At 40.8% G+C, this 67590-nt stretch overlaps 2 protein-coding genes, 1 long non-coding RNA gene and 1 pseudogene across 4 annotated transcripts; 3 read left to right on the forward strand and 1 right to left on the reverse strand.

The window, feature by feature from the left end:
• LOC113279700 overlaps positions 1–292 on the reverse strand; it is a 2573-nt pseudogene extending 2281 nt beyond the window's left edge.
• A 9743-nt stretch (positions 293–10035) lies between these two features.
• LOC113282903 (Werner Syndrome-like exonuclease) lies at positions 10036–16756 on the forward strand. Of its 2 annotated transcripts, XM_026532008.1 has the most exons (8): positions 10037–10586; positions 11041–11882; positions 11962–12141; positions 12632–12762; positions 12870–13031; positions 15375–15485; positions 16444–16616; positions 16744–16756. In XM_026532008.1, the coding sequence occupies exons 2-7, from the start codon at positions 11666–11668 to the stop codon at positions 16513–16515; spliced, it is 873 nt and encodes a 290-aa protein (XP_026387793.1). In that variant the 5' UTR covers positions 10037–10586; positions 11041–11665; the 3' UTR covers positions 16516–16616; positions 16744–16756. The 2 variants fall into 2 exon arrangements, with proteins under 2 accessions (XP_026387795.1, XP_026387793.1); XM_026532010.1 differs by lacking the exon at positions 16744–16756 and having other exon boundaries at positions 10036–10586; positions 11041–11855; positions 16444–16595.
• Positions 16757–16899: 143 nt separating this feature from the next.
• Positions 16900–18788, forward strand: LOC113282902 (uncharacterized acetyltransferase At3g50280-like). The gene has a single exon (XM_026532007.1). It carries the CDS (start codon positions 17094–17096, stop codon positions 18528–18530), a length of 1437 nt encoding a protein of 478 aa, XP_026387792.1. The 5' UTR covers positions 16900–17093; the 3' UTR covers positions 18531–18788.
• A 16582-nt stretch (positions 18789–35370) lies between these two features.
• Positions 35371–39145, forward strand: LOC113282904. Its single transcript, XR_003327230.1, has 9 exons — positions 35371–35845; positions 35924–35979; positions 36078–36113; positions 37196–37251; positions 37335–37584; positions 37665–37868; positions 37953–38045; positions 38230–38337; positions 38433–39145. It is a non-coding gene; the product is annotated as an uncharacterized LOC113282904 (long non-coding RNA).
• The last annotated feature ends 28445 nt before the right edge of the window (positions 39146–67590 follow it).

Consider the following 67590-nt stretch of genomic DNA (forward strand, 5'->3'; position numbering starts at 1 on the left):
AGTTGGTGATGGTTCAATCAATTCACCCAATTTTGAATTTACGGTTACAGGTTAGAGAAGATTGAATATTCAATCAACCAAATCCAAACTCTGCACTCTAAAGTCGAAATTGAGTAAAGATTAATGGAGATTTAGGGTGTGAAATTGATGAAGATGAAACTGGTTTTCGATTTCGACGAAGAAGAAAGGATTCGAGAGAGATTTCTGCTGCTGTACGAATCCTGTTTGGAGAAAGAATAGATTAGGGATAGGGTAGAAGAGAAGAAGAAAAAGGGAGAAAAAACAAATGGAGGTGCCCGGGATTCGACCGTAGGACCCCTAAGTATATTCCGTGTTTTTATTTTTTTTCGTTTTACAGAAATGTCCTCAACATTATTAATTATCTACTTCCCTTTAAAAAAGGAAAAAAATCAAGGAAAGGCAGTGAGGTCCTTTCATCGTTGAACCAAATTCAAGTTTTTTGTGAAATTGGAAAAAAATGTCACGCTTTACATTGACACAAAGTCACCATATATAGAGTCCTCCCTATATATAGAGTCCTCCCTCGCTTCGCTCGATCGGCCTAATTAAATGATGAAGAATTAGGATTTTACTTAAAAAAATGTGCATAACCCCAATCACAAATACTTTGAGATGTACAACATGGGAGGATAGAGAGTGAGAGGAGATGATTTAGCAAGGTACTGACATACAAATTTAGCCCTTTCTTCGTCAAACTCAAAATTTTGGGTAAGAAGATATGGAGTTGGACCAGCAGGGACATGTTGTTGCTTTTAAGAACTATGCTTACTTGAGAGATGATTATATTGTATTGGCGCCAGAGTATATATCCCTCTTTACTCAAGGCATCTCTCTCATTCTTTCTCGATGGTAAAACTTCAGGAGACTGTCGCACGGAGCCTTAACTGTTTGTACGTGGCAGAGTATCTCAGACTTACCCGTGGAAAAGTTAAGCATGAAGCAGTCAAAAAAATGGCTGCAGATATCCTAGCTTGTTTCTTACAACCAGAAGGTAGTTTCAGTTTTGCAGTTCTCCTCTTTTCATTATTTTGCATTGTTTTTTTGTTAATTCTGATGTTAACTCACATTTTCATCTGTTGGTTTTGGGTGTTTTAGAGCATTGCCATCTTTGCATTTATAGAAAAGCAAATAATAAAGCAAAAGAGCCGTGCGATGTTTTCCATGTGCAATATCTGCTGGATGAGTTGTTCAGATACTCACAGCACAATATCAGTGCTGGAGGTATGTCGTTAGTACTTCAAACTACTTTTCTGGATTTTGTACCATTGGTACTTCAGCTCTTTCTTATATATTTTTTTTGTGTAATTCCAAGCAGGTGGCTGTTATATTATTTAATTTGCATCAAGACCTTTTGCAAGGGAAGTATGGTTCTGTTGAAAAACTTGGGAAAACCTTAACTTGGATTGGAGAAGACCAACAAGAGAGGTTGAGGAAAGATGAAGATGAAGAGCTGGAGGGAATAGGTAACGCTAATGCTAATAAACACCGAAAGATTTCAAGACGCCAAAGGCAGAAATTCCGAGCTTACTTAGTGTAAGTAAAACCTTCATCATTTGTAAATACAACCTACTCTTCCAATACTATAAAAGCACTTCATCATCATCTTCTCGTCTGTGACAGAGAAGAATTCAGAAACACGAAAAGTTCTAATCACATTTTGGTTTAGAAAGGGATGAATACTGAAGTGATGCAATGGCGAATTTAGGTGGCGGCCCTTCTCGGGGTCATCTATAGCCTCAAGTTTTACTTGCAGTGGGTGTAGCCTTTGTTTCTTATGCAGAGTGTGTTTCTGCCGATCCATTTCTATACTATATGTTTACAGTTCTCCACCTCCACCGCCATGTGTACAAGTCACCACCCCCCAACTTCACCTTCTCCACTTCCTCCTCCAACATCACCCCAATACCATGTGTGTACAATTCATCGCCAACACCACCATATGTCTACAAGTCACCACCCCCACCATACTTCTACAAGTCACCACCCCCACCATCACCATATGTCTACAAGTCCCCTCCTCCACCTCCACCTTCATAGTCACCACCACCTCCATATGTATACAAGTCGACTCCTCATCCTAAACCATTACCCCCACCATCGCTATCCACTCTACCACCATATCTGTACAAGTCTCCCCCACCACCTACACCGCTCTATGATCCTCCATACATCTACTCATCTCCACCTCCACCAGTGATGTCTCCGCCACCACCATACATTTACTCATCTCCCACCATCACCATATGTCTACTCATCTCCCCCACCACCAGCCAAGTCTCTACCACCTCCATATGTCTACTCATCTCCACCACCACCATACGTCTATTCGTCTCACCCCTTACCGGTCAAGTCTCCACCAGCACCATACGTTTACTCATCTCCACCCCCACCAATCAATTCTCCACCTGCACCATATGTTTACTCGTCTGCACCACCACCATATGTCTACTCGTCATCACCGCCTCCATTTTTCTACTCATCTCCACCACCACCAGTCAAGTCTCCACCTGCACCATATGTTTACTCCATTACTCGTCTCCATCACCACCAATTTTCTACTCATCTCCACCACCACCAGTCAAGTCTCCACCTGCACCATACGTTTACTCATCACCATCACCACCATTTTTCTACTCATCTCCACCACCACCTGTCAAGTCTCCCCCGCCTCCTTACTACTACACTTCATCACCACCACCAGTTAAATCACCTCCACCACCATATAACTACGCATCTCCTCCATCACCAGTAATTTACCAAACTCCACCGCATCACCCACTTATCGTTAAAGCAATCGGAAAGTTGACAGTTACGAACGCTATAACTGGAACAACACAAAGAAGTTCCATGCCAAGAAACATCTCAAAGGTAATCAAAACGTTCTAATTCTTTTGTCACAACTCCCCCTGGGTGAAGAGTTTTACATCTTAGACAATTATGTCAGTTTAAGCTAACTAGTTTTTTTTTATATTTTGAATACGATTAATACATGATTTTGGTGTGTCGAAAACTTTTTAGTTCGATCCAAATGTTAGAGACTTAAAATTTATTTATTTGCTTATATATATTATACCCACACTAATTCATTAAAGGAACATGCACTTTGAATATGAATTATATTATTAGGGCTTAGAAAGTCTTGGTCTTTTGATCATTTTGGGCTTAAATGCTTTGAGGAGGCAAAAACTAGATGGGGAGATTAAAGTGACTTAAAAGTCTGATTTACCCTCTCCTCTAAATAAAACATGATCTTAATTTTAACCTTCTTCCCATTCATTTTCTCTATTCTCCTTCATCTTCTCAAAAACTCTAAAAAATCAAAATCAAAAAATTTTTATTCTCCATTGATTCTCAAGATGGCAGCAAGACCAAGAGTGACAAGATCCAGCCGATTGAACCCTGATTCTGAAACAGGGCAAGTTATTGATGATCTTTTTAATGGAGATGTGGTGAACCAATCTCTCCAAACACTAAATCCCTATGTGGTGAACCAATCTGTTCAAACGCCCGCAAATCTTCCACAAATGACTCCTACAAGGTAAGAGTCGAAAAATCCACAAGTTATTTTATCATTAGATTGAAAAAATAGGTTCAATTGATGATTTTAAGGTATTTCAAAATTCATTTATGAAGGGTTTACGGCTGGGATATCATATCGTCCTGGACGTCACTGCAACCTAACGGTTGGGACATCACGAACTCCCAGCCGTTAACCTCTTAGATGGTTAGGAAATTTTGATATCCCAACCGTTTTAAGTTTATACAGATGGGTCTTTTCCAACCGTAAAAAGCCATGTGTTAGCTGATTTTTTTCATAGTTGAATGTTTTCGGCTGGAAATTTCCTAACCGTAACCAGTAGTTCTTGACCGTTATCCATGTTTCCTTACCGATTTAGTTATTACAGTTAGGTAGGGGCACACTTCCCAACCGTAATCGCGTAAACGGCTAGGTCGTGTATATTGTTTATAGCCGAGACTTTATTTACGGTTAGGATGTCCCAGTCATCCCAGCCGATACTGTTTACCACGGATGGGGTTTTGTTAGTTCCTAACCGTAATTGTATAACTCTGATTTGTTTTTCACCATTTTTAGGAACCCTAAAAAGGATCAAGAATCCCAGGAGCTTCCAATGTGTGACATTGCTACGATGATGGTTAAACGAGCTAAGTGGATAGCCAGGGGACTGCAACGTAACATTAAGGAGGTCTTATATTTGGATTGCGACCAATAAAAAACACTGCTTCTCAGGCTTCAGGAGTTACATAATCCAATGAGGGATGATCTATATACTGACGACGAGGATGATTGGATGAGTGGTTCCCAAACTCCCCAAAGTTCTTCTTCATCATCTTCTGACGATGTTCCCAAGAATATTGGTCGTGGTGAATACTTGTTTAAGTCTTTGTTTTAGTATGTTCATCTTCTTAGCTTTTATCATTCAAGAATTTGTTTTAGTATATTTCCGTGGATTTAGCTTGTTTTTAGTAATTGGATATTAATTTACCTTGAATGAATGGATACTAGTTTTTTAATTATCTAGCAAAGGACACAATTTACTAACAATCCAGAGTAAAAAACGACTGCGATAACCAACCGTGAATTGATTGTACGGATAGAATTACTAACCGTATATTAGTTTACGTCCATCAATATCAGCCGTAAACTTGACACTGCCCAGAAATACGGGTGGCATTCCCAGCCGTAATTCTGAGAAACAAATTAAATTACCAGTTCATTGGGCATTACGGGTTGAATTACCAACCGTAATTTTATGAATTGGTAATCATGGTTGGGTGTTCAGGCCGTTACTTTTTAAACGATGAGGTTTTTTCAGCCGTTGTTTAGTACGCGGTCATGTATTCCCAGCAGTTTCGCTTAAACGGCTAGGTCGTGTTAGCGTAAAACCTGGTCGTAATGATTCATTCAAAATTATTTTTTTAAACATATGAGGGCATCCACACTTCTTCGTATTATAATGTCCCCTCTTCCTCGTTGTTTTTGGCTTATACTCACTATCCTTCTTCCAATGACTCTCATACTTTCCACTACACTCGCAAACCATTTGAAAGCTAGTGGGAGCAACTTGTTTATTATGGACTATGATGCACATATTTTTCAGCGATTGTTCTTGAGCCCACTTCTTTGCATCTTTCTTATGTTTCCACTCATAGTTGTTTGCATAGTGAGCACTTGTGTCATAGGAAACTTGCACCGGTGGCGGTTGGTCTTCTATAACCACCTTTTGGTCTTCCATAAACACCTCTTGGTCTTCCATAACCACCTCTTTATCTTCCACCAGAATGTACGGTACAATTTATAACAAAATTAAATATGTCACATCGATTGTTAAGAAAAATACACAGAAACGGCTGGGTCGATATTGAATACCCAGTCGCGAGTAACTAAACTGCTAGGTAGAAAGGTAACGTTAGATCCGTAATATTATTTACGTCTAGGTCGATTAGGGATATCCTAGCCGTCAGGAAATAAACGGCTGGGTCGAACGCCCATAGTCCCATCCGTAAAAAGTTTACGTATATGAGTTCTTGGCCGTTTATTTCCCTGTTTTTGGATGAGTCTGATTTCGGCTTAGAAATCCAACCGTAAAACTATAAAGGGTTGGGTAACCCAGCCAGCGCCGTCAGCATTGAATGGCATTTAATACTTTCGTCCAAGAAACCTAACCGCCGCCGACAGTATTAAATGCTTCCCATGCACGTAGAAAAAAGCTGGCCGTAATTGACTAGTTACGGCCAGGAACTCTTCATCGTCCCATCCGTAAGATTTCATAACGGCTGGGAGTTCATGAACTGTGAGACGTATAACATAATAACGGCCAGGAGTTCATTGTTTCCCATTCGTGGTTGTACTTGGCGGCTGGAAAACTAGGGTTTTCGGAAGTAAAAAATTGAAACTTCTACCCACTCTGAGCTTAAGAACTGAAATTGGAGCTAGAATAGAGGTATACCTGGTAATCTTGAGCATTGGTTTCTTCGATTTCTTCTTCTTCTTGGGTTGGTCCTTCGAAATCATAGTAAGGTTTATAAGGGTTATTTTGAGTTTGAGAAAAAATTTCATGATTTTCTAAAAAATCAGCAAATAACTGATCGTTGTTGATGGGTAATAATATGTTATCATATTTTGAAGATGAAGGGTCACCTACATCAAAAGTTTTGCTTGAATCACTCATTTGCAAAAAATTTCTCCAATTTTTTTTCTCATCTTCTTCTTCTTGTTCTCTTCCCTCTGATTTTCTTTTGTTTGATTTTCAGTTTCATCACTTCACTTAAAGAGATGAATTAGTCTTAATTGATTTATTAATCATGATTAATAATGTTAATCAAGTTTTATTATCTAAAATCATATGGGATCCTATTAATCTTTATATAAATATATAATGAGGGGTGTCCCAATTGATATTTGGTGACCCTAGAAAGTCCCCAAAAAAACTTGACTTTCTAAGCCCCAATAATAGGATTCTTGAATATGGAGGGTAATCAACAAAACAACAGCGGCTAACTCCACAACTTGGGTGGCAATATATAACAAATTAACAACAATTACATCATCTGATTCCACTTCCTCGACCCCCTCCATCCAATGCAGCAGCCGGCGTTTCTTCAAGCTCACTTAGTGAAGTGTTACTAGCTCGTGAGTTTGATTTTTATGTACGTAGGATGATAAATAATTTGGATAATTAGGTGGATAATCTCAGAGCTTAATGATTCAGTTCGTCAACTGTACTATTATGGATTAGCAAGTTGAATTCTGTTTCCATATGGCTCTGGTGTAACGATGTTTACACCCGCTAAAGTTCGGCGAGGCTTAAATTTTTTGTGGCAGTCCTAGAGTCGTTATGACACCAAATATGGAGTTGCCTCCCGAATTTGTTTTTTTGTTTTACCGGACAGCTATAGTAAGTCAAAAAGATACATAATTTTATTTTTTGTTTTTAAGCGATAAAAATTGGGTATAAAGAAGTACCATCGTTCAAAATGCATTTTTCCAAGTGTCATTTTTTTTGATCTTTTTGCGTAACAAGTTCTATTAAACCGTCAAAACATAATAAATAAATGCACATATGTAAGTGACGGGTGGTTACTTGGTTTGAGATAACAAACTCTATAATTTGTAGTTACTGAATAACGTTTTCTTGTCGTATATCATATAATTATTTTATCTGATAATCGATACTGTCGTGGTCGGAAGAAGACAACGCCCCGTACTCTGGCGAGTGCTCTTTTTGGTAAAGCGGTTAAGGATATGGATAGAGTTTACAAGCTCACGGAGAGACAAAAAGTGGTTTTTGGTTGTTTGCAAGCAGCGCATGCCCAAGATTTTCTTATTGCTATTCCGATTGAGGGGCTTGGACAGAAGATGTCTCCTTTGGAGTACCGTTTTATCCTCAAATACAGGCTAATGATCCCGCTTTATCCCTCTGACTCTCGTTGTCCTGCTTGCATCACATGATGCTTGGACTCGTATGGTGAACATGCAGTTCATTGTAAGGTAGACCCTGGTTTTGAATATAGACTTGATCATGTGAGGGATATCTTGTATGATGTACTGTGGAGGTCTGGCATTTCAGCAAAGAAAGAAGCGCCTGTGAACTTTCTGACAGACCTACTTGAGGGGAGATCGACACTAAGACCAGCAAATGTTCTTATTTTTGGGTGGGCTAATGGGAAACACACATGTGTTGACCTCACTGGGGTATCTCCTTTGGTAGGCATTGAACATGGCGCCTTTACAGTTGGGCAAGCAGCACTAAGGGCTGCCTCAGGTAAGATATCGAAACATGACAAAGCGTGTGTTGACAATGGGCATGCTTTCGTCCCCTTTGCTTTTGATACTTTTGGTTATTTGGCTCCAGAAGCGCTTGGATTACTCAAGAGGTTCCAAAAAGTCATGCACAAAAATGTCATGACTCCCGGTTCACGAGATTTTATTTTTAATAGAATAGGTTTTGCAATTCAAAAAGGACTTGCGGTGCAGCTTGTTGCTCGCTTGCCTGCTATGTAACTCTTTCATTATTTTGTAATTAAATGGTAATTAAGTTTGTCATTCAATGAAAATTTACATACGTAATTGACAGTTGGTTACTTGATTTTAGATAGCGAACTATTTAATTTGTCCGTACGAAAAAATGATTTTTTTTTGTCACGAGAATATTGATTAACAGATAAAATAATATAAATGCATTCTTTCAATTGTCACTTTTTTGATTTTTTTTGTGTAACTCATTAAAACACGAATAAATAAATACACATATGTAATTGACAGTTGGTTACATGGTTTGAGATAACGAACTATCTAATTTGTCGGTACTGAAAAACGATTTTTCAACGCTATTTTCGAATTTTTGAATCGCCGCATCTATAAAATTTAGAAGTTCCTTTCATCTTGGAATATAAATGCATTCTTTCAACTGTCATTTTTTAGATCTTTTTGCATAACTAGTTCTATGACACCATTAAAACATAAATAAATACACGTATGTAATTGACAGTTGGTTACTTGGTTTGATATAACGAACTATTTAATTTGTCGTTATTGAATAACGATTTTTTTGTCGTATATCGTATAATTATTTTATTGTTGATCAATATTGTCACAGTCGGAAAATCTATTTCAGAATTTTTGAATCGCCGCATCTATAAAATTTAGAAGTTCCTTTCAGCTTGGAATATAAATGCATTCTTTCAACTGTCACTTTTTTGATCTTTTTGCATAGCAGTTCTATAAAACCATTAAAACACAAATAAATAACGGACTATTTAATTTGTCGTTACTGAATAACAACATTTTTGTCGTATATTGTACAATTATTTTATCTGTTAATCAACATTGTCGTGTTCGGAAAATCTTGACTGGATAACAATTTTTTTGTGTACAATTATTGTATCTGTTAATCAATATTGCCGTGGTCAGAAAATCAATTTCTGAATTCCTGAATCGCCGGATAAAATGTAGATTTCCTTTCAGCTTAGAATATAAATACATTCTTTCCGTTGTCATTTTCTTGATCATTTTGTGTAAATAGTTTTATTAAGTCGTTCAAACATAAATAGATAAATACACATAAATTATGGATGTAATCAAATTCCAAAGTTGCGAGTAAAATCATTTATCCTTTTAATTTTGAAAAAAAAGTTAATGCAAACAAAGTATTTTCCAAAAAAAATCTCTAAGTCTTTTTTTATTGGTGAGCAAAACATATGTATAACAAAAGGAAATCATCAAACGATATATTGAATGTTCTTTTTCGCGCAACAAAAAAAACAAATTATGATTCAAATGACTAAGTTATCGTTATGAGATATATGAAAGAAATAAATTGTTCTTGACTAAAATTGACTTGAACTTAGAAAAGGTGGGAATTTCTCTTGATATTGTCAAAACAAAAGAAAAAAATCTTTCCAAATTTTGTGCCTTTAAGTCTGTTACTGACTTTTACCCACGTGTTAGAGCAGTTAATTTGTAACTTAGTGCTTCATTGGTATAGTCGCCTCGAGCATGCAATCATATCGAGTTCTTCTTCACAATCATAATACCCTAGTGTTTTTCATCCTCACCAGGACTCACCTCTGTATGTAGAGTTCCGGCCTCGTATATTTTTCCAACTTCAAATGCAAGGTTTCAAAGGTTTCTTCGTATCTAGAAAAACAATTAATTTGTTAACATTAACAAGCACTTTCAAATAATGTATTACTCTTTCTTTCTAAGTATTAATTGAAAATTTAATACTAAAATCTTTTCAATTAATACTAAATGAATAATTGTTTCTTGTTTAAGACAAAAAAAATACATCGTTTCATAAAATGTTATTATGTACATTAAGAGTTCAGTTTAGGCAGGTTATCATATATCCACTCCGGCCTTCTTCAACATCTCTGTCATTACTACAAACACTTAAATGCATACCTGTTGGTACATTGAATTTACCTCCATCATCACCTTCTTTATAAAACCCTAAACTCTTCTATATAATCTATTCATTTCCCCCACCAATTCATCACTTAAACCGGATTATCATTATCTTCATCTTCTAGCCGCCGACCTCTTCTTCTCCTCCTCCTCTTGTTTACTATAGATCTTCTGTGTAATATCTCTTTATTCTTCTTATCCTTCGTTTCTTCCTCTTTTCTTCTTAAACCTAATATCATCACCACCACCACCATCATCTTTTTGTTCTGATAAATTTACTCTATCTTGGTTCATATACATCATGGCTGGTAATTCTCCCAAAGAAACAGAAATAGAAGTACTTCAGGTTTTTCCCCTGAATGTGTATTATCCGGTCCAACAAGTTATTTTTCGAGTTAAGCAGAACCAAAAAGCGTATGATCGCTTTTTTAAAGCGGCTGCAGATTGTCCTGGCAGTTCTAGCAAACCACCAAGAAGGCAGCAAAAACCAAAGAAAAAACCCACCCAACCCCGGCGACAAATACCTCCGGATTTGAAGATCATACCGGGCCATTTTCACCTAAAACGACACCTAGTACCAGATGATTGGTATGTTGAAGGAGAAAGACGGGATAGCGACGGAAAGACAATCGACTGGGTAATAAGATTATTTAACCTAGTTTACTTTTTTTTTCCTGCAGTAAATCTAAATATCTAATATTTTTGTTCAGTTTTTCATTTTTTCATATTAGGTTTTGCTGAATATGTTGCTTCATCATATATTTTTACCTAGTACTGGTGTGGTTTAGATTCTTTACAGATCCAGAATGTATTCAAAGAAAAAGTAAAATTTCACCTGCTTCTAACATATGTTAACAACTTTTGTTTGTAGATACATATATATATATATATGAATAAGGATCCAAGCATTCTGAGTTTGTTGATGTTTACGTATAAATTTTGATATTTAAGCCTAGCTACTACTGTTCACTTTTTTAATATGGCATTGATTAAGATCACCTTTAGCCTTGGACATTTACATGTGATTTGAATTTCTTTTCTGAATATATTGTTTATTACTTGCATAATTCATTTGCTTATCATCATTGCAGAAATTTCATGAACCACCAGGCCCGGATGGAATTCGTAGGACACCCCTTAGGTCTGTCAAGCAGGTCCTAAAATACATAAAGGATAAGCAAAAAGTTGCTGAGAAGGGAGAGGAGCCGGAAACTATCAATGCTGTGAAGAGGAGAAAGGTAAATTAAGTATCCGGCAGTGAGAGAGTTCCCATTCAGGGATGACTGTGAGAAATTAAGTAGGGTTAATTGGAATAAGAACCTGGGTAGGAGTTAGGGCTATATATGGAGAACTATGGAGTACCTAAGGTTAGTTGTGTAATTTTAATTCTTTCTTTTGAGCGACTCACTGGCTCGTGTAGTTGAGCGCCTTTTTTTTGTGTATTTTTTTTGCTTATCAATGTAATTTTGTTTGAGATATTTGCTGGTTTATAATCATATGATGTACGGCAAAAAAAATAATAGAAAGCATCGCTGCTGTTGCTCGGTAAATCTGGTGTTGCGAGATTTAAACCCCATTGAGCATCCCCAATCCCATATCAATTTTCCCGCCTTATAGTTTGTAAAAGAGTCATCCCATATTCCCATTTCAGAACCCAATTTCCGATTTCTTCTCGATTGCTAATTAATCCAGAAAAAACTTTCTTCTGATAATCTGATGGATGCAATTTCAGATTGGGAAAGACCCTTTTCTCAACAAGAACTTGACGAAATCGATGCAGTTATTGCTTCTGTAACACCACAAATTAAACCACACAATGATATTAATAGGGTTCCATTAAACAATCGGCGATTACCCAATTGGGGAATTCATAATTGCACAAATCGGAATGCTGGTTCTTTTTCTGGTTCATCCTCTAACCCTAGAAATCAAGGTACAGTTTATCATTTCTTTTTTTCTTTTTTTTTTCCGTCCGAGTTTAGTGTTCTGATTAGAAATGTTCCTCATTTCAGTTAGCAATAAGGTGGAATACCCGGAAATGAAATTCGGAGGACGTATTGTGTACAGTAAAACTGTTTCTGAGGTAGAAAAAGCTGCCAAGGAGCTTCTGGAGATCATTGAAGTGAAGAAAATTTATATGGAGCAAGTTAGTCTTGGTTTTGATATTGAATGGAAACCCACATTCAGAAAAGGTTGGTTCAATAACCTGAATTGACTTTCTAGTTCAATTTGAGTTTGCTTTGGTAACTGTTTAGTTTCGATTATGCTCCTAAAATTTGCTCTACCAAGTTAAGCGTGTGCAATTCAACACTTATGAACTATTATGGACATGTGTTTATGTGCATGTAAATTTGTCACTGGTGATGCTGAATCGTTTAACTTTGTTGTAGGACTGGTCGTTTAAACTTATCGGTCTTCCAAGTTAACTTGCTGAAGGTTTAGTTTCCTTCGAGAACTTGCAGGTCTCTAGTTCTTGTCACGCATGAGTATGTGCATAGTCATTCGTTTAGTCCTCTCCGTGTTTTCCGCCTATATATCCTACAAATAGGTGTTCTTTGGTAGCATGGTATTAGATAAATTTTTATACCTTACAGTCAAAGTTATGTTAAAAACAGTTTCTTGTTAGTAACCCACTCTAGGGGTATATAGAGCAAGCATAAGTTGATGAACTTGAATCTTCAGGGGGGAAAACAGTGAAGGCTGCAGTAATGCAGATATGTGGCGATCCGGGTCTATGTTATGTCATGCACATACATCATTCTGGTATCCCTCCAGTTCTGCAGTCACTTCTTGAGGATCCTACATCCGTGAAGGTGTAAATTTTGTAATATCTCTGATACTGCTTCTAGAATTAGCTACACATTTCTGATATAAATCATTTTGATGAACTTATTTATCAATTGGCTTGATGCCTTCGAAGGTTGGCGTTGCAATTGGTGGCGATGCTGTTAAAGTTTTTAAGGATTATAATGTATGTGTTAAATCTTTGGAGGACCTCTCAGATCTTGCAAACATAAAGCTTGGTGGAATGCCAAAAATGTGGGGTCTTCGTTCACTTGCTGAAACGCTTGTCCACAAGCAGGTTATTTTTCTGAAATCTGAAGAATATTTTCTCGCGTTTCCTTGACCCCGTTACTTAACTTTGATAATCTTAGACAAGTTTTGTGTGTAAAGTTTTATACAAATTGTTTTTGTGTCATCTACTTATCCGTTGATAATGTTATTGTATATACGGTTCTTTTGGTAAGTAGGTTATGTCATACTATCCTCATCTCATTCAGTATGTAACTGACCAAATTACCGTTGAGGGTAGTATACTAGCTTTTGTTCTGTTTTTCCTTCTCCCCCTTATCTATAGACATTTTGGGTCTACCATCCGCGTAGACAATAACACAAGCATTCCCTTTTCAGCATCATACATGCTTTAAAGAACCTTGATTTGGTACTCTGAAGTGACCCAATCTTAAGATCGAGGGATGTTTGCAATCCCTCCTAGTACATACTGGTGATCATGTTGAATCTGGAAAATTCACATTTACGGCTCCTGAAACTGGTGAATATATGGCTTGTTTTATTGGGCTGTTGAACGAAAACAACCAGTTACATTAACAGTTGACTTTGAATGGAAAACTGGTTATGCTGCTAAAGATTGGCCGAATGTTGCTAAGAAGGGCTCTGTTGAAGTAAGAAATCCTATCCCTTCTTAGATTTTTTGTAATTTCTATGTTTGTATGGTATAGTTTGATAAGTAGCAGATAGCAGCATGAAGTTTATAGCTTTAGGTGGAAGTAGATAGTTTGTAAATTGGTTCTGTAGTGGTGTTGGTGTTTAATGTTAGATTGTTTTGTATGTATAAAGCTCATTGCTAGTACCAGGCTACCAGTAGTTATTTACAACTACGGTTGTTAGGATGATTGGCCAAAAATAAAAAAATTCATATTTTACCTAATCAATTATGTGTCGATTTTGAACATGGGTTTAGTTCTTTCTTAGTGTTTGTTTATAGTGGTAAAGTTACTTAGTTGGTTTTGGGAAAACTCCGTCTAGGCAACATCTCTGGCACCAAACAAAATTGTAGAATGTTAGGGAATCATATGGTTAAGAAGTACAACTTCTTTTTGTATAAGTTCCGTTAGCTTGTCGTTGTCGATTTGAGTTTTAGGAATCATTATAAGAATAGGAAGACTTTTTTCATATTTGTCTTGTAATGATGGACGTGCCTATATCTCCATCAATTTGGCCTAGTTTTTAACGGATACATAATCCAACTTCAACGTGAGAGGTATTTGAGCGTTCTTGTAAAGAAGCCAAGGGAGTGTGCTTGGATTGGTGGGAACTATGTCCTATTGGAGGACGATTTAGGGAGCTAGATTTTGATCTTCTTATACTAATTCCACGGTGATGTTTCCTTTTATGTCAATGGTCATTCATTTTGTCCCATATTAAGAACTGAAAATGAGATGTATTTTCATCTCTATGCTAGGTTCCATAATGGTTAGTTGGCGCCCTTGGCCAGATTCGTCATTGTGGTTAACCCTATCGTTTTAAAATTTTAGATTATGGTTTATCATTCCTCATGCATCTTTAGTTTTTGTTGTTTACTAGCTGTGGCACATGATGTTAGTTTATTTAATACTGCCTTAATTGTTACGACTCGAGTAATTCAGTTCTCTATATTCAAACAGTTGTTAATCATCTTATTAGGCTTTCTGAGTTGCATTTCTCTTAATTTGACTAGAGTTGCCATATTTCCATTTCACTGCCTGTGTAGATGAGATCATTTGTTTACCTTAAAGTATTTATGTACGAGTCCTTTTCGTAACTTGTGTGGCACCTGATGCATTTGTCTTTGTTATCCGTCTTTCATGAACAATCATAAGAATGTTTATCATCTCTAATCTCCAATTATCTGATCATTCATGATAACACTAGGTACTTGTTTATGATTATTAGTGTCAACTTCCGCATATGGCCAAACTCTTGATTGTGACACTATTTAGTTTTGTTTGTTAAATACGAATTGGGGTAATCTTATATGTCTTTATAAAGAAGACATTGGATGGTTATCCCATTACTAGTGTGAAAGAACAAATTTATATTTAATAAATAAGTGTTAAACAACTTAGAAGTTTATGTATCTTTTTCTTTGTTGAGAATTTGGAATGGTGAAGGCGTGTTTGTAGTGCAGCTGTATGGAAACAGCGTTGACAGTGTTGCTTGACGGAGTAACTTTGATTCATTGCTGTAATATACCTGGGCATTGACTTAGACATTCCTTATCGCAGCTGTTCGTAGTCACTTGACTAGTAGCTTTTGTCATCTCTATTTGATAATCACTCTGGCTAGAACGTTAACCTTGTCTAAATTTCCAGTAAGTTACAGAATATAGGTTGCCAGAGTGCTAATATTTGTTGAATTATTGCAGATAAAGAAGCCTGGAAATACTAGACTTAGCAACTGGGAAACTTATGTTCTATCGAAACAACAGCTCGAATATGCTGCCTTGGATGCTTTTGCTTCTTGGCACTTGTATCAGGTAAACCAATTCTTATCTGTCTTAGAGGATTGCTAAGACTATTACCCCAAGGGACAATTCCACTTTTAGTGTTGCTTCCGATTTTTATTTTTATTTTTTGGCGTTCTTTCGGAGCTTCAAAGGCCTAGCTAGACCCCAAGCATGGATTAACATTGAAGGCCCACCCATCAAAATCCTTTCTAAAACAGCGACCGTCATACGAATAATGTTTTTTGCAAGATGAAAGAGGACTCGTTCATATGAACGAGTGAAGTCATTATGGGAAAAAATGAAAGGGAACATTAAACGGGAGATTTTTCCCCGTAAAACAAAAACAACTAAAAAACTCCTAAAACGGGGGAATTTCCCCATCAAAAATAAAATAAAAAAACTCCTAAAATCTCCCGTCAGAAAAAAAAAAAAAACTAAAAAAACTACTTAGACGGGGGACAGTCCCCCGTCTAGTTCAAAAAATTCCAAATTTTTTTGACGGGGGACCGTCCCCCGTCTAGTGTTTCACTATCAACCACTCGTTCAGTTGAACGAGTGCATGAACGTGTTTGGGGGAAAAGTGGGGTAAAGACTACCCATAGGAGCCTCTAATCTGCTCAAATTGATAGTGCACTCCTTCATTTGAAAGGGATTTACTATAAGAGTAACAGAAGCAGTAAAAAAACGTTAAAAACTGGAGAATAATTGAGAAAGATTTTTTTCACCACTAATTTTTACAGTTTTTGGGTGGTTACTACTCCTTCAGTTTGGGTACCCATACCCCAACAGTAACACGGCTAAAACGGAGGAATAATTGAAAATGGTCTGTTACTGTTACCCTGTCTCGTTAAATCACTGGTCAAAACATTGCTTCCAGAAGTTCAATATAGTGCTTGCCACTGAAGCATAGTTTAATTCTCTTTACAGAATTAGCCCCCATTCTTTTACAAATTATACAGTGGATTTCTCATCTTATCTACTCCAACAGGTTCTGAGAAGTCTTCCAGATGCTGTAGATAACAACGTCGCGGAAGAAGTTAATGATTCATCTCCATCATGAAGCTCCTACCGGAGGACCCATTTCTTGTCATGCATTGTTTTCTTTAGTTAAAGGAAATTTTGAACTTATATGGACTTTTATTTATCATCAAATCCATAGAGGTAAAGTAAAAAAGATCTGATTATTTACCCATGTAATTGTTATTCCTATTTTCAGATGAGGAAATGATCTAGCTTGAGATAAATTCAGGGGGATTTCTATCTACAAAGTAACTTGTTATGTTTTCAGGGTTCATAGTCTCTCAACAACCATATCTTGCCCAAGTCATTGCATATCCGTTCAAAACTTATTCATGTGAGTATTCAATAGGATGAGTCATTGTTAGGTGTGCCGTCAGCCATGACCACATCACATATATTTTGTTTCTTTTCTTAAAATTAGTCAAACACCAATTATCAAAAGATATATAATATTAAAAAAATATTGATTGGTCACCACTTTGCAAGTTGTTCTCTCTCTTATTCTTGCAATTTCTGTAACCCAAGTTGGAACTTGGAAGCATAAGCTTAATTTTAAGATCCCTGAATAACAACCACCCTTCTTCACAAACAAGATCTGTAATACCCTTGATTGCTGCTATGAATCAAGAAACTGCGAAAACTGTTCGGAAAATCTCAAAATGCACTATCAAACCGCACAAAGTTGTAGAAGAATCAAAACAGCAACTGTACTTGACTCCATGGGATTTAACCATGTTCAATGCGCATTACATTCAAAAGGGTCTTCTCTTCAAAAGACCCTCACCTTCATTAGAAGATCCAAATCCTACCGAGACATTCATCGATCAGCTTAAACACTCTTTATCAATAACATTAACCCATTTCTACCCTCTTTCAGGCCGTTTAGTAACAAGACAACAGCAGGATCCACCATTTTATGCTATTTACTTGGATTGCAGCGATGATTCTGTTGGAGCTGAGTTCATCCATGCTGCTGTTGACTTGAACATGATGGATATTCTTACACCGATCTATGTGCCGCGAATTATCCAATCATTTTTCGCTCTTGAGGGAGCTATCAACCATGATGGACACACCGAACCTTTGCTGGTGGTACAGGTGACCGAGTTATTGGACGGCATCTTCATCGGCTGTAGTTTTAACCATGTTGTAGGTGACGGAACTGCTTACTGGAAATTCTTCAATTCATTTGCAGAAATCTGTAGGAAACTAAGAAAAAGTATCAAAGAAGCAGGGGATTATCATCATTTTGATTGCAGCATCTCTCATCCACCTATAACCAAACGCTTGTTTTTGGAAGCTTACCAAGATACACCCCTCATCAACCTTCCATTTTCCGACCACAAAGAATTCATCTCCCGATACCAACAACCACCTCTCAGAGAAAGAATGTTCCATTTCACAGCACAATCGATAGCAAAGCTCAAAGCTAAAGCCAATGAAGAATGTACCGTAAAAGATATCCAAATATCTTCATTTCAAGCTTTAAGTGCTTTTGTATGGAAATCAATAACAAGGGCGCGTAATTTTCCTTCCAATAGAAAAACAAAGTGTACATTAGCAATTAACAACAGGTTGAGATTGAAACCACCTTTGTCTGACGATTACTTCGGCAACAACATTCACGTAGTGTTCGGGACTACAACTTCAGGGGAGTTATTGAAGAACGGTATTGGATGGGCAGCCTTACTGTTGCACCAGGCTATAAAAGAGCACAATAATGAGAAGATTCGAAAATCTGTGGACGAATGGATGAAGAAACCACTAATATTTCAGGTGGCAGACGTTATTGATGCATCTAGCGTGCTGATGGGAAGTTCGCCTCGGTTTGATATGTATGGTTGTGATTTTGGGTTAGGAAAAGCCGTGGCTGCACGAAGTGGATATGCTAATAAGTTCGACGGGAAGGTGTCTTCGTACCCTGGTCTAACAGGGACCGGGAGCGTGATGCTTGAGGTTTGTCTTCCGCCTGAATCAATGAGTGCACTTGAATCTGATGAAGAGTTTATGGATGCTGTATCTGCTCATGATATTCATTTTGTGCACCTTGATTAGCTGGCTTTTTACAAAATGAAATAAACAAAAAAATGATCTTTATCTACACTATGTCAGCAATGACGTTTGTAACAAATATACTAGCAGAGATTAATGCTTGGTCCCGGCTGCCTTTCTGATCTCCAATGTAAGCCACTAGCTATCTGTCTCTAAAGCAACTCATGTGGGGGTTTTAAAAGAACCCTTTTTATTTGTACCATGACCACATATTTTCTTTCTTTTATCAGTCAATAAAAGAACCCTTTTTATTTTTCCTGATTCTTGCAATTTCTATAACCCGTAAGTTAGAAGCGTAAGCCTTCAAATCCTTGGATAACAACCAAGATCTCTAATACCTTTGATTGTCATTTGTCACCAAATGAATCAAGAAACGTCCAAAGCTGTTCGGCAGATCTCAAAATGCAACATCAGACCACACAAAGTTTCAGAAGAATCAAAACAGCCACATTACTTGACTACATGGGACTTAACCATGTTGCATGCACACTACATTCAAAAGGGTCTTCTCTTTAAAAAAACCACTGCCTTCCTTAGTGTAAACACCCTTAAATTGTCGTAGGGTTGTGTGGAAACTAATCCCAATATACAGTTGTTGATTGTGGTTTTTAGCTTAGGGTTAAAATCGTAAAACCGCACATCTGACATGACGTCACTTTGACCATTAGCACATTCATTGAATCGATCGGCATGCCTACATAAGAATTAGCAGGGTACCTTTTTTTTTATGTGTCATGTTCCACGACAGAACCCTTAACGTTGACCGACGTCATCTATGCCAAACCCTAATTTTCATGCTACCGCGCCAAGGCATGCCAGCCATGCCAGCCGCATCTCCGCGCCAAGGCATGCCAACCATGCCAGCCACATCTCCGCGCCAAGGCATGCCAACCATGCCAGTCGCACCACTGTGCCAATGAGAAACCATGCCAGCCACGTCTACCGCGCCAAGGCATGCCAACCATGCTAGCCGCACCATGCGCCAATGGCATGCCAAATCCTTGGACCCACCATGCCAAGCCAACCGCGCCTTGCCTTGGACCCAACCATGCTAGCCGCACCATGCGCCAATGGCATGCCAAACCCTTGGCCCCACCATGCCAAGCCAACCGCACCTTGCCTTGACCCTATCATGCCAAGTCGTCCGTACCAAACCCTTGGCCCCACTATGCCAAGCCATCTGCGCCATTGGCCTTGGCCCCACCATGCCGACCTTCCCTATGCGGCAACCAAAATGAAGGCGTGCGACGATCAACAACCACCCTTCCATCCTGGATGCAAATCCTAGCCGTCCAACGTCACCGAACAACGCATGGTAACCTTTGCCCAAAACCCTAGTTTTGGCCACGCCAAACCGCGCCAAGGCATGCCATGCCAAATGTGCCAATGTCATGCCAACCACCTTGCCGCGCCATACCCATGCGTCTACCAAAACGAAGGCGTGCGACGATCAACGACCACCCTTCCATCCTGTATGCAAATCCTAGCCGTCCAAGGTCGCCAAACAACGCATGGTAACCTTTGCCCCAAAACCCTAGTTTTGGCCACGCCAAACCGCGCCAAGGCATGCCATGCCACATGTGCCAATGGCATGTCAACCACCTTGCCACGCCATACCATGCCGTCCTTCCCCATGCGGCTACCAAACCGAAGGCGGGCGACAATCAACGACCACCCTTCTATCCTGGATGCAAATCCTAGCCGTCCAATGTCACCAAACAACGCATAGCAACCTTTGGCCTAAAACCCTAGTTTTGGCCACGCCAAACTGCGCCAAGGCATGCCATGCCACATGTGCCAATGGCATGCCAACCACCTTGCCGCGCCATACCCATGCGGCTACCAAAACGAAGGCGTGCGACGATCAATGGACACCCTTCCATCCTAGATGCAAATCCTAGCCGTCCAAGGTCGCCAAACAACACATGGTAAGCTTTGGCCCAAAACCCTAGTTTTGGCCACGCCAAACCGCGCCAAGGCATGCCATGCCACATGTGCCAATGGCATTCCAACCACCTTGCCGCGCCATACCATGCCGGCCTTCCCTGTGCGGCTACCAAAACGAAGGCCTCCAAGAATTAACGACCACTTTTTCATCTAAGATGCAGATCTCAGCCGTCCAAGGTTACCAGCTAACGCATGGCAACCTTTGGCCCTAGTTTGGTCGCGCCTAAACAAAGCCAAATCCCTAACTTTTGGTCGCGCCTAAACTGGGCCATATTAAAGCCACACTGATCATACTTTCATGCCACTGGCTACTAAACGAAAGGTTGCAATAATCAACGGCTACCTTCCTCTTAAGATGCAAAATCTCGACCGTTGAAGGTCACCACCGAGCCGGCAAGTCTCACAAGCTCAACTTGCCAGACGACAACAACATGCTACATGTTTTGCACGAAAACACTCGAGACATCAACACATGTCACAAACTGGGGGATGCTCATTGGGTATTGGTTTGGCGGTTTAAAGCGTGCGGCGTACACTACACTCGTTATAAGAAAGTGTCATAAGGATGAGGCGGTTAGTAAATACAGGGAGTAATGGTGAAACGCTTTCTTTTATGGAACATCAATTCCAAGCGTTACTGGTTACCACCTCCTCACATTTACTCACACGTTTTCCATTTATTAATGAGACCAGAGTACGTTTCACTTCGACTTGTATAAATAGGCATTACCTATTTCCACCGAATGAAAAGTTTAGGTCAGGGGAATACAACACTCAGAAAACATTTGCTAGCTTTCCATCTGTTAACTTCCCACTTTCTGATACAAGTCGTAGAAAACAAATACTCTTCCAGAATCAACTATTCTGGTCTCAACACTTTCTTCGCTTCCCTCCCCAAAACCAACCCTTCTCCTTCACTTTGTGACCAAAGCAAGTCTGGAACGACCATTTCTTTTTTTAGGACGGATTTGTACATATTGATCTCTCAAATCTAAAGTACTCCCTTGCAGTACATTGTTTAGGGTTTAAATTCGTTTCTCACCCACACACCCGAAATTACCAAAATCAGCAGAAACCGTTTCACCCTCAAACAATTGGCAACCATAGTGGGAGATTGATATTTCGGTTACAATGTCAATTTTCGACCATCGATCTCATGGTTCGACCCAAATATCAAGACGGTAGAAGCGAACGATCCAACCAGGGATCGACGAACCGATTATCAGTCTTGACACGATGAGGGATGACTGGGGACTGCCTAAAGGTTAAAAACGAACGATCCAACCAGGGATCGACGACTCGATTATCAGATGAGACGACTGGGGACTTTCCACAATCACGGCGGTGCCTCTCGTAAAACTCGGCCTTATACTCGGAAGATTCCCTTTTCATCAGGAGATCTGAAAAGCCGAGTAAGTCTTACCTAGAAAAAATACATGGTTTGCTATTTCAAGTTTTCACGGGAATGAGAAAACCGATAGCCATGTTATGTTTCACCCCATGTCATCTACCGACACACAACGCTCACGGTTCCATGGTTTTCCTGGGATGTTTGCGTCACTTGCAATCATAACCAAGTCAACATCATTCCCAAAACAATCCATTCCAAAACAATTCATTCCAAAGGAATAATCCAAAACCCTCAAGGTAACATTTGTCTCTCAACCCAAAAATCCAGGAAATCAAAACCATAAACTAGGCATTTCATTTGCCTTTCAAAAAAAAAAAAACCTAAAAATAAGAAGTTCAGAAGACATAAATACATTCAAGGAAAGTTTTTAAACAATGGATTGCTCTTATTAGCAAGAGCCTCCTTCGTGCTTTGGAGAGCCGCCCTCTTCAACTTCAGCTTCCTGGACAATTTTTCGACTTTTGCTTCCTGCTTCTTCACCATATCCGCAGAAGGACCTTCGACTGTTTCGACAAGCAACTTTTCAACCTCAGAGAAACCTTCAATGAACCAAGGAACATTGAACTCGAAGTTTACACACATGTCACGATGGAACCTCCAGCTCGAGATTACATCCTCAGAAACAGTATTACCGGTCACGTTGCACATGTCGTCAATCGAAGACAAAGCTTCCTCCACACGCTTAACCAACGCAAATCGACAAGTAACCTTCTTGGTCGTGGCGATATGTCCGTAGCTTTTCCATATCTTGGTGTATAGCGCTGCATGTTTGACTGGCACGCTAAATCCCCCAATCAACACATGATCCGGATAAGGAACCAGGTATGGAGGGTTGAAAGTGGCGCCCGCGTCTACATTTGCAACCGTCAAGGGATTCCTAATGACAATTGCACCTGCGGCCACTGGAGTACTCTCCATTGTCTGAGTCACAATGATGTTTTCATCTCGATCAAAATCCATTTCAAGGTCGCCCAGTGCGGCTGCCACAATTGGAGACAAAGCTGTATCTCCACCAGTCTCCGTCTCAGGTTCATCTTCAGAAACGACTTTCCCCTATGATATCACGGGTTAGATACCTTCCAAAAAGAAGAGAGAAAGAAAGAAGAAGAAAGAACATGCGGAAGAATCACTTATTCGCTTTCAGATTGGCCAGAGGAAGATTGAGCACTGCTGTCGTAAAAACTACTCTCGCCATCACCGAACTCTAAGCTTTCATCCTTCTCGGGTTCCCCATCGCCACGGATAGGCCCAACACCGCCACCCTCCGTCTTGAGAAGCGATTTTTTCTGACTACTTGCAAGTTTGGTAAAGGCGTTCATGCTGCTGAGACCCTAGACAATATATAAAGACGGATACTCAAGAAAGAAACAAGGATATATACGATCCAACTAAAAGTTAAGAGGAAAATCACACGTACCCGCATATTGGACGAACTGAAAGTCGGTAGGGCTGTCGAAACTGACTGGGAACCATATGCACGACTTTTAGATATTCGCTTCTTCACTTGGGGACTATCTGCATTCGGCTAACAAATATTCTCTTGGGCGAAGAAGGATCCCTCAGCAGTGGATGCTCCGCTAAAACCGCAGGAGAAGGCTTACCGCGACGGTTTTCTACCACATCATTCACGAATCCATGGAAAACGAGAAACTCATCCTTCCAAAATATGTTATATTTGGAGGTTGTTGATGGATTTCGTTTCGCAAGCAGGAAAGGGAGACTTTTACCCGACACAAGAGCAGTAACATCAAGAACAGTTGGCAAGGCTGACGAACAAGTGGGACCCCTTGGTCAAAACCCATATGCCGAGCCGCCCTATCGATATTGTAAGAGACTGCTTTGCAAGATCCTCGAAAGAAAGACGACACATAACCGGGCGTCCATCTTCGCATGAACACCATCTCTCCAACACTCATATCCTCTTTATCAGGAGACAAGGACATATTCGGAGCAGGAGCAAAGGTACTGATCTGAGTTATGGACGCATGCACCAGAGCCTATGGACGAAAATTGACCGTGTGCGAGTTTTCAAGGAATCCAACCAGGTTCGAACCAATCTTTGGGTGCCTATTCGACCAGCGCAGTATCTTAGAGCCACCCCAAGACTCGGGAAGTACGGCCAACGGTTTTGGAGCATACCTTTCGAAGTGCTCCCACAACCACGCTTGGAGAAACGCGTCACGGATATACGAATCCACTTTCATGTAACCATTTGAAGCGCACATGTCCGCGACCAGCTGATCCAAGTGTGTGTACAGAGAACTGAGAAAAAAGCCTCCAATAGAGAGAACGACACCTTTTGCCAATTTTATGGAAAACTTGATAATTTCCTGTCTTATCTCCTTCTTTCCCAAGCCGTCATTGAAAATATATCTGGATAACCAAAGATCCAAGAACGCTGCGACATGAAGCGTACTATTCTTCTGATTCGGCTCCAACTTATCGGGAAACCATTGAGGCACCCACCAGCCATAGAAGTACCTCGTCTCGTTTTCTTTCCGAATGAATCCTTTTGATTTCTCAACCAGAGCTGCGCACATTTCTTCTTCATCTGCAGACAATTTGACATCGAGGTTTCCTATTACAGGAAGGTTCAGCAACACGGCCACACTCTCTAAGGAGATAGTCATTTCACCCCACCTGCATATGACCGTGTGAGTGTCTGAACACCATCTGGAAATAAAAGAAACCAAGCCTGGAATATCTTCCTAATTTGAAGCACTGCGGAAGCCGCGACATCATCAATGATCTGCGCCTTCGTCAAACTGGCTTTACACATTCCTGGCTCATCATGAATCGCATCCATTTCTCAAAGGGACACAATGGACTCACAGATATTTTAAAGTCAATAGGAGAAGCATGATACTCTTTTCTCTTAAGACAAAACCTTATTACACCTCCTGGACGAACCGACCGGGCCTCTCCTTCACTTTCCGGACCAGTCAGAAGAATCGACACATACTTTGGATAATTTTTCTTAATCGTGGCGGATGTTGTAAAGAACTCATCATATATGTTTGGCTTGGAATTGCCGACATCTTTCGGTACTTCAGAACTTTTCTCAAATGACATCCTAACGAAGATTCTCTCACGCTACTTCCACCTTCGAAATAACTACAATGGAACGATACGAAGAGAAATTATTACGAAAAGTGCATGGAAATTATTTTATCAGACACAGGAGATCCATCCTGGAAGCAAGCCAATTTGTTTCAAAGTCATAATGCGCTTAGGAAAAGAAATGGGGACTGACAAACCCTGCATCACCACCTCATTCCAAGACCGTACCCTGCAGCGGGAAATTTACGCACGGCCGAGGAGGCGCGCCCTGCCACGGGAACCATACACACGGTAATACCAGGAAAAATGAGTAAACCCTAGAAGCTAGGTTTTCGCTGGAAGGGAATGGCAATTACCAGCTCATGCATGCCTACTTTGCACGGTAATTGAGGCGGCCAACATCACTACGTTGTTCACGCCTAAATGTTACTAAAAGTTCGTGCAAAGCATACATACGGCTAGGATTTATACCAACGTAGAAGGACAACATTTCTACAAGTTCATGAAAAGGTACGCCTACAACTAGGGTTTGCACTAACAAAAAAAAAACAAGAAAAGCAAGTTAAAGAGGAAGTGTTGGAAGACATACCTGGGATTCTCTCGCATGCTTTACTGTTACCACACGGCCAGAATAAAAAAAAAATATAGGTGTGAAGTAAAAGGAGAGGCCGTCCCTCCAATTTTGGGGGGGATACTTTGGAGTTTGAATAAGGAAAGGACTTTCTATTTTAGTCAAGTAAGGAAAAGTGGTAACCGGGCCCGCGAAGACCTATCACCATGCCAAGACCGTCTGCGCCATTGCCTTGGCCCCACCACGCCAAACCTTCCGCCATGCTTGCCTCGCCATGCCTTGGCCCCACATGCAAAGTCGTCCGCACCATGACTTGCCGCACCAACACCGACAACTCATCAAGCCAGCGTCATGATATTCCCTAACCCATCCAAGGTTATGAATAGCCAAACTAAGCTGATGATCTTCATCTCACCACTTCAAGGTCTACACCACGAATAATATCTACGCAAGACCGCCAAACACGAGAATCATGGACTCTCCTTACCTCTCGAAAAAGGTTAGCTGGACCTTCCTGAACATCATTCCACGACTTGTTGTTTCGATTTTTGTCTTAGCCTGTCACCATCTTATGCTTACCTCGCAACGATGCTCCCGTTCCGAGCTAAGCATGGGACTTAATGTTGATGGTGGTTTTTAGCTTAGGGTTTAAATCGTAAAACCGCACATCTGACATGACGTCACTTTGACTATTAGCACATTTATTGAATCGATCAGCATGCCTACGTAAGAATTACCAGGGTACCTTTTTTTTGATGTGTCATGCTCCACGGTAGAACCCATAACGTTGACCGACGTCATCTATGCCAAACCCTAATTTTCCTGCTACCGCGCCAAGTCATGCCAACCATGCCAGCCGCACCACTGTGCCAATGGAAAACCATGTCAGCCACATCTCCGCGCCAAGGCATGCCAATCATTCCAGCCGCACCACTGTGCCAATGGCAAACCATGTCAGCCACATCTCCGCGCCAAGGCATGCCAACCATGCCAGCCGCACCACTGTGCCAATGACAAACCATGCCATCCACGTTTACCCCGCTAAGGCATGCCAACCATGATAGCCGCACCATGCGCCAATGGCATGCCAAACCCTTGGCCCCACCATGCCAAGCCAATCGCACCTTGCATTGGCCCCAACCATGCTAGCCGTACCTTGCACCAATGGCATGCCAAACCCTTGGCCCCACCATGCCAAGCCAGCCACACCACTGTGCCAATGGCAAACCATGCCAGCCACATCTCCGTGCCAAGGCATGCCAACCATGCCAGCCGCACCACTATGCTAATAGCAAACCATGCCAGCCACATCTCCACTCCAAGGCATGCCAACCATGCCAGCCACACCACTGTGCCAATGGAAAACCATGCCAGCCACGTCTACTGCACCAAGGCATGCCAACCATGCTAGCCGCACCAAGCGCCAATGGCATGCCAAACCCTTGGCCCCACCATGCCAAGCCAACCGCGCATTGCCTTGGCCCCAACCATGCTAGACGCACCATGCACCAATGGCATGCCAAACCCTTGGCCGCACCTTGCCTTGACCCCACCATGCCAAGCCGTCCGTATCAAACCCTTGGCCCCACTATGCCAAGCCATCCGCGCCTTTGACCTTGTCCCCACCATTCCGGCCTTCCCTATGCGGCTACCAAAACGAAGGCGTGCGACGATCAACGTCCACCCTTCTATCCTGGATGCAAATCCTAGCCGTCTAAGGTAACCAGACAACGCATGGTAACCTTTGGCCCAAAATCCTAGTTTTGGCCACGCCAAACCGCGCCAAGCCATGCCATGCCACATGTGTCAATGACATGCCAAACACCTTGTCGCGCCATACCCATGCGGCTACCAAAACGAAGGCGTGCGACGATCAACGGCCACCCTTCCATCCTGGATGCAAATACTAGACGTCCAAGGTTGCCAAACAACGCATGGTAACCTTTGGCCCAAAACCCTAGCTTTGGCAACGGCAAACCGCGCCAAGACATGCCATGCCACATGTCCCAATTGCATGCCAACCACCTTGTCGCGCCATACCATGCTGGCCTTCCCCATGTGGCTACCAAAACGAAGGCGTGCGACGATCAACAACCACTCTTCCATCTTGGATGCAAATCCTAGACGTCCAAGGTCACCAAACAACGTATGGTAACCTTAGGCCCAAAACCCTAGTTTCTGATACAAACACTACAAGAAAGTGGGTCTATTGCCTCATTATGTTGCCACACATCTATAAATAATGTGGCAATAAGGGGGGGATTAGCCTCACGTCATAACAGGTGTGGCATTAAGTAAGAGTTTTTGCTACACATGTGAACAGACGAGGCAAAAGATACGTTTTTGCTTCATGTTATTCTTTGAAGACGCAATAGCTTAATTTCTAGCCACATAGAGGTGGCAACATGTTTAAATAATGTAGAATAGGATAATTAATAAATTTTAAATTCTCTTTTTTTGAGGCTAAAAATATTTATTACATATTCATTTATTTTTTGAGGCTAAATTATATCAATAATAACAATAATATCCGGTTAATTAGAAAAATAAATAAATCACGTGATTCACGTGCCTTTTTCTGTTCTTTTTTTGGGAAAACCCTGGATACGTATTCTTGGTAATGAATAGCCAAAATCTCATCTTTCTTTCCCTGTGCAATTTTCCTTACCCTGTGCAACTTAACCCTAGAACTTGATTTTAATTTTTTTCCCACGTCCACAACTAAAATCATCTCGACTTGTTTTGTATTCTTAGTTGAGGAAAAAGAGAATGTCGACGGCTCCCAATATCAGGTACTATCAACTCACTCCATGTTTTTTTGGTAAATTTTTGATGTTAATCACTATATGCACAGATGAGCCACGTACTAACAAAGAAACCACTAAGAAAGTTATAGTCTTATAGAAGTGGAAGCCACACGTAACGAAGGCATAGAAGCGTCCGTCACTAAAAATTAGGATTAAAAATGTTCATTTTTTTTCCCTTGTTTACACCTGGCCTGACCTAACTAATACACAAGAGTCTCAATTTTCTTTCTTTCTTCTTTTTCTTTTGCCTTCCCAAAACAAAGTTGCAGAGAGAACCGGAGATAACGAGGATAAATTTTGTGAGTATTTTCGCTTCAAATTATTGAAAGTTTATTAGAGGAAAAGGGGAATTAGGGGTTATTCATAGAACAAATAGTCTGGAATTTTTGGAAAGATTTCTGCATCGTCGTAGGATGAAAATATGATGAAAACAAGAGTATTTTCACACGAAGCCATTAACCAAACCCCCATTACTTGACGGAGAAAACGAACAAAACCAGTGAAGTTCGAGTTGGTACGACTCTCTCTCGGAACAGCAGAACGGTGAACAGATTACAAGGGGTTCTTTGTTTACCTAAAATTGAGGTATGGATTTTTAATTTTGTTAAAGTTCCATCATTCTAAATTCATATTGGGTATAAATTCGTAGATTTAGATTTTGGTTTGTTTCTTGTTAGGGAAGAGAGCTATTTTCATCCCCAAAATCCTTTTTTGTTTGTTTGTTAGTGTTTGATTTTTGATGTTTTTGAAATAATTGATCCTTAGGTGATCTTCCCAATCTTGTTTAACATAAAATTGGCGACGTCGTTGCCCACCTTCTCCGGTAATCTGGTATCCTCTGCTTCTCTATTAGATCGCCTTGAGAAGTGCGGTGTTGCTTCACTGCAATGAGGACTGCCTGCCTCCTGAGTCCCTACACAAATCTTCTAACATTTTTAGATGGGACTATGATGGAGTCGCCTGCCTCCCATCAGAAATTTTGTTACTTGAATTTTGTTTATTTTATGTGTTTGCAATGTGAGAAGCTTGCAAGAGAGTGTGGTTGGGAAATTGAAAGGAGTCTATATGCAAACCATGTGATTCATGGTGCAATAAATTATTGATAAAATTCAGTTGCTTAAACCAATCATGGTACACCTGTCATGTTAAGACTCAGTGATTTGAATCAAATGAAACTTCTAATTGCTTTCTCGCATTTGCTTCATGATGACTCAAACTCAATCCACGTCTGTCCACCTCATGTACTAGCATCCAAACTAAGCCTATAAATATTCTCACCCTAAGTTTCTGTGGTTTCATCATAAACATTTTACTTTTTAAAAAAAAAAGATTGAAAGGAAGATATTATTAAAAGCATCATAAACATTTCTATCTTAACGTTGCAAGCTTCAGAGCCATCCCAGATTTCTTATAGTCCTTGTAGTATTGTACAACCGTGCAATCAATTATGTTAAACTTAGATGCATTTGATTCTGAGATTCAAGTAGGTTCAGAATTTACTTCAAGGCCTTGTAGTATTGTACAACTGTGTAAAAAGTATTTCTCCCTGCTTTTAAGTTTCAATGCTCCTTCATTAATAGGAATGTGGTACTGTAAATTCTAAGATTCGAGTAGGTTCCGAATTTACTTTTTTTCTTTTATCTGTCTAGTATGTTGATTTCCATCCTCCTTCAAAGAACCTGCAAAAATCATGCGGAATACGACCATCTGGTTTCTCACTTATGGAAAATTTCAATAGTGCATTTGATATTTTATTGTAGCAAAATTATGAAATTTTTTTAACCAACTTGACGTATCATATGACATAACTATTTCATTTTTCACATTGAATTAATGTTGGGAAATTTTTGGCAGGAGCTGGTTGTTTTGTCATTGTTAAGATTTGTTAAGCTTAGATGGATAAAAGTTGGATGCAGAAGGGTAGGTGCCACCCTGACTATTTCCATGGCTGCGATGAATTCATAAATTTTGCTTGGTCTCATCGTACTCCTGATTTAGGTGAGAGTATTTTTTGCCCCTGTTTGAGATGCAATAATGTGAAATGCTTGGGTAGAGATGTGGTGCGAGAGCACATTCGAGAGAATGGAATAACACATAGTTACACTTGTTGGACAAAACATGGAGAACCTGAAGAGCTAGTTAATAATATTGGGGAAGAAGTCACAAATGTTATAGGTGAGGGTGATATGCATGGGATGTTACAAGCTGCGCTCCCTAAATCAAGGTTTTTCGCCGGGGATGGTGAATTTCCAGATCAAGACAATACAAATGGATCAAGTCAGCATGATCGTGTTCCAGATGAGCCGCATGTGGAGTCCCAGAAATTTTACAAGTTGCTGAAAGATGCAGAAACACCGTTATTCCCTGGATGTACAACAAGTTCGAAATTATCTTTTCTTGTCTCGATGTTACACCATAAGTGTACTAATGGGTTGAGTAACAAAGCTTTTGACGAGTATTGTACTATATTACGGTCCACGAAAGCTTTTTCAGATAGCAGTATCCCTAAGAATTACTATGAAGCAAAAAAAAGAATTCGAGATCTTGGTATGGAATGTATTAAAATAGATGCATGCCCAAATGATTGTATGTTATATTGGAAGGATAATCGTGATAAGGAAAGGTGCGACGCCTGTGGTGAATCTAGATGGATATCAGGTACTTGTCAATCTGGAGAAAAGAAGCAAGTGGAAACAGAAAGTCAAGAGAAAAGCTGCCAGGGTTTTGAGATGGTTTCCGTTAATACCACGGCTTAAAAGGTATTATATGGACCCTAAAACCGCAGAGGATATGATATGGCATGATAAAGAGCGTACCAAAGATGGTGTTTTAAGGCATCCGACAGACTCGCAATGTTGGAAAACCTTGGACGAAAAGCATCGGGTATTTGGTTCAGAACGTCGCAATGTTAGACTCGGGTTGGCAAGTGATAGGTTCAATCCTTTTGGTGTTATGGGTACTGGTCACAGTACATGGCCAGTCTTTGTCACTTCTTATAATTTGTCGCCAGAGAAGTGTATGAAGCAACCCTATTTTATCATGTGTCTGCTTATTCCTGGGCCTAAGGGTCATGGGAATAATATTGATGTATACTTACAACCACTAATCGGAGAGCTAAAGGAATTGTGGGAAATGGGAATTGAGACGTATGATGCTTATTCCAAGAAGAACTTCCAAATGCGTGCAAATCTCTTATGGACTATTAATGACTTTCCAGCATATGCCAACCTGTCAGGATGGAGTACTAAAGGCTATCTCGTTTGCCCATGTTGCCACAAGGATACAAGTTCAGTAAGATTGCAAAATGGGAGAAAAAATGTTTATTTAGGGAACCGGAGATTCTTACCTATTGGTCATCGGTTACGAAGCAACCTGAGCTCTTTTAATGGCCGCAGAGAACATGATAGTGCACCAAAACCTTTAAGCGGTGAGGATGTTCTTCGACAGTTCCGTGGTTATCATCAAATCAGTTTTGGCAAGGAAGAACATGCTGTGTGTGGGGAGGAAAGAAGGAGGGATGACAATGAGCTGCCTTATAATTGGAAGAAGATAAGCATTTTCTTCGAACTACCTTACTGGAAAGATCTTCTCTTACGGCACAATATTGATGTTATACATACCGAGAAGAACAACAGCGAGAGTTGGATAGGGACACTGTTGAACATAGAAGGTAAGACAAAAGATAACTTGAACGCTCGGGAAGATTTGAAAGTATTGGGTATACGTGGACCACTTCACCCTGAAGCTTTGGGGAACAACAGATTCTACCTTCCTCCAGCAAAGTATACCTTGTCTTTGGCGGAGAGGAGGAAGATTTGTCAATTATTGCGTGACATAAAGGTACCCGATAGTTATTCATCGAATATTTCGCGGCACGTTCAGGTACAAGAATGCAAGATTCCCGGGCTAAAGAGTCATGACTGGCATGTTCTCATGCAACAACTTTTTCCTGTTGCGGTGCGTGGTATCTTACACGATGACGTGACTAGAGTTTTAGTTGAGTTTTCTGATTTTTATACTCAATTATGCTCCAAGACATTGAGAATCGAAGATTTGGAGGCGCTTAAAAAAATGTATCTCACTTTGTGCAAAATGAAGATGATATTCCCTCCTTCCTTTTTCGATATTATGACACACTTGCCTGTTCATCTAGCAGGAGAAGCTATAATTGATGGACCTGTTCATTACCGGTGGATGTATCCAATCGAAAGGTTAGTACGTATTTTTAAATAGTGAGTAGAATATTATTATAGTGATGTTTTTTTACTGATGTCTGTCTGAATTTTTCCTGTATTTATCAGGTACTTGTACACCTTGAAAAAGTATGTGCGAAATAAAAGTCAACCTGAGGGATTCATTGCACAAGGGTATCTTGCTGATGAATGTATGACATTTTGCTCCAGATACTTGAGTGCTGAGATTAATACAAAGTTCAACCAGATAGGGAGAAATAGTGATGGTGCGACGACATCTAGTCATGAATCGCCTATCTTTGAAGACGCAGGTCGTTCTTTAGGGAAACCAATTTTCCGAACTTTATCTAACAATGAGTGGGAGGAAGCCCGAATGTATGTGTTGAGTAATTGTGATGAAATTCTTCCGTTCATCGAGTAAGTCTACTTTTTGATGTTGAATAAAAATCATTATGAGTTGGTAAATGATTTAATGTATATATACTTACTAACCGAGTAAGTCTACTTTCTGTATCACCTTTCTGTATCATTTATGCAGTTAATGTATATAAACAAAAAACGAGTAAGTCTACTTTCTGTATCATTTATGCAGGAAACACAAGAAAACAATTCGTGATAAATATGAAGGGAAAATTCGTGATAATGAGTTGGAGCATTGGCATGCCAAATGTTCGGTGGTTGGTTCGAAAACCATGTAAGTGTTTGTATCTTATGAACTCAATTTACAGTAGTTGACATACTTGTCTCTTTGATATTATTACACGGCCAAAATACATCAGGATCAGAGCCAATAACACACTTAAACAGCCTCATGACAGGACGATATATCAAGAACGCCACCTGAGTAAGAATACAAGTTGTCAATACAGTCATACAAGTATACTACACAAGAATATTACTTTTTTAGCAGGCAAGAATACCTATAACTTAAGGTTATCGTAGATAGTAGCATCAACTACTGTGGAACCTACGATACCATGATGAAACTGATAGTTGTCAATACAGTCATACAAGTATAAAACTGATCCATTTTGATTTATATCATGATGAAAAACAATTACATGAAACTTCTAATCTTAGAAGAACTTCTTTATACTTTGTACAGATACTCCACATATTTGCATTTAGCATCCCTATGTCAACTACTGTGGAAGATACTGATCCTGATGTTTGAAAACTATTATTCAATGTTGATTCAAAATCTTTTAAACATACCCATTTTCTTATTATTATTAGGTTTGTGAAATGAAGCGAGATGGTGAAATAGTGAAAAAGCATATTGAAATCATATCCTATGGGCCTAAAAAATCAGTTAGTTGTTATAAAGGATATATTGTGAATGGGTTTAGGTTTCACACAATTGATCATGAGAAGAACATAAACACACATAACAGTGGTGTTTGCGTTAATGTACAGACTTCAAATAAAGATAGTATTGAATCTATTGATTACTACGGTAGATTAGATGAAGTCGTGGCATTACAGTATCGCGAGGGGAACCAAGTTGTTTTATTCAATTGTCATTGGTGGGATATCAACGAGACAAGAAATAAGCAGCGAGATGCATTTGGGTTTACGTCGTTGAATTTTACAAGAACCATAGCCAAAAGTCAACCTTTTATGCTTGCAGAGCAAGCACATTAAGTTTTTTTATCTTCGGGACAATAAGGACAAGAATCGCCGAATTGTACTTAAAATGCAGGCAAGGGATCACTATAGTTTGGGGTCACCGAAAGTTGAGCTCATCCAAGAAGATTCATCCCACACATATAGTGTAACCAGTGCAGCTGAAATTGTCCAAGACTTTGAGAGTTGGACCCGAAATGAAATTGGAGGGGAAGAGGTGATTAGAAGTACAACTGACGGTGATAAAGGCGATCTAAATAATGACAGTGATAGTGATCACAGTGATTATTTTAGTGATTGTGAACGAGATGATCTCGCCTAACATAAAGTCAAAGTTACTACTGAATGTACTGTTTATTTGATTTATGTATTTCCATTTATATAACTAAATAAAAATATCCATAACTTTCATCGAGTAATCCTATGGAAAAGTTATGGATATTTTTATTTAGTTATATAAATGGAAATACATACACAAATTATTCACATCAAGTATAATCACTCATAATGTCTATGATCCAATGAATTCTTATTTAATTATGTAAAGCTAAACACAACTGGATTAACTTATATGTAAAATTGTACACTACTAGATTGGGGGCACTGTGATTTTATTTTTCTAGTTATGATGTTAATATCATGGTAAATTTTTTTATTTTTGACATAACAGTGCTAGCCATCCAAAAGATATAGGTGTATAACTTGTTGCTAGGCTCCGTACAAATCCCATGTAATAACATTTTAATAGCAATTATAAAATTAAAATATATTAAGAAAAATTAAATAAAATAATAATAACATGGATTTTGTCTTTGTATAAGTCGTATCTTGAATCCCCACTAACACCGATGATCTACTTACTAACAAAAGGTTGATAATTAACTTGTTTACACATGACTTGACCAAACCAAAGTAGTCAATTTCACTCGTACCGGCCGAAATACCGGCGGAATTTCGTGTACCGGTGTTAGAGCTAAATGAAAACACAAATATCACGGTACGATATTTAATTAGCCGATAATATCGGCCGATATATACGAAACGATATAGTCCGGTTTTCCCGATATGCGACAGTTTCAGAATATTTTTATGAACGTCAGGTCAATTTAGGAATTTTATGTAGCTAGGCTGGTAGCTCACTTGGAGGTGGTTTAGCAAGTCCACGTATTAACACACATGATCCACGTTAATAACAAAGAAGCCTCTAACAATCCCACGTATTAACAAATGCATAGAAGGGTCCGTCTCACAAAACAGTTTCAGAATTTTTTTCTGTTTTTCTAAAATTTATTTGCTTTCTTTCTTTTGCATTAACACAGAGCAACAGAGAGAACCGTTGATAACGAGGATAAATTTTGTGAGGTATTTTCTCTTCAAATTATTGAAAGTTTGTTAGAGGAAAAGGGGAATTAGGGGTTATTCATAGAAGAAATAGTCTGGAACTTTTGGAAAGATTTCTGCATCGCTGTAGGATGAAAACAAGAGTATATTGAGAAGGAATGAAAGAAGAATATCTAGCGGGAATAATCTCGGTCAAATCTTTTTCGATTTGAACCATAAAATTTTCATTCTAGGCGGGATGAAATCAAAAGAAAGTCCTTTGGGCGCGATTATTCCCGCTTGTTGTTTTTGAGTATCTATAAATTGAACCCTAAAATCACCTTTTCTGGGTGATTATCAGTTCCGAGGTCAAAAACATCAAGGTATATCATTTTTATGCTTATATCAATGGTTAAATAACTTCCAATCGATCATAATAAGTTATTCTTTTGTATTTACAGATTCACACAGTTCTTCGGATTGATTTGAGTTTTTCACTCTCCAGAGACTCATTCAGGTTATTTTTCACCTCCGCTCTGAATTTCAATTCGAATAGGGGTTTTCTTTAATTTTGGTTTTTGATGTTTTGATATTTTTTTTAATTATTTTTTGTAGGGTTCTTTAATTTCTGAAGATGGAATTTGAGGAAGAGTAAGTTTTCAATCCCTACTAACTTTCCCTGTCTTATAAGGTTTCTGTGGTTTTGGCAAGATTTTTTTTTTTGTTTGGTTCTCATATTTGATAGGGTCATATTGAGTATTAGGTAAGGATTTTGAGTCTGTTTTGTTTCATTTCTTGTTTGGATTTGATTTTGTTTAATAATTGCGAATTGTGTGTAGATGTGATGTTTAAATCTTGTAAAGATTGTGTCCCATGAAGTGAGTTGGCGTTGTATTTTGGTTCTGCCCAACCAGATTTTCCATCATTGGGTTTATACTGGAACACAAAATTGTTAAAGCCATCAGACCAGTAGGTAGCCTTGAAGGTTATATTCTGTAAGCCCTCCATGTAAGCAGGTGTTACACTATAGTAGGCCACTGCTGGTTTTCTTGACAGGGCACTTTTGTATAGTACAAATTTATGAGATGTTCTTCCAGTACCATAATATAAGCTCATTGTTACCTAGCTAATTGTTAAACCACAATGACGCATATTATGAGGTCACTTATTACCTAGCTAATTGTTAAACCACAATGACACATGCACCTTGACATCGAGAAAAAGAGGCATAATTGCACTACATGATTTTCATCTTTGCTCCTAAGTCCCAAGGTCTGTAAAATGATACTATAATAGGTGAAAGTCAGTGGAAAACATGCTATATACTAAAGAAAAGTACAAGGAAATGGAGATGCAGTGAGTAAGAGAAGATTATCTACCAATTTATTAGGTTCAGAAATGCATGAATTGTTGAATTTGTTTCTTTGTAATCAAGGACACGTAGCAAACCTGAAATGCTTCTTTGAAAAGTTTATCTAACAGTTCCTCCTCCATATAAATTTTGGGTTCATATCAGAACTTAGGTTATGCGTAGTTCAGACTAGTTCAGTTGAATTTTAGATGTATTTGCTTCGTTTTAGTGTTGCTGCTCAAAACTCACTCTTTTTTATATTTACGTATGAGCTCCTTGATTAGATGTGGACATTACAAATTATCATATTCCAGCAGTTTTCTCATAGATTCCAATCTGAGAGTTCTTCTGATTATAAAGGAAACCTTGTTGTTTTATGCAGGATGGAATATCAACAAAATGGGGAGCAAGGAGAGCATTTCAATTCCGAAACTACTGGTGATTTTTTTTTTGGGTACTGTTATGTTTAGATGTATTTTTAGTTAACCGTGTACAAAATGCTTATGTTACTCTCTAAGCAGTTGTTGTCCAACTAGAGAAAAAGGTGCGAGGTGATACCACTTTTGCATCTTTCATTGGAAAGAAAAAAGAGGAGAAAGAAAGGGAAATGGTCGACTGGGATATGAAGAAAGAGAGACCTTGTGGAAAAAACCAAGCCAAATATTCTAGTGTCATTGGTGTGTTTCTCAAACAATCTCGCCGTTGGAACTGGGAAACCCTTGGAATTTGCAAGATGACAACGCTAAGGATTGGTTGTGGGCCGAACTTAAGGTGAACATACTCTGCAGTGAACTTAAGGATTGTTTCTGTGAATTATGAACTGAATGGCAATTTTTTTTTATTCATTTCAGGATTTGTTTGTTGTTGATGAATGTCATAAACAAGGTACCCTGTCTATTGCTGGTGGAATATTTAAAGATAAGAAGGGCAAGTGGAAAAGGAAACACTATAAGCTCACAAATACACATGCAATGAATCTGAAAGATAAACCCAATTCGTTAACCGATGGGCAGTGGAAGTCTCTTGTAAAACTTTAGGATAGTGAAGCGCATCAAGTAAGTTTAAACATCTAAAGTGTTTGCATTTAAGTTCTGTTAAAACATTTATGTCTAATTAATTTTGACTTGTGTATCCGTAAGACACTATCCAAGAAAAATGCCATTAGTAGAAGCCAACAGAAAACGAAGCACACAATGTGTAGGAAAAACTACTCTCGGTGCGAAGCTGAAATGGTATGTAGATGCATGTATTTTCAAAAATGATTAAATGGCCTTTCTTTCCTTTAGCATGTTTAGCAGTTGTTGGTCATCTGTCTGGCTTAACTGCTACTGAACATTGGGTAGTCCTAAACCAGTTTTTTCTAATCATATAATTCTATTGGATACAATTAATCATTTTGTGGCTGAATTTTTTTAGGCTCAAGAGAACGGAGGGAACCCACCAACTGATGGTGACGTGTTCATTAAAACCCATATAAATAAAGTCAGTGGAAAAGCTTTGGACCCATTTTCACAAGGATACATTGTAAGTCTATTGTAATGCTTTCCTAGAAAAGTTCATGAATTTGCTGCTTATAGAAGACCCTTTTGCCTAATTTATTTTTTTCCTCTTATACATAGGCCCAATTAAGGGAACAGTCCGGGTTGGATGAGAATGGGTTGGATGAAGATGGTAACCAAAATTCAATCAGTAATGAAGTCTATGCAAATGTATTACTCACAAAAAGACATAAACGTATAAGAGCTCAAAGATGCCATCTGCAGTACTTGAGTAATGAGGATTTTGAGAGAGAAAAGGAAGAGCGAGAGGAAGAATTTAAGAGGCAAATGAAAGAACGAGATGCAGAATGGGAGAGGCGAATGGAAGCGTAAAATGATCAGTATAACGTGCGTCATAACCAAATGATGGAGTATGTCAGATTGTGCAGGCCAGACCTATTTACGAGATCGGGACTCTCAGGACCTTCAGATCACCTTTTCAGAACTGGGGAGCATCATCACAGACCTTGGGAGCAACTATCTATACGTGGACCGACGCCTTATGTACCTTTGGAGCAACGCCAAAGACCTGGGGAGCAGCCTGGCATACCAGGGAAAAACTTTTTTGGACCTTCGTCGCGTTACAGGGTGGCAACTATTTCTTGCCACTGGTGTGGAAAAATATTTTTATGTGGCAAAAAGAAATAGCCACACTAAATATGGGTTGTTGCCACATTTGGGACATGTTGCAATACACCCCTTTTCTTGTAGTGTTAAGTCGTAGAAAACAACTACTCTTCCAGAATTAACTATTCTGGTCTTAACACTTTCTTCACTTCCCTTCCCAAAACCAACCCTTCTCCTTCACTTTGTGACCGAAGCAAGTCTGGAACGACCGTTTCTTAGTTTATGACGGATTTTTACAGATTGATCTCTCGAATCTAAAGTACTCCCTTGCAGTACATTGTTTAGGGTTTAAATTCGTTTCTCACCCACACACCCGAAATTACCAAAATCAGTAGAAATCTTTTTCACCCTCAAACAACAGTACAATACTCTGGTAAAGGTCTATCTTTCTCTGGAAGAATGCGCTGTTTTTATAGGCAAAGCCTGTCATGGAAGTACCATACACGTATACTCTAATACTTTTTTTTGTAAATCTTCTGTGGTTATTCGTACACGTGTAATATTACAACTGGGGTTATTTACGCAATCACTAATCACTTTCTGAGGGCAGACTACTTGTGCCACATCATCGTCACTGGAAGTATCGGCTTGTCACGTCATTGTCGACGGTGGCTTCGACTTGTCATCATCCAAAGCCCCCAGTGATCAAATCCATATGTTTACATTAGCCTCCTGACTGTTTTGTCAAGACTCACAGGTTTGGAAATCAGTCATAGCTTGCGCTAGAATGTGTTTTTATTGATTCAGTATGTTTTTCTCGGAGCCCTCTTTAGGTCGCGACTTCGGATCTGTATGCGTATTGATTTGTGCCCCTTTTCTCTTCCAGTTTTATCCTCTCTACCCTAGTTAGCAATTCGGGATTCGTCAAACGTACGGAACGGCAAACGTACGAGTATTATACGGTTTTGTAAAATCCAGATTCGGTCCAAAATTCGATCAACGGGACGTGATTCGTCAGTAATTCGGAACGGCATACGTACGTGTATAATTCGATTTATAAATGTGAGTTCGGCTCTGAAAATTCGGTATCTATATATAACAAATAATTTGTACTTATAAGGTCATAGACCAATTTTTATGCGTATGTGTGAGTTATTTAAAGAAAAAATAAACTTAATATGATGATATTAATAATATATACAACATTAGTTATCCAAGAGGACATCGTATGGTGGTTTAGATGCTTGGTTAGTGAGTTTGAGATCTCTCTCACCTTCACCTTCAAATCTCTTCAGTCGTTTTTGTTTCATAAAAATTACAACACGTCTAATATTCGGTCTTGTATGCTCGGAAGGCAGTAAAGCCCAAAAAGTGGAGTCTTTGAAAAGTAAAAGCTAAAGAATTTATGGCGAATTAAGCGGACGTATCCTTCGGAATACGTAAAATTCGTGAACGGTTCGCGAATAATCCGGAAATGCCACATAATACGCGATTTGGGTTCGGAGTTGCAAACGTACGCGAATAAGACGGTAAAATTCGTGATACGAAAAAATTCGCGAATGATTCGCGAATCATTCGCGAACTTACTAACTAGGCTCTCTACTTCCTTGTCTCTTTCGAGATAGCAGTAGGAGTTCTTTGCCACTTCCTCTTATCTTTTTTAGGTTTTAACCAGCAGTCATTAACCGCAGGGCATAATTCTTTTCTGCCGCTCATCTTCCCACTGGTTGATTGACACGTATGCTCTCTTCCCAAACGTGCCAACTCTTCGTCTTTCTGATATCTTCTCGTATAAAATCTTCTCTTCTCATCTTCTTTCCTTTTATTCCTTCTTTTAGTAACTTCTTCTTCTCTCTATTCTTTTCTCTTTTTCCTTCTATTCTTTCCTTTAATGTCTTCGGTACTTCAACTGGTTTCGGTTTTAGATGGAACCGCAGATGTCTGGTGCTGGTAAATCCATTTCTGCGGAAGATTCCGCAGTTATGAGAAAAGATTGTTAGCCCCCGAAGCTACCCTCCCTCAAAAACTTTCTCTTGATAATTTTCCTCGATTATATATTGAGCGCGGGGATTATCGAGAACCCTCCATAGAATTTGTATCAACTACTCTCGTTAGCCATGAGTGGTCTTCATGGAAACATTATATTCTGTCGAAACCGCGACATGTACAGCGTATTCGGAAACTTAACATTGAGCATGCTTTGGAACTATCTGCTCATCAGAGTATCTATCGTGCTAACAAAGCACTTTTCCAGCCTGTCTTCGGTGGGTTTCTGGTTTGCATATCTTAGTCTTTGCTTGGGGGAGGATTCCCCTACATTGGAGGACGTCGTTGCCCTCACAGGATTACCCGTTCATAGTTCTCACAGTTTCGAAGAAGCTGATCCCGATGGTGCCATGACTATTCAGATTCATAGTTGTATAAAGTATTGGTGGGAGTTCGGAAGGCTATAGCCCGTAAAGTGAGTACCGATGCCGCTGCGGGTTCAGTTAAAGAAGATAAGCGTGCCTCTATTTCGGGTTGGATCAATTATTGGGCGCCCCGTGTTACCGAAGCAATTAGTAAGAAAAAACTTCCGTCAGTTGTGAAGTCTTATGACCCTCCTTCTCATGGGCATAGTGATGATGCCGAGCTTGTTGCATTCTTGACATATTGGCTGATTCATGATCTTTTCGAGTGCTCACCAAAATAAACCATTCGTGATGACATTCTTCGGATGGTTGTTAAGATGGCGAGGGGGGTTACTTATCCGTTGGCTCCGATGTTTCTAGATGGGGTATATCGTCATTTGGATACACTTGTCTCGGATGTGGAGATTGTGAATAGTCGGCAGCACGTAATTGAGAGTTATGTTCCCACTAGTAGGTCCAAGGTTCATGATTTAGTTGTGAGAAAAGATGGTGATGTAGGTATTTCTGGTCGACTCCCTCCTGCCTCAGTTCGTCATCCTCAACTGCTTTGTATGAGAATACGCACATCAAAAAGGCAAGCAATGAACTTATGTGGATAGTGGATGATTTGAAGTCATTCCGAGCACGCCCGTATGATGATACTCCCATAGGGGCATTATTTCTTGGTCCTAGCTTCGTGTTTCTTGATGATGTGTTAGACTCGGACAGTTCGACTCTTGATGACGATGAGTGGGACTTTTTGGCGATGGTGACTCCGGTTTTTATTCCTGGGTGCTATGGGGGAAAGTTTTGTGATGTTGGTTACAATGTAGACAGAGTTGCCAGACAGTTGGGTTATGATCAAGGATTGGATTCATTCCAAACTCCGCTATTCCCAGCAGGTGATGAATTGATGAGGGACTGCTATCATCGATTTGTCTTTAAACCCGATGAACCTAGATACTATCGGGATCTCCCCTTTCGTTTAACAGTCCCTTCGTCGAAGAAGCCTCCCATTTTTACACAGTTATGGTGCACAAATTGGTATGACGAGTTAACACGAATGATTGAATTTGTCTGTGATGTTGCCGATCCTGTGGGAGTGACTAGTCCTCGCTCATTAAACGCCTGAGGGCGGATTAAGCTTGCACCTGAGGTTGCTACTGCACATGGGATAAAGATCGGGTCAAGAAGAAAAAGTGTTGTGGACTGGGCTCAGAAAGGCAAGGAATCATCTTCTGCTGCTGCTGCTGCTAAGGTAAGTTTGGTGTTGTTCTGGAAATTTAAAGATGTTATATAGTGCTCCGTTCTTTAGTAGCTCTTGATATGGAATTGGTTTTCTTTGTGCATCTCCCAAAACGTACTCGGGTGGTGATTCGGAACAGGGGAGAATCAACAGCATCATTTGAAGATCAAAGAGGTAAAAGGAAGACCAAGTTACGTAAGCTTTGTGTACTAGACCGGATGTGATTGTCATAAAGTATCTATAAATTTTGTCGGCATGTTGTCCACATCAGCTGTTCCAAGTGCCTTGTAAATACGCCTTTCTGTATGTTCAAAATTCATTTACGGGGATTTTAATAAAGTGCCACATTTCCAATTTGCAGTTTAAGAAAATGTCACCGTTTTTTTTCAGAGTTTATTTAATGCCACATGTTTGACCTTTTCCATCCAAAAAAACTGTTGCCATCGGTTAGTGCACAGGTGGCATTTATCCAGCTTAGTAAAAGACATATACACCCTCAAATCTGTCACCAACTCACCAAACTCATTCCTTATTTTGGCAGTTCCCTTCTTTTCTTACACTTCTTGTAGCCTTCACCGTCAGTTCATAGCTCAATCTTCTCAGCTTACAGCTCTATCTCTGCTTAAACATCTCAACTCCATTTACTCCAGCCATCACCCTGTAATCTGGCATACTCAGCTTCACCAGGACCACGGCCAGCTTAACCTCCTTTCTTCATTTCCAGCAATCTCTACCTGCGAACACATCAGAACTACCACCAAACTGCAGCGGCAACAATACCAGCTGCACCATTTCATCTCATAAACATACATCTCCTCATACCATTTCCAGTGCCAATTCAATTTCATTACCAGCACATATGTTACTCATCTCGCTTGCAATCTCGCCATGTCCAGTTCAACAGCATCATACCCATCCGTAATCCATCACCGATTCCTCCTTGTTCTTGGGTTCACTGCACCTGCAACATCCACCAGTAAAACTCTCCAGCATCAACACTGTCATGTCACCTGTCCTAGCATTCATCTAAGTCACCAAATACCCATGGAACTCTGTATCAACACTTCAGTTCCATGGCAATTCATCACCAACCATCGCAGTCATTTTCTCTTGCTTCATCTCAAGAGCCTACAACAACTCCCTGCAGCTCATGTGACATTAACCAAGCACAAACCACCTTGTACACAGGCTCAACTGGTAGAAACTGAGCTTGAAGAGGTGAAGAAAAAACCATTTAGGACTTTTATCGAACACCTAATGTGCCATTCTCATCTTGGTGTAACATTGAAATTTCTAGCGCTTCTAAACTCACCGAAACACCTGCAAATTCAATCCCATGACAGTTCTACCATTTTATAGCCATATATCCCCTGGAAAACCATCTTCAGTTTCATTCAACACCTATCAGAAAAAATGTCACCAAACCCATGGAACCAACATCATACATCTCCATTACCACCAACCAGTTCAGTCTCTGCAACTCCTTCTTCAACCTGCCATCACCTGCAACCATGGCCCAAGCCATGACATCACCACCAGTATCAGCCACCAATACTGCTTCATCACGACAACCATCATAATCAAAACAATTTACAGTAAAAAACAATTAGAAACCCTAATTAACATACGAAACTGGAAAAAAAAATGAAAATCAAGCTAAACCCTATTCTTAAAACAACCTGAATTCTATGAATTAAACATAATTTTGACGAACCCTAAAATTATTTCCCAAAACTTTAAGAAAGAATTTTGACAAATCCTATATGTAGGTTTCACAAAACTGATTTTGATACCATCTCATCACTGTTCTTGCTTCATCACAAAATTCTAACCAATTCTCGATTTGATTCAAACCCACAATCATCACAGCATCCATCAGATCAATATCTTGATCTCTATCGGCAAATCAAACTCTCAATTATCCACGACTGTAGCTCAGTTCAATTTCATCATTGTACCCTATCAATTCTTCTTCATCTTCCATTTCTAGAGATCGACAACAACATCAACTCCAAATGTTCATCTGAATCACCAAGAACACCTCCAATTTTAAAACAAATCCTCAATTTGAACCTTCACAATCTCAACATATCTAATTCTCAGTCCCATCTTCATTTTTTACTCGATTTCATCTCTCAATTTCTCTGTGTTTTCCTCGACCTAGTTCTCGGCAATAATAGCAGCAGCTGCTGCTTTTCTCCTCTCTCAGATTCTTTGTTCTGCTTTCTCCTAATTGGCGATTCACAAGTCTTTAAGGATTGTGAAGGGTAAATAGGGAATGATAACATATTTTCTTGACTTGTTCAACGCATATAGACCGGTTTGGTAGGCCCTGACGGAATATTTAACTGTTGTGGCATTTAATTAACTCTGAAAAAAACAGTGGCATTTTCTTGAATCGGGATTTGCAAGTGTGGCAGTTTGTTAAAATTCCCTTCATTTATTTACATTGAGCCTCTCTCTTGTTTTTATTTTGATTATTTAGTTGGTGGAGCAGTGAGTCTTAGAATTCTTTCTCCGGTGTTGGTTCTCAGGTAAAATATGTTGTTTTGCGCTTTTAGCTAAATTTGTGGTAATAGGTGTTTATTGAGTTATCGGGTTGACTTGTAGGATATAAGCATGGGGCGTTCGTAACATCTAGGAAAGCAGCATAGTTCAAAGAAGAGGAGAAATTAGGGTGGCCATCGGCAGTTTTAATTCCTTAATCGGCCAAGCAACTTGGTTTGATTTCAAAGGGAATGTGTCTTCTATCGCAAGCACATATGCTCATTTCGTGTCGGTTTATAATTTTACTATCGCCCCTGTGAGCACACAAACCACGAAGGGATCCGAATGCTCACAATCAATCATCGTCATCTAAGGAGATTGGTGATGATGATATCCTAGTGTTGATTCATTGGCTCAAAACCTTCGGGTTTATCATAGCCTCATCTAACAACTCCATGCGAGGCGTTTGCGCACGGGATATAAGTACAAGCAAAGAAAACAAAACGTATAAGTAAAGATCCATGGGGCTAAAAAAATATAAAGTGCTGAAATGTAAATAAGACCAAGGTTTACGTGGTTCAGCACTAAGGCCTACGTCCACGGGGTTTGTTGTTTTACTATATTCTTCTCGGTTACACGAATCGTCGAATGACTCTTTGGGTTTACATGTTTCTCTCTTCTAAATGATTATCTTACACTTGCAAACTCTCTCTCTCTCTCCTTCCCTTCCTGATTCTTCCGATCCCCTTTCTTCTTGGTGGAGACGGGGTATTTATAAGGTTAGAATGTGGGATCCATCCCTGATGACCGTTGGATCCTTATCTTCTTGTGTCCTTGCGTCTATCACGCAGAGGTCTGCGTTTGCCCCTTGATCCCGCAGAGGCATCCTCGCTCGTTCCACAGGTTGATCGATACGTACACTGCTCAGAGTGTTTAATGTGGGTAGTTGAGGGGTCTGCTCGTGTCAGACAAGTGTCTTCTGCCCCTGTCACGTCCGTGTCAGCTAACTTTCTCTCCACCGTTGATCCTAGCTCCTCTTTTGGGGATGCGATAAAGTAACTCCTTGGGGTTTATTTGGTGTTTCGTAGCGCATCATGTTTTGATGTTTTGGCCCGCATGCTTTCCACGTATCTTTTTATATACACGTGTCTGATAGTGAGATATATCTGTACACAATTTGCCCCTTTTCTTCGGGCTTGAATGTCTAATGGGTGCCTTGAAGAAAAACTATCGTCGCATATTCTTCTCACTCCTAATAACTTCTCCTAGATACTTGGGCACGTCTTTTATTCGTGCATTAACTGCTTATGTAACGGGCACGTTTCCCATTCCTCCATTAATTTCCTTATCTTTCTTTAGGGTATATTAAGGAGAGAGAAAATTAATTTCATTCTTCCTAAACATTCTCTCAGTTTTCATTCTTTGTTTTTCAGCCCTTAAATTCTCTATCTGTCTTCATTGAACCTGTGACCTTAAATTCTCTGTCAGTCTTTATTGAACCTGTGATCTTAAATTCTCTGCACCTTAGCATTAATCACGCCCGCTTCCACTGTTTGTTTCTTCTGCTGCTGTTTTTGCCGGTAAGTTTTTCTTTTCTTTGTTTCCACTGTTTTACGCTGTGTTGATTTGTAAATTCTCTGCTACTGTTGTTCCTTGTTTGTGATGAAGAATTTCTTTTGATGCTTGCATACTAGTTTGCCCCTGTTCTTTATCTTAAATCAAGGAAGCCTGTTTGCTTGTATTTGAGTTTTTGAGGGTCTGAATTCCCTGGAATTTTGAGCATGTATACTAATTTTAGGGTTTCTGCGTTATCGTGTGTGTATTGCTATTGATGTGGTTTTTTGATCTTTGGTAATGTTTTTTGAAAGTGTGTAACTTGTTCTTGATTTTAATCTTTTCGCAGCCATGTCTGACCGTCCGCGGCTTACTTGTCAGACTCCTGGTTCTGGTCTATCGAGATCTCTTCCGCGTAGAGAGTCTCAAGATGATGTCCGTCGGAGTCGAGTTTCTTCTGGAGCGAAGGCATCGTCTTCTAGGGAAGAGATTCCTCCGACAAATCCTTCTGGTTCCCGAAGAGTCTTTGATCGCGCAGCGTCTCGCCCTCGTGATGATATTAGGAGTACGCAGGCTCCGCCTCGTGCTGTTGCTTTTGACGTCCTCCTCTGCGTTCGTTAGTGCCCGAGCATCATCTGCGGTCCCCTCCAGCTTTTAAAGGGAAGAATACGAAGGGTGTAGTTCCGAGGGCTAAATCTTCAAAGAATACTCCGGTGAAGAGAAAAGCTTCCGAAGTGTTCATTAGTTCATCCGTCCCCGCCGAGGAGGATGAGGCTGCCCCCTTGATACGTAGTGTCTCGGTTAGTAAGAAAAAAGTAACCTTCAAGCATATTGATCTCGAAATATTCAAGGAAAAGCATGAGCTCCAAGCCTTCGGGGTTCGTTTCTATGCCCCTAAGGATGATATTACTTATGAGCTTATCTCAAAGTATGAGTTCGATGAATTTCATTTGTTAACGACGGTTGGGGCGTTCAAAGCTGGTCTTATGCTGCCGTTGTACAGATCAGGTGATTCCTTCTACTATGACGTGCTCTCTAGTCGTGAAGGCTCTTCCACCAATACTCACAGCCGTTCCGTATCCCAACTATCGGGGAATTATCTCCGCGCCCTGAAGGAGTGCTATCTGCGGAGTAAGGGGGAGACGTCGATGACTTGCTACGTCCCCAATCCCGCGGAGAAGGAATGGTATACTCCTGAGAATTTCAATAACTCCTTCGGTGATTACGTCAATAGTAGGAACCGCAAGCCGTGGAGTGTCAGCCTTCGGAATCTCGCTGCTCCTCGTGGCGAGATTCGTCTGTTAAATGAGGTCAGCGATGCCAAGCTGAAGTATATTCCTGGCACGGAGGGGTCTAGTCACCGGAAACTCTTCCCAACGCTCGAGAGGATCAAGCGCGATCATGACTACGAGTGGCACGCCACCGTTATCGAAATAGTTGGTCCATGGGCTTACGGTTGGATTCCTGGTCCCCGCGGTTGGCGGCCTACCGAGAGTAGTAAGCCACGCGAGTCTCCTCCTGCTCGTTACGGAGATTTCTGTCCCTGGCGTTTGAACTTTGCGGGTATGAATTTTCCTTATGCCCTTGACGTCGTGGAGGGAGACGAGGAGGAAGGTTCTGGTGCTATACTTCCACCGAAGAATACCTCAACTGCTCAGGTACACGGATTCTAGCTGCGCTTCTCCTTTTTTAGAAATTCATCTGACGGGAAAAATAATTCTTTTTGTGGTGTCGTTTTTCAGGTGTTGAAGAAGAAAAAGATTAAGCCGAAGAAGTCTTCTACTATTGTGATGGGCGAGGCTGAGGCCCAAGAAGAAGTTACTAGTCCAGTGAACGAAGAGTTTGCTGAGGATGAGGAGATTACAGATATGGAGGAATGTACTGGTACTTCCCCTATCAATGTCGAAGAAGAGGTCTTCGTTGGTCATGTTGGTGATGAAGGAAGGAACAAAGCCGTGGTGGCTGATGGCGTTGTTATTGGGGACATTTCTGTCCCTGCTGGTGATGTCGCGGATACCCTTCCTGCCTCTCAAGAATTTTCTTTTGATCGGATGTACTCCACGGGGGAGTTCTTTGACGATGCCCTCGATTTTCCCGAGGACTTCTCTTTACTTTCCCCTAATGATAATTGGGATGTTCTTGGTGGTGATGGTAATGGAGACGCCACTGTTGAAGATGGTGGCGCGGAGGAGCATGCTGTGCATGTAGGCGCGGAGGAGCATGCCGACATTTGTGCTGAGGGGGCCGTGTCAGAGAAGGGGAAATCGGTCATTGATGCGCCTGATGATAATCTTCCACAGTCGCCAACGTCTGAGGGCGAGGACGCCATCATGGATTGGTTCAATGAAAAGAATCTTCTATTTGTCCGTCATCCCGCCCCTGTTGTTGCTGGGGAAAAGGAATCTACTGCGTATACCCGTCGCATGATGGATATGTCTTCTAAGGCGCGGGTGTCTGAAGCCTGGGGAAAAAATTTGAGTGTTCCCGAAGCTACCCTTGTGCCAGAGCCTCCTACTTCCGTTGCAGATATGATGGCCATCGCCGACGGGTATCAATATGGTTTTCCGCAGCAGCGTGTCTTGGAGATAAATTTTCGTACATACTTTTTTGTGACAATCGAATGCTTCGGTGAAATAATGTTTGTCATCTTGATGTGTAGATGATGAGGAGTGAGCACTGTAACCACGTGCTGTATCAGTTCTTCAAAGCGAAATCTCTGAAGCTCGAGGCTAAGCTTCGTCACAGAGAAAAGGAATTATCTGCGGCTGAGGTCGAAATAGAAGAACTGAGAAAAATCCTCAAGGAGAAAGAGAAGCTGGGTGAAGCAGAGGCCGGTCTTCGTTCCGAGCTTGTTGCTGTTCGCGCTGAGTTACAGCAAGCTCGCAGCCAAGTTTCAACTTTCACAGGTTTGGTTCTTTTTCCCTCGCAGTATGTCGTCATTCCTCTATTTCTTAGTTGTTCTATCTGAGTCTCCCCACCCTATCTCCAGTGGGTGGCGTCCCCGAGATGATATGGCTTCGAAACGAAAGAGCTCGACAAAAATCTCGTATTAGAGATCTGGTTGAGAAAATTAAGAATGAAGCCAAGAAATGGGATGCTCGGGCTGAGGTATGGCGCGCGAGGCATGTTCAGATGGTCGACATGCAAAATCTGTACAACCATGATCATGCTTTATTTAATGGCACACTGCTGTGGACACGTGATAGTCTGCGGGAAGCCCGTGAGCGTACTTCCTTGCTGGAGTCTAGGATTCAGCTGCTGGAAGAAGAATTACAGAAGGCTCGATCCATTCCTCTTTCAGGGGTTAAGGATAATATGCTCTGTCTTGTCAGAGAAAGAGATGATGCCCGTGCCGAAGCCCATGCTCTAAGCAAGGCCCTTGCCGCGTCCCGCGTTGAAGTAGCTCGTCAGGCTGAGTCTGAGAGGAATCTTGAAGTGTGTATGTACAGACTTATCAAAGGGGTCTCAGAGATAAATAAAGAGGTCGACCATCTTCGTCACACGAACTCGATGAAGCAGGTAGAATTAGATGTCTGTCAATTTACTCTCACCAACCTTCAACTAGACTATAAGAAATTATCCGCGGAATATGACCATCTTGATGAAGCGCGAGATGCGGTTGTTAATGAGTATGAAGAGGTTTCGGCTTGTGTCGAAGGTATAATCCTATTTCATCGAGTGTGACCGTGTTTTTTTTTCTGTGCTAACTCCGTGGTGTTGTCTTTTTCAGAGTTCGAGGGATACCTTCGCGTCACAAATGAAAAACTTGAAAAGGCTCAATCTTCCTTAGCGCAGCAGGAAGAACAGACCAATCATTTCAAGAATTTAGCGGCATCCCGCGAGGAGGCCGTTGGTGCTGCTTCTAGAGAAGTGAATCGGCTATCTTCGTTATTATCCCAAGCCCAACAACGGACAACAGTTATTAAGCACAAGGCTTGTTGTCAATTGGCTGAGGAGACGAACAAGATGCTGGAGAGGATAGAACTTGGCCTAAAGACCGAGCATGGTCTCGTGAAGAACTATCCTCGTCGTCCAGTTCCTTCTGCCTTGCCTGACTCCTCGGGACCCTCTTCTGGTGGGAGCGTCCCTTCAAGTCTTCGGAATAATCCTGCCGATGGGGCAGCAATCTAGGCAGAGACCGCAGCATTTTGTAGGGGCCGCGGCATCATTGTCCTTCCCTTTTTGTAATCATGTAACAAGAATATTTTTTGCTGATATCCTGTAAAAGGAATATTTTTTGATGTGTATCCTTGAATTGGCCTTTCACTTTTTGTAATCATCCTTTATGAAATGGATCCTTTTCTTGATATACCTGCAATGTTGGTTTGTTTTTATTTCAAGCATTTGTGAAAAAACAAAACAAAAGTTTTTAAGTGTTTGAGTGCGATACTGAAGGAAGGTACCTTCGTGATCGTCTTGAGACCTGTCACCCCGCTGGCGAATCCTGGGCCAGAGGATTCCCAGACGGTGGGGGCCGGGGCAACGTTCTAGGATATGGGACTAAAATATTTACACACCCATTCCGTCGACCCGTTGCCTTAAGATTGGTTGGGTATCTCTTTCTGCTGGGTGCCTTCCCCCTGGTCTTACACTTATGGACACTGATGAGGGAGCCCTGAGAGATTGCAGATTAACTACTTTCCCCAATATTGTCGATAGATTCCGCTGACTTGATAATTTGAAAGCTTGTTTGATTGATAAGTTTGAGGCCTGCAATTCCTCTTCCAGAGATAGAAACATGTGGAGCGGTCAGGCTCCCTTCTTCTTCTGGTACACTCCAAGCAGATTCAAGTCTGCGTCGCTCCTATGGGAAGTATGGTTTGATCCACTTAGCATTCCAAGGATGCCGGAGGACCTCGCCTTTTAGGTTACGAAGGTAGTAGGAACCGTTACCCGCAACGTCTTGTATGACAAAAGGTCCTCCCCACGTGGGTGCTAATTTTCCCCATTTCTTTTCTTGCTGATACCGTGGGATTGTTCTCAACACATACTGCCCCTCTACAAAATTCCGCAGCTTTACCTTTTTGTTGTACTCCCTTGCTAGTCTTCGTTGATAATTTTCCATCTTTTGTAACGCGACTTACCTTCTTCCTTCAAAGTCGTCCAACCTTTCTAACATCATATCTGTTGTGAGGTTTTTCTCCCAAGCTTCGGTCTTCGTGGTTGGCATGAGGATTTCCGTAGGTATGACTGCTTCGGCTCCATAAGTTAGAAGAAACGGGGATTCCCCGGTGACGGATCTTCGTGTTGTCCTGTATGCCCATAACACATTGTGCAGTTGTTCGCACCATCTTCCTTTATGCTCGTCTAATTGTTTTTTGAGTATAAGGGCGAGGGTCTTGTTGGTAGCTTCCGCTTGTCCGTTTCTTTGAGGGTATATGGGGGTGGACTTGTTCTTTCTTATTTTGAAAGTATCGAAGAGCATGTCTATATTTTTCCCCTGTAATTGCTTGCCATTATCAGATACGATTTCAGCGGGTATACCAAATCTGCAAATGATGTTCTGGAATATGAAAGTAAACACATCCACGTATCTGATCCTGGCCAAGGCCTTAGCCTCCACCCATTTACTGAAGTAGTCCGTGGCTACTATCAAAAATCGTCTTTTCCCTGATCCTTCGATGAAAGGCCCGACGATGTCTACGCCCCATTTTGCAAATGGCCGCGGGCTATCGACGGAGTTTAACATTGTCGCCGGCGCGTGGATCTTTTTTGCGAAGCGCTGACATTCTTCACATCATCGGGACATCCTCGCGGCATCCTGTATCATTGTCGGCCAGTAATATCCTTGCGTTTTTGCTTTGTCAGCTAGTGATCTCATGCCGCTATGATTCCCCGCGTCGCCATAATGGATATCATTTAGAATTCGATGCCCCTCTTTCTGGGACAAGCAACGTAGTAATGGTCCAAGGAAGGATTTCTTATACAGGACCCCATCCCGAAGATCATATCTTCTCACTTTGGAGAGTATCTTCCTAGCTTGTTTCTGATCCGTAGGTAAGCTTACTTTTTCGAGAAAGGCATGGATTGTCACTCTCCAGTCATCTTCGTTGCTGAAGTCTTCGTCTTGATTTTCTCTTGACAGGATATCCTCTTCGTCAAAGTCATTATGGATGTCTTCTCCTACCTGGTCTTCGATATTTTCTTCCACTGTATCTTGATTGGTAGCGAAGGAGAATTGAGATGCAATCGAAGGCTCGTATACCCTTGCTATTTTAATGGCTTCGACATTTTTATCCCTCAGCATGGATGATATATATGATAGGGCATCCGCGTGCCTGAGGTTCCTTCTGCATAAGTGCCGGAACTTAATGTTCGGGATTTGTGATGCCAATGTTTGGACCAAGGCCATGTAAGCTGAGAGGGTGTCATCGTACACATTATACTCGAGCCCTGTTTGCCGTATGACAAGATGCGAATCACTTGTCAGCCTTACATCGGTTACCCCCATCTCTATTATTATACGGAGGGCGTGTACGACATCTTCGTATTCAACAATGTTGTTGGTATGCTCTTTGAATTCCAATCTAAGTGCCTGTATAATCCTTTCTCCAGTTGGGGTGATAATGACAATGCCTATTCCTGCTTCTTCCTTATTTTTGGATCCGTCGACGAAGACTTCCCATTGTCTTTGACTCGCAGGTTCGAGGATATCCATTGGATCCTTTTTTTCTTCCTCGGCTTCTGGTATTCCCTTAATCTCTTCGTCGTTGTCAAGGGGGAGGTCTGCTAAGAAATCCGCCAGAACTTGGGACTTCCGAGAATGTTGAATTTCATGAATGATGTTGAATTGATCCAGATGGGTGTTCCATTTGGCTATTCGGCCCACTTTTCCCGTGCTTTTGAGGACTGCTTCAAATGGTGCTTTGCATGGGACCCTGACGAGGTGAGTTAGGAAGTAGGTTCTCAGTTTTTGGGTAACCCATACCAGTGCGAGGATGAGTTGTTCAATCTTAGTATAATTTCTTTCCGCAGAATTGAGGGTCTTGCTGACGTAATAGATAGGTTGTTCTATCTTTGTATTGGTTTTGACTAACACCGCGCTGACTGCGTCCTCTGTTGCTGCTATGTATAATGCCAAAACCTCTTCAGGGTCTGGCTTCTGCAGGATCGGGATTGAGGCTAGGTGTTCTTTGATTTTTTGGAATGCTTCCTCGCATTCAGCGGTCCATTCGAACCTGCTCCCTTTTTTGAGAATATTGAAGAAATGTTTGCATTTGTCTGAAGACCGTGCAATAAATCTGCCCAACGCTGCTATAGATCCATTGAGCTTCTGCACTTCCTTTAAATTCTTTGGGGACGGCATCTCTACTATGGCTTGAATCTTTGTTGGGTCTACCTCGATGCCCCTTTTTGTTACCAGATACCCGAAGAACTTCCCCGAGGTGACACCGAAAGTACATTTCTCTGGATTCACTTTCATGTGATGCTGTCTCATTGCTTCGAAGATATTCCTCAGGTCCTGGTGGTGATCTTTACGCAGCTTGCTTTTGACGAGCATGTCGTCAACGTAGACTTCTAGGGTTCCTCCAATCCATGGCTTGAAGATAGCATCGACCATCCTTTGGTATGTTGCCCCTGCGTTTCGAAGTCCGAAAGGCATTCTAGTATAGCAATAAAGGCCATGTGGGGTGTAGAACGCTGTGTGTGGCTGATCTTCTTCTGCCAGGGCTACTTGGTTGTAACTAGAATATCCGTCCATGAACGATAGCTCTTCGTACCCTTCCACTGCTTCAACCAGTTGATCTATGCTCGGCAGGGGATAGCTGTCCTTTGGACATGCCTTGTTGAGATTAGTAAAGTCGATGCATATTCTAACCCCTCCATTTTTCTTAGGAACAATGACCATGTTGGAGATCCAGGTAGGATACTTGACTTCCTTGATAAATCCTGCGTCTAGTAGTTTCCGAAGTTCTGTTTCTACTGCCTCATGATACTCTGGAGCTACTTTTCGTATTTTCTGCCTGAACAGGGGCGTGCCCGGTTTGATGCGTAGTTCATGTTGGATTACTTTTGGGTCAATCCCCGGCATATCTCCTAGCTTCCAGGCGAACACATCCGCGTATTCCTTAAGTAATTTGGTTAGGAATGTTCCCTTCCTTCGTCCATTATGGTCCCGATTTTGATCATCTTCGGGTTTTCTTCCGTTCCTATGTTGATTTTCTTTACGGGCTCCACTGGTGTGAACACAGGCTTCGGGTTTCCGAGGACTGGGACATTCTTTAATTGCTATTTAGCGTGTTTCTGTTCTTCGCTGGTTGTTGAAGTACTTGTTTCTGTGCTTAGGACATTATCATCTTTCGTCAAGCCCTTCCCTGTAGTTTCCTTGAGGAACAGGTCTATGGCCTTCTCTTTCGCGGTTTCTTGATTTTTTACTCTTCGGATTTTTCGCTGCTCTTCTTGCTCGTTGTTGATATGATCCTGAGTGGCCTGGCACTCTCGCGTAGTGATCCAATCTCCCTTGATTTCCATTACTCCCTCAGGTGTTGGAAATCTGAGATATTGGTGGTACGTTGCCGCAACTCCTTTGAGCTTATGTATCCATTTTCGTCCAATAATAGCGTTGTAGGGGGAAGGGGTGTCCACCACACTGAATCGGGTTTCCAGTTTCATGGGCCCTGCGTTAACCTGCAATACGATGTCTCCCAAGGGCTTCGTGGCTGCTCCATTGAATCCGTAGATGGTGTGATAAGAGGTCATTAACTGTTCATCATGGAGCTTCATCCGTTTGAATGCATCGTAAAATAGGACGTTTACGGAGCTTCCCCCGTCTATGAGGATCTTCTTGAGGTTACATCCAGCTACTGGTAGTGTTAGGACCAAGGGATCGTTATGGTCTTCCATATCTTCTTCGATATCCTCGGCATCGAAGATGATAGGAGATTCCATCCATTCTTCGTATTCTTCCACCACTATCCCATCGACCTTATATAATTCGCAGCGGTCTTCGAATTGCTTACGTAACCTCTTTCCTATCTGCGCTGTAAGTGAGGGTCCTGTGGCTTCAGAACACGAGATAGTGTTGATTGTTCGGTTTCCTTCCGGAAGTTGGACTGGTTTGGTTCGCTTAGATCTGTCCTCGGTAACATCCTTTCGTACGTAATGTTTGAGCTCTCCCGCATCAATTAATTTTTGGATCATTATTTTAAGGTTCTTGCACTTTTCGGTCTGGTGTCCGTTGAAACAGTGATATTCACAGTAATCTTTAGACTTCTCGAATCTCGGGGGCTGCTTTCCCTTAGACCATGGCCACTCCAAGTTTTCCCTCCCTTTGATCTCTCGTAGGATACGAGCATAGCTAGCGTTGAGTTTCGTGTAAACTTGATCTTCGAATTTTCGGTCACCTGCTCTTCGTTCATCTCTTCGTTCCTTCCTATCTTCGTGAGGTCTCTCCACTGAGCAACTCCTTTTGGCCCCATTGGTTTGTTCCGCTGAATTGGTGCGGTGAGACCTCTGCGGATATGCCCTCGGGTTTTCCCGTTGAATTTCTTCAAGTCGAGCGTGCTTTTCGATAATTATTCGAAGATCTCCCTCTGTCTTAGGCACGCTCCCATGAATTTCAACAAATAGGGGACTCATTCGGTCTAAGCCCCATTTGTAGCAATTGATGCTTACCACTGGGTCCACGATCCCTATGGCTTGGAAGATCTTGTGCCATCTGTTAGTGTACTCCCTCGTGGTTTCCTTGTATCCAATCGCTAGTGAAAAGAGCTTATCCATTCCGGTGTTTACAGTCTTGTTGTACATGTACGTTCTTAAGAATTTCTCTGCGAGTTGGTCGTATGAGTGGATAGAGTTTGGTGGTAGATTATCGAACCATGATAACGCCGATCCCTTCAGGCTTGACGGGAAGTATCTGCAGAGTACGGCGTCGTTCTGACCCCATCTAGCCAAGACACGGTTGTAGTACCGAATATGTGCAGCAGGGTCGCTGGATCCATCATAGCATTCGAACGTTGGGACAGGGCATTTCAGTGGAATAGGGGTGTTGGCCAAGCGATGAGTTAAGGGCGTGGAGTTAGCTTCTCCCATGACCTCTTCTAACCTCCCCTCGCCTTGTTTATTTTTTAATTGCCTGATCTCGGCCATCATCTCATCTCGTAGTTCTTCCATTGCGCGGTGGTGCCCTAAATTCTTCTGTTCGTTACCGTCTGACTCTCCATCGTCATAATCCGGGTCAGATACGCTACTTCCCTTGTCGCGTCTTCATTAGACGCTATGACGACTCTACAGTCTCGGTTTGGCTCTGGTGCTTTGGAGTTTGCTTCATCAAGTTGTTGGCTGGTCTTCGTGCTTAAAGCAATCCGCTCCTTTAAATCTTGATTTTCTCTGGCCAACAGGGCTACAACATCTGCGTAAACCTGCTGGCTCTTCTTCAGTTCCTCAAGCTCAGCCATCAGTCGGTGTGATTGGTTGGACCCCTGATTGGGGGTCCCAGCGCGTGCTACTACATCCATGGTGCCGCCCTCCTCCATGGTCTGCACTAAAGGTGGAAGGGGTTCAGCTTCGGTTGCTGGCATTTCCAAATTGGGGTGAGTACCCCTCTGCGGCGCTAGAGCCGCCGGTATGGTTTGATTTTGATCATTTGTTGGTGTCATTCCAAAAGTTAGTAGGTGCACGGGTTGGAACGTTCTGGATTCATCCACCCTTTCTCTTGGTTGATTAAGTTGATTCATGGCGCAAGTATTGCTAGCCTCTGCAGCCTTCGGGACTACCGCAGCCGCACCGTACTTTGTCGCTGCTGCTCTGAGAGCCGCCGCTGCAACTGAATTAGCGTTCATAGGTGAAGTGATTTCCGCAGTATCTTGCCTTTGACTGGTCATTTTAGCTTTATCCCCCTTCTACTTGCTTCGGGTGATGACCGGGGTTGTCCTGGGTGTTTCTTTTGACAAAGCTTTGGATTTTCCTGCTTCCTACGTCTTTTCCATCACGTGTCCTGTTGTTGACAATGAAATCTCACCGAAACTCGCCTTCTTTACTCACAATACGTCCTTTCTGCATAAGGCATTTCAAACGAAAAACGGGAATATCCGCGTGAAGCGGGTTAGTTGACGAAATACATTCTTCCAGGAGAGGATTAATACACGCAAGTTACAATATACAGGTTAAAGTTTTATTAAAGGAGATCCTTAGTATAAAAACTACGAAAAATCCCCCAGAGAGACGGGTTCGCATGAGATCTAAAGAAAATCGTAAATCCGCGGATTAGAACAATAAATCTTATCGAAGATAAAAGGTGGGTTTTTAACACAATACAGTTAACAAATGATCTATACGGTCCGAGCTGATAAATCAGAGCAATCATATGCCAATTTAAAATGAAATCACAGGATAAGATAAATCTTTTACCGGGACGAAGTCCCTGTTTCTAGCGCCAAATTGTGAGCACACAAACCACGAAGGGATCCGAATGCTCACAATTAATCATCGTCATCTAAGGAGATTGGTGATGATGATATCCTAGTGTTGATTCATTGGCTCAAAACCTTCGGGTTTATCATAGCCTCATCTAACAACTCCATGCGAGGCGTTTGCGCACGGGATATAAGTACAAGCAAAGAAAACAAAACGTATAAGTAAAGATCCATGGGGCTAAATAAATATAAAGTGCTGAAATGTAAATAAGACCAAGGTTTACGTGGTTCAGCACTAATGCCTACGTCCACGGGGTTTGTTGTTTTACTATATTCTTCTCGGTTACACGAATAGTCGAATGACTCTTTGGGTTTACATGTTTCTCTCTTCTAAATGATTAACTTACACTTGCAAACTCTCTCTCTCTCTCCTTCCCTTCCTGATTCTTCCGATCCCCTTTCCTCTTGGTGGAGACGGAGTATTTATAAGGTTAGAATGTGGGACCCATCCCTGATGACCGTTGGAGCCTTATCTTCTTGTGTCCTTGCGTCTATCACGCAGAGGTCTGCGTTTTCCCATTGATCCCGCAGAGGCATCCTCGCTCGTTCCACAGGTTGATCGACACGTACACTGCTCAGAGTGTTTAATGTGGGTAGTTGAGGGGTCTGCTCGTGTCAGACAAGTGTCTTCTGCCCCTGTCACGTCCGTGTCAACTAACTTTCTCTCCACCGTTGATCCTAGCTCCTCTTTTGGGGATGCGATAAAGTAACTCCTTGGGGTTTATTTGGTGTTTCGTAGCGCATCATGTTTTGATGTTTAGGCCCGCATGCTTTCCACGTATCTTTTTATATACACGTGTCTGATAGTGAGATATATGTGTACACAGCCCCATAGCTGAAAGAATACTACAATGAGGTTGTGGAGGAACGTGGGCACTAGCAAGTACAGAGGTGCTGTCCGATCGCAATAATTTGATTTCTAGTGTGTCTACTTTGATTGTTGTGGCGAAAGAGATGGCTGAGCTTGGTGATGAGTGGCCTTCCGGGACTACTTTGGAGACGTGGAGAGAAAGCTTTATTTTTCCGAAATTGTTGAGGTTCAATATATATAAGCTGGATTGGGGAATTGTTGAAGAGTTTAGAGGATAAAAGGGCAACCCGGCAGTTGGTGTTACCTGGTGAGATTACAAGCTTAAAAGAAAAGATTAAAGTGGAAACACAAAGGCTGAAGGATCAACAGAAAGAGAAAATTCGTATAACTGCCGAGGCGTCTAGGATTGCAGCCAAAGCTGCGGCAATTTCGACAAAGCTGAAATCAAAACAGAAAGAGTTGGCTAGTTTTGAATAGGCTGTAGTCTCTGCTTTTGCTTTTGCATTTTCTTTTCTTATAAACAGTGTTTGTTGGGATTGGGCTTTGATAGGATAAGGTTTATTGTATCTGTATTTGTTTACTTTATATTTGGGTGTGTTCCTGATTGTTGTTGTTTTCATTGTGTTGTTTTTTAGTATTGCGTGAGATTGCTTTGTTAATCCCAAAGCTATTGTTATCTCGATCGCTGTGCTAGATTATAAAATGAGTTGAAGTTTGTCACTTTGTGTATTCTCGTTCTTTGGTTTGCTCTTGGCAGGTGTGAAGATGTCAACCCATATTCGGTTGGTTTTTGAGATCTAGGCTAAATGTTGTGTTAGAGTTGGCTCTTGCGCATTTCAAGCTTGTTTCTGCTTAAGACCAAGATTGGATTATAGGTTCAGAAATGTCCATGACGAAGGCATGGCAAACCAAAACATTTGCAGATTTAGAGGTTGATAACCTTCGCCTTATTCGTAAGGCAAAACAGACTAAGGTTTCCTTTCTTATTCACGATATTGAGGTTGCTTTGCAGCATTCAAGGGTTGCTTTATTTCAAGCTCAATACGAAATGGCTCAGCATGCCTAGTTCTCATATGTAATTAAATAGTTTTGTATGGTTTTCTCATTTGCGAGATCTCGAGATCCATAAGAAGCTGGGTGAATTGTAATTATGAACTTCAGTTTTGAAGTTTGCATTCCTTTTATATTATGGTATATTATTGGATGATGTTAGACTCAAGTATTTTTAAATAGAATTTGATTTTAGTGTATGTCACGGTATAGAGTCAGTTTAAGCATGCGGCATCGGGTTTCAGTCCCTTTTGCTTTGACACATAGCCTCAAGGCGTGGTGTTTGTTGTCGTGGTTTGTTGTTTTGTTTTGTGATTTTTGTTTTTGGAATTGAGCCGTATCCGGTGTCACATGCGTCTTTTGCATGGATTTAATTTCATTGTTATGATGTCGGGTATAGAATTCCTCTTGTTTTGAGATGTAGCCTCTAGGCTTAACACCCTTCTTAGACCTCAGCCATAACCGATGTTATATGCATCTTTTTTATGAGATTGGTCTTGGTGTATGTAGTCAGATTTCAAACCTTCTCGAATTGAAATGTGTAGAATAAGATCACGCGTTTGTTTATTGCGTTACGTCCTTTGAATGATTTGGTGCACCCTTGAAAGGGGTAATAGGAAGAGATTGAGATGAAAAGATGAAGCCTTTTATTAAATGGCATTGTTGCTTACATGAAGTGGCATTGTCTTTTGTTCATTCTTCTGTAAGCCCCATGCGGTTCTCCCCTTTAGTTGGTGTGTCTCCCCGGGGATCTTATTGAAGGCTTTGTACAAGAATTTCCGAGCTTCTGAGGTCAATGTTTGTATACGTATCCCCCATCCGGACGGGTGACTTTTCGAAACTGTCTTCGTTCATCCTTGTGGACTTGTTTCGCTTAGTGGAGTTGTCCTCAGTTGCATTAGCATATGTAGTTACCCAATCGGGAAATGGTGTCGGGTAGATGTGTGTGACTACCTCATTTGGTTCACTTAGCCCATTGTAAAAGGCTTCTTCGGCTAGGTGTGCTTCCTCGGTTATAAAGGGGGATCGACGGAGGCTGGGACACGTTTCTGCTTTCCTTTCTGGATTAACTTGATGCACCGATGGTACGTAGAGGGCACAATTACATGCTTGTGTAACCATGTCCCGCCTAAGAGTATATGGTAAGCTCGGTGTACGTCCATGACGTAGAAAGGTTCCCTGGCTCGGATAGGGCGCACCTGGATTTCCAACTTAATAGTCCCAATTGTTTGTTGTGTAAGTCCGCCGAAGCCTCGAATTCCAGTAGCAAACTTGTTAATATATTCTTCTTTAATCCCAACGCTTTCGATGATATTCAAAGGGATTAGATTGAGTGATGCTCCTGTATCCACAATGGCTCTTTTAAATTTGTGCTTGCGGTTTCCTGCCGTAACATATGGTGGCCGCGTATGATCACAGTCTACTGTTCGATCTTTCTCCGAGAAGGTAATGATGTCAGTGGGTAATGCGTATTTGCGGTCCAAGTATCGGCTGACTCCTTCATTTGCTTCTATCTTGGTTAGTATGACTTCGGGGATTTGACGTTGCTCAGCTGTAAAATTTAATATATCAAAGAAGTCTGCAAATAATGGTTTCTTCGCGACGGTGGCTGCAATGTATTCGGCTCCTTCGTGTGTGATCATGAATACTTGACGGGGCAGTGAATCCTTTTGGATGTGTGTTTCTGATCCGAAATCAATCTCCCCACTCTGCTACCTGTTGTGAATTTTCCATTTGAATGTTCGGCAGTTTCTTGTTGCGTGCTCAACCTTTTGGTCATAATGGAAGTATCTAACATGGCGTTTATCTTGTTCTGTTGGCTCTTTTGCAGGAGATGGAAGAATTTTGTCTCCGTCCTTACGCCACTCCTCTAGGAGTTCGATAGCAGTTTCCCCCACTCTGTTGCCTGTTGTGAATTTTCCATTTGAACGTTCGGCAGTTTTTTGTTGCGTGCTCAACCTTTTGGTGATGATGGCAATATCTAACATTGCGTTTATCTTGTTCTGTTGGCTCTTTTGCAGGAGATGGAAGAGTTTTGTCTCCGTCCTTACGCCACTCCTCTAGGAGTTCGATAGAAGTTTCTAGTGGGCACGAGAAGTCTGGTGGTTCCACTATTTCATCTGAGTTACTAGTCTTCTTATATCCTTTCCCATCCATGAAATTTGCTGACCGCTTGCCCTGTCTGGTATTGCCTTCTTCTTCGGCGTAGGCTACCGAGTGCCCCCATTGCTTAGCTTCTAATGCTTTGAATTCTGCTGCGTCATCGACTCGGGAACACGCGTCTTCGAAGTCCGCAAAGGTTTCCAGTTTGACAGTTGCTAGGATGAAACTAAGTTCTGTGGGAAATCGGTTGATGCTGATCTTGACATGTTCCTTTTCAGGGATTTTGATACTGCTACGCAGGCATTCTGCCCAAAAGCTCTTTGCGAAATCCAGGTATTTGCTCCCTGGATTGTACTTATGGTTGCAAATATCTGAAATGGTGAGTTGTTTTTGTCGGGAATAGAACTTCTGCATAAACTGAGTTCGCATCTCACTCCAGGATGAAATGCTATTCTCTTACAATCCCACGAACCATGTGAAGGCCGGGCCAGTTTGTGATTTACCGAATTATCTAAGACAAATGGATTTCTTCATGGCATGCTCGCTGTGACTACTAATTTTCCCATAGTCTACATAATATGAGTAGCTCAGAGGATCATATACTAAGTAGTATGGATACCTAAGTTGAAATGATATTGTTGAGTAAGTAAAAGGTATGTTCGAAATAAGATCTACTCAGAAGATCATATACTAAGTAAGTAAAGATACTTCGCAAGAGCAGATGCTAAGAAATCAAAGGTATCTCTGTAATACAGAGATGAGTAAGCAAATAATCTAAATAAAGAGATATCTCTAATGAACAGATAAATCAGAAAACAGAGATATCCCAGAATACAAAGATAACTAAGAAAACAGATAACTCGGTAAGTAAATCTCTAAGAGAGAAGATAATGTAAGTGCATCTAAGTTATCAACACAAAAGAGATTACGTGGTTCGGTTAATCTTAACCCACGTCCACGGGTAAAGATGATAAGTTTATTATTGATCTTGTTACATTTGGGTGGAAGAACTCCATTAAAGAAAGTATGAAGTTTTAGTAAATAAGAGAGAAAGTAGAGAGATGAGTCTTTTCTCTAATCCTAGCTCACCCAAAAGTCCCCCTTCTTTGTGGTGAAGCTTGGTATTTATAGCCTCTTCTGCTCCAGATATATCTTTGCAGTCTTTGGGTCCATCATATCCTGATATATCTTCCATACCAATGGTACCTTTGTTCACCGCAAGCTTTATCCAATCGGACTCTGCCACCTCAGCTGACCCACGTTCCTTTGGGAATTACCCATCCTTAGTACAAATTGTACATTCGTTGTCCGCCCACCATCTCCAATCAGACGATGCCACCTTAGCTTCCCCCACGTGCCATCGTGAACTGTGAAACCTCCATACAAGTTGTACATTCGTTGGCCGCGTACCTTCGCTAGTAAGAGGATGCCACGTACTCTGATCCCACGTGGTTGACGAATGCTCCTTTGTACTAAAAGCTGTGCAGAGTTCTTGATAAACACATTTTTGTGTCTAAGTTGTCCTCAATTTTCTGTATTCTTGGTACTCGGATTTGTGCTTATTTTGGTGTTTTGTGTGTTTGTAGGTATTTTTGGAAAATAAGCATTTTTGGAAAAATCGGCTCAAAAAATTATGCGGAACACCCCGAAGGACAACTGCGAAACGGACCCCAGTTTTGGATAAGGGGCACCTCAATTACTAAGGAGCACCTCAGTTGAGCATTTGCTATTCGCACCCCCAGTCTGGTTAAGGGGACTTCATCCTCTTCATTTGAATTTTCAGTTTGGCGGGAAACTGTTCACAGGCTATTATCAGAATTGGGGTTCGTGATTTAGAGTTGTTTTAGAGAGATTCAATGGATGAGATTCTTTGGGATGAATTGTTTGTGCGCAACAGGCGTGGTATGATTGTCTGTTTTGACTGAATTTGGCTAGATAATCCAAGGGATCAAACCAGAACAGTTCATGCACGGGATAAATATGTTGTCACCTGTGTAACTGCTGAATCGATTTTGGGAAGATTTTGTGGGGATTCTTTCATGGTTTTGGACTTGTATGGGCCTGTTAAGACGAAACAGGACTGGTAACCCGGTTAGTTTGAAGAAAGAATGAAGTTTCCTCGGTGTTTCAGTAAAAAAGGGAAGAAATATATTCTCGGCTTTATCTCTGGAAAGTGTTTGAGGATTGCGCGTGTCTGAAGTGTTGGGATCTTTCTGTTCTTGTTCTGAGCGAAATTGGAGTATGTTTGGATACAACAGAAGCGTGTAGGAGTTAAACAGGAAAAGAAATCTCGGTAATATGCAGAGTGAGTAAAGAGAAGATATTGGCATTATCTAGTGATATTTTGAGGTCCTGGTGAGTATAAAAGAAGTGTTTGGGGGTCATACAAGGGGTACGTAGAGTTTGGGGAGATTATAGAGCATCACAAAGTCGAGAAAATCAAGCACCATGAATACTTTTATGCTGCTGCTCATCCACCATGAATCTTGAGTGTGATTCCAACATGATGATGAGCTAATTCTCCCACAACCAAGGCAATGAGGAAGCTATTCACGCATGAATAATGGGTAACTATTTCATTTTCTCTAATTTTTAATTATAATTCACTCAATCACTGCTCTTGCAGAGTTTTTAAATGTTTACATAATTTTCTTAATTATTTGTGATTCAATTTGATAGATTATACTTTGTTTAATCAATTGATAGTCTATGCTTGGGGAATACAATTAATATTTGAGAATATGTTTGATTAATTGTGAATAAAGAAATACGAGACCTAAAAGATAATTAGAGTTTTGGATTATTTTCCATAATTTATTCATGTGTGATAGTGGAATCAGTGTCTTGGTTATTCCTAATAATCTTGAATTAAGTTTTGTTTGTTTTTAAATTTCATTAAATCTAAAATCTTTGCTTTCACAAGTCTCAACAAACTTTTTACTACAACTCAATTTGAAATCACATCAATTTTTGGCGCCGCCGACGCGGACTTGTCTTTAGGCTAGAGTTTTTATATTTTTTTTTTAGGTTTTTATTTGTTTTTCATTTTTATTTTATTTGTTCTTCTTTACGTTTCTGGGTTTTTGTCTTTTCCTTACAGATTTTGGAATTTGGAGCGAAAGAAAAATTTGCCAAAGCTTTTGGTGAATACTTAAAGATTTGGAGTAAAACCAAAGCGAAACGAGCGAAAGAAAAGGAGAATAAAAATTAATTAATTAAAAAAGAGAGAGAGAGACAATTTTTTATTTTTTTAGAATTTCTTTTAGATTATTTTTTTTTCTTTTGCACTTTATTTTCGGACTTTGTACTGTGGATTTTGGGACTTTATTTTTTTTAAACCCTTTGGAAGGGTAGTTTAAATATCAATTGTTTGCAGAGAAGGACGACTATTACGATATCGCCTCGGCCCCTCGGGTTCGTACATGACATAGGAGTCGTGGCATGAGTCGACTTCAGCGGTTCATCCCCCGTCTGGTACGGGAGATAAGTTTGTCGAAACACTCGCGAATCTCCTGTCAGCGAGTTACTGTATTCCTTCGTTTGCATATATGCTGAGGATTTGAAAACGGATGCTTTAATTTCCTAGTAAAGGGGAAGGACTGGCCATACAATATAAGGGTTTGGATTTCATCACCGTTCCCTTCTTTCCCGTCTTAAGAAAACGAAACCAAACGCGAACCTAAGCCTAAAATTTGACTTGAACGAGACCTATAGGGTAAAGAGCTTAATAGGAAAGTCATTCGAAAAATATTGGTTACTATTTTAAGCATGCTTCAAAGTTCATGATGTTTTCTGCGAGTTGAATACGCTGTCTTGTAACGCCGGTGAGGCCTTGGGTATCAAAGATCCACTGAGCTTCCCTCGTCTCGATTCAACTTACTTAAACTCAGATTGATTCCAGAGGGGTTTACTTAATTGTAACGAATTCCCTTTCGAAGGATTAGAAGCTGGTCTAGAAACAATCTAAATGGATCCATCATGCTTTTTGTTTGCTAGAAATCAGTAGGTTTGCTGTGGTGGAGTCAGCCTTGTTTGTGTTTGCATTGAACTTCCCTTCCTTTTAGGATTTCTTTCTTTATCTTTTGTTTTTCTAGTGTATGCCCAAGGTTATTAAAGAGCGGGCTTGGAAAATAAACACTCTAGGTCGTTTGATTAGTGATAAACCTAGTAGTTCTTCTTGTGAAAGCAGGGAGCTCGAAGACTCTTCTTTTGAGAGCCCTGTTTTTGGAAACTTCAGTTTTGAGAATCTGTCTCTTCGTGAGGAAAATACCCCTAGTACTTCAGCTGTGCCAGCGATGGCAACTTTGAAAGATTACATGTTCCCAACTAGGTCCACCCGAGCTTCGTGCATTAAATTGCCAGCCACTACGGCTAATTTTGAGATAAAACCTAGTATTCTTCAGATGATCCCTATATTCTTAGGGAAAGATTATGAGAACCCTTATTTTCATATTAGGGACTTTGAGGAAATTTGTGGGACAATTAGAATAAAAGACCTTACTGATGAAGTCTTGAAACTTAAGATGTTTCCCTTTTCCTTGAGAGATAAATCCAAGACCTGGCTGAACAACCTACCATCTGAATCCATTGAAACATGGTAGGAACTTATTGCTGCTTTCTATATGAAATTCTACCCTAAGCATAAAACTGCGTCTGTTAGGCAGAAAATTAGTGCTAGTGTGCAACAAGAGGGAGAGTCTCTTTATAGGTTTTTAGAGAGATTAAATGATATCCTATCCCAGTGTCCTCACCACTGATTTGATAAGATGAAACTCGTAGAGATTATTTATGATGGTTTAGACTATTCAACCAAAGCCATGGTTGAGTCTATGTGCGCTGGTGAGTTCACTAGTAAAAGTGCTGATGATGCTTTCACCTTCTTAGGAGCTGTCGCTGAAAAATCCCAACAGTGGGAGTCTTGTGTTGAACCCCCCAAAAGACTCTTGGTCAATATAAGTAGCACCAATGTGGTAGATACAAGCTTCGGGTCTGATGCTAAGTTTGCTGCTTTGTCTAGAAGGTTAGAAGCTTTGGAATTGAATCATACTAAACATAGGTCTCTTATTGAACCTGACGATAGGTTTAGAGCCTCTCAAGTGTCTAGTTGTGGAGTAGAACCCAGTAACTCGTTTTGGGAAGGTCAGGTTAGTGAAGAGCAAGCCCATGTTGTCTATAACAATGCTAGGTTTGAGAACCGTCATAAGTTTGACCCATACTCAGAGACTTACAACCCTGGTTGGAGAAACCATCCTAATTTTTCTTGGTCTAAGGGTCGGAATCAAAAACAATCTAGTAATTCTCAGCCTCCCCCAGGTTTTGGTTATGCTAAAAACTCTTCATGTCAACCCCAGTTTTAGAATGAGAAAAATATCTCCACCTTAGAAGAAACCCTTACTATGTTAGCAAAGAACCATGAGATATTATCAAAGAACCACTGTGGTTTTCAAGAAGAAACCAGGAAGAATTTTAAGAATAATTCCTAGTCTCTTGCTAACTTAGAACTTCAAGTCGGCCAAATAGCTAAGTTTCTTAGTGAAATAGAAGATGGAAGATTCTCTAGTCAAACTGATCCTAACCCTAAAGGAGAGAAATCGTACAATCATGTGAATTCTATAAC

The sequence above is a fragment of the Papaver somniferum genome, chromosome 5, assembly GCF_003573695.1.
Source record: "Papaver somniferum cultivar HN1 chromosome 5, ASM357369v1, whole genome shotgun sequence".
Lineage (NCBI taxonomy): Eukaryota > Viridiplantae > Streptophyta > Magnoliopsida > Ranunculales > Papaveraceae > Papaver > Papaver somniferum.

Bases quoted from the DNA above. Each gene is read 5' to 3' on its own strand.
- LOC113282903 (XM_026532008.1), top strand. From the start codon at position 11,666: ATGGATGCAATTTCAGATTGGGAAAGACCCTTTTCTCAACAAGAACTT. The intron at 12,763-12,869 runs GTGTAAATTTTG...ATGCCTTCGAAG, and splicing joins AGGATCCTACATCCGTGAAG to GTTGGCGTTGCAATTGGTGG. The intron at 13,032-15,374 runs GTTATTTTTCTG...GAATTATTGCAG, and splicing joins AAACGCTTGTCCACAAGCAG to ATAAAGAAGCCTGGAAATAC.
- LOC113282902 (XM_026532007.1), top strand. From the start codon at position 17,094: ATGAATCAAGAAACTGCGAAAACTGTTCGGAAAATCTCAAAATGCACT.